General features: G+C 33.8%; 1 protein-coding gene and 1 long non-coding RNA gene across 2 annotated transcripts in view; one reads left to right on the top strand and one right to left on the bottom strand.

Annotated features, from left to right (window-relative positions):
• The window catches only part of LOC145259212 (acyltransferase PGAP2-like), an 89,583-nt gene extending 61,357 nt beyond the window's left edge, over positions 1-28,226 (top strand). Inside the window, exon 5 of the mRNA XM_080117045.1 lies at positions 27,940-28,226. Coding sequence (XP_079973171.1) covers positions 27,940-28,088 — 149 coding nt within the window. The 3' untranslated portion in view covers positions 28,089-28,226. The remainder of the gene's footprint in view (positions 1-27,939) is intronic.
• A 7,016-nt stretch (positions 28,227-35,242) lies between these two features.
• LOC145259210 (uncharacterized) lies at positions 35,243-63,096 on the bottom strand. The gene is made up of 2 exons (XR_013864141.1): positions 62,889-63,096; positions 35,243-35,975 (listed from the first exon to the last, which is right to left on the bottom strand). It is a non-coding gene; the product is annotated as an uncharacterized LOC145259210 (long non-coding RNA).
• Positions 63,097-72,089: the final 8,993 nt, after the last annotated feature.

Genomic DNA, 72,089 nt, shown 5'->3' with positions numbered 1-72,089 from the left:
ACTCCATACTGGGCATCACTAGGCAATGTTTCACACCTGTCATCCATACGGTCAAATCCATACCAGTTGATACCAGTTATGTTGCAAGCAGTAAAGTCACTTTGTACACATTGAAGCCAGTTTCCTTGGTCTTCCATACACGCGGTCCTGGATATGATCTAAAACTATATCCGATGGTGAGGCCCCACCTTGCGGGCCTTCGGGAGTGTGGAGCCACCCTTTAATTGCCATTGCTCCCAGGTCCACTCTGACCCAGAGTGGTAGTACCTGTTAGGGTCCCAACTATGGGTTAAATATAATCTGACTTAAAAAAATATATACTCCATTAAAAATCGTTCCTCAAAATAACTAGATTCGGCATTAAATAACCTGAAAAAGGTTGATACGCCGTAAAACAAAAACAACCAACCAACCAATCCATACACCCTCATAGTTGGGGTATTCATATGTGGTATTGAGTTGATGCAGACGGTGGTGTGGCATGGTACATGGCCAAATCACTTGAGACAGCGAGTGAGTAAGGCATCCCAAATCCCATTAATACCAAGCTTCAGATACAGCACGGCTGAAAGGATTCTTTCCTCTAGTTTGCTGCCACATATCCACCTAATCATGGTACAGTCATTATGCTAAAGCCGTTGCAAATGCTTAAAAAAAAATCTTGGTGCTTATACATGTAAAAGTATTGATGAAAAATGCTTTTTTCTTTTTCTTTTTTTTTTTTTTTTCAAATAAAAACTTTTTTATATGCTTTTATGTATGAAAGCAAAAATTAGAAAAAAAAAAAAAAAATTATAGAATTTTAATTCAGAATTCAATTTTATTGCTTTTGTATTATTCACAGTTGTGAAGAGTTATTTAAAACAGGGGAGGTAAGTTTCCTAAAAACTCATCCTCTGAGTATGAAAGCTCCGCTTCCTTTCCACATGTTAAGAATGCCTTTTTAAAAAGTAACATTATTTAGAAAGCTTTTCATAAGATGGAAAGGGGAGGAGGCTGTCAAAATAACAGCCTGATTTATCTCCCCTGTTTCTCATAACTCTTCAAAATTAATTCGATAAAACTGAATTTTGAAATAAAATTGATTTTTCACTTTTAATTAAAATTCTAATTGAAAATTTTTCCTAATTGTTGGCGAAGATACTTATTTTTGTCTGATACATAAGTCTATCAAGAAGTTTTTATTTGGAAATACGATTTTTTTAATATGCGTTTAAATTTATACACCAAAATATCTCTTGTATTTGTTGTAAAATACACTATCTCAATCTTTTTAAATGTCATTTTATGCTAGAAACACACCATGGTTTATAGTTTTATTTGCTTTGTAAGCATTTATTTGAAACAGACAGAGATCTTATTTGAATTCGTGGACGTATCTAAGAACATTCTTTTTCACTCATTGGCTTCAATTTTATAAAAAAGACCAATTTGACAATATTAATCTCCCTTTTATAAAAAGACCAATTTGACAATATTTCCGATGTGAGATGTGATTTTAAAAATTTTTTTTATCTGTTACAGATTATCTTTATTGTAGTTGTCATATTCACAATTTTTTTCTTTTTTTTTTTACAAATTTGTTAATGTTTTTTTTGTTTTCTTTTGCATGGTTTGTAAATATTTTTTATTTTATTTATCACTTGTTATTAATATTAAAATTTTTATATTTGAATTGGATATTCGTTATTTTTGTTGTATTTTTAAGCTTAACAAAAAATTTTGAAAATAATTTTCTCTTTTTTTATAAATAAAAAGGGTTTATTTTTCCACCAGAAAAAAATGTCTGTGTAAAACTTTATAATCTTGTAAGGATTGACTGATATTTAACATATCGTTTGTACTTTTTAAATAAAAAATATTTTTTTTTTAAATTAAACTTTCAGTCTGATTTTATTACTGATATTTATTAAAAAAATTTTATATAAAAAAAATTTGGTATTTTTTCTGTACCAAATGCAACCACAGAAAATTTTAATTGTTTTTCTATCATTGTAAATTTATTTTGATCCAAATGGAGCTTTTAATAACAAATTAATTCAAAAAAAATCTTACGAAGATGTTTGAGGCAAATCTTAACGATGTGCTGGTTTTAACATTAATTTTATTATTTATTTTTTCAACATCAATCAATCAGAAATTCGAACTTGCTTTTGAAAGTGACATACAATGGCGCTAAATAGCATTTTATAATAGATCTTTATAGTAATTGCAGAAATGGTGAAATAGACTCTTCCTATGAAAAGTATAAAATGTCTCGCGCTCTTTTGTTCTCCTTTTATTGCTCTCCATCTTTCTTCATGCGTATCTGTCATATTATCTCTCTAAAATGACCAAGTCAGCAGAAAATGAATGAAAAATGTAAATATTCGAAAAGGTTATTTACTCAGCAAAATATATTGTACACCCCATTTACAATATCTAATCTTAACAAATGGGTCGATTTTATTGAGTAAATATATTTGTTGATTATCCAATAAAAATTAACAGTGAATTTGTAAAAGTGTTTATTACAGAAAGCAAATATTGGGCTGGATAAAATATGTGATCGATGAAATTGATTGGAATCTTTTTTAATCTAAAAAGAAAAAAATTGCAGTGGAGATTTTTGGATTTCATTGGTTAAGCAGAACCACTGAGTCAAGTAACACAAGACCTTTAAAAAATTTTTTTTTTTTTTTTTTTTTATCAAAATTAGAGTAAGAAATAGTTTTACATTTGCTTAGGTTCACTATCATCTTCCATTTCTTATAAGAGGCTTCAAGTTCAAACAGATTCAAATATTGCAGCAATTTTATTAGTTATAATTTAGATTTTCATACTCATAAATTTTCATAATAAACCATAATACTTTGTGATGCACTTTTTATTTCGTAAAACCATCACACAATTCGAATTCTAACGACTATGGTTCGTTGGAAAAAAAAAAGAACAAAAACACTTTCACTATTCACCAATAACAGCTATAGAAGGTACACCTGAAGAAGATTGGAGGTTACATCGGCTGAAACGTTGTGAAAATAGCAACCAAGATAAGAACAGTAGCCAGAACAATTCAAATAAACCATAACACTTGTCGTTTGTATTTTATTAGACTTTCTGCTTTTGTTTATACTTCCTTCAGAAGATGACTTAAGTTAGTCGAAAGCTTGCAAAATAAAATTTAAAAAAATCAAGAAATTCCATGACAGGATAACTTTTTTGGGAAAATTCTTATTTACTTTACAGTTTCACTTCTTTTTGTATAAAGGAGTCACCACTTATCAAGGCCTAGAGGCCACTGGAGGATAAGGGTTAATAAGTGTACAGTAGTCAATGGGACAGTGACATAATTGTTAGTAGTGGAAATTTGGTAAATTGGATTACTTAAGGGGAACGGCTCATCAAGAACTTGTTTACATTGGACTTGAAGATGACTGTATTGTAGTCAGCTGGAAAGCAGGGAAACTGAAGAGAGTTCCACAGGTGTGCAGTTCTGTAAGTTGATTTTTAACTTGGGGGAATAATGATTAATGGATTAAATAGATACAGACAACAATTTTTCAGGAGCATGATAGAGGTTCCTGTTCTCTCTAGCATACTAAACGTAACCATGACCCCATGGGTCACAGCCACTACTATTCTGCTTTGATTAGATTTGAATATTCATAACCTGTGACACGTGAAAAGAAACTGGAATCTTAGGAAGATATCCATCATTTCTAGTAATTATAGGAGCAACCAAGCTCAAGAAAAAGAATTAAAATAAAAACAAACTACTTTGCAAATAATACCCTGTGAACCAAGTGCAAGAGAGATTCAAATAATTGCACTTAAAGAGACGATTATAATCTTCAAACCATTTCTTGGTTTGAATATATGAGATAGCGAGTGAATGTTTGTCATCTGGAAGGATGTCTCTCTATTTTTGCTTTAGTTTATAATTTAATTTTTTTTTTGGGGGGGGGGAGGTAGAGGAGTATGAGGAGTATTGGCGGCCACCATAAATAAAAATGAGTCCCCTCTAAAAATAAATTTTTCTTCTGCGGACAGGACTCTCCAATGACCCCCCCCCCCACCTCCAAAAAAAACATTGTGATAACCTGAAGTGAGACTGGCCGGGTCGTGGAGAGGTGGGTGGGGACAAGACTGTAGCTATCTTGGTTGAAAATTTAAAAATTGTAAAAAGAGTTCAAATTTTAGATAAATAAAAAAGCATTTTAAACTACTTCAAAAACACCAAAAATTGATGCAGGTATATCGCAAAGTAACCTTTATTGGTTATCGTCACATTTATTTGTTGTATATTTTATTTATTTTTTTATTTTTTATTTATTTATTTATTTATTTATTTTTTTTTTTTTTTTTACCACTTTTTCGAATTGCTGTAGATTGTAAAACAAACCCCAAATTTTGTTTTGAAAACTTGAATTTTGTCTGAAGAAGGTCTTGAAAAACTTTGAAAGGTCCTTGAAAATGGACATTGAAGATCTGTAGGAACCATGTACTTGTAGATCGAGTTTCCATGCAAGAAGCGTCAGATAATGGAGACGGATGAGAACTCAGGTGTGGAGAAAGTATATTTGGATGTTGAGGCTATTGAGGTTGTTGAGAAGTTTTGTTTCCTTAGACAGGGGGTTAGGTACCATGTTTCAAAATGGAATACTAGACCTACCCGTGACCCGATGGCTCACAATCACAACCACTATTTATTGTTCCTTGATTTCATTCCAAAATTCATAAACTGCAACAGTCTTTTTAAGACATTTTTTCATAACTAAAAACCATAAGTCTGTTTGCTTCTAACAGAAGTAAAGAGACTTATTATATTGCTATCTAATTGAGGTATGTGTTTGTGGTGTGTACAGATGCTATGTCAATTAGATGACGATGCTGAAAAAATAAAGTCGCTCTTTCTCTTACATATATGTATATGCTTTGAACAATCTTAGATTTAAAAAAAAAAAAATCTTAGCAAATTATTTACTAGCAGGACCTCTGGAAATTTCATAGCAGACACTTTCATATGTAATATATTAATGTTGGCATTCTGTGAATGTTTAATGTAAATGGAGACACCCTGATATTGCTGTAGCTCTTTTGTTAAAACTGCAAAAGTATTTATCTAAGCTAGCAGGGACGCCTGGTTGTAAAATATGCTTAAATATGATATTTTAATTTATGCAGATTTCATATATATTATTGAGTCCGTTTTCTATCGATTCTTATATATTATAAAGTTATGATTTCAAAAATAAAAAAATATATCTATATGACTTGGGTGTATTGGCTTGAATCGAAACCAAAACTTATGAAGGAAAAAATATATATACAGGGTGACCTAAAAAAAAAAAAAAAAAAAAAAAAAAAAAGAGAGGACATTCAATTGTTTTTCTGAGCATTTTACAGTCAACGGAGAAAAAAAAAGGCCAAAGACCCTAGTATTTTGATGTGATGTTTTTAATATAATAAACTAGTTATGACCAAAGTTTCATTTCATTTGGACAAAACACTAAGAAACGGGGCCTAATTAGAGTTGGGGCCTGTTTTTGGGGATCACCGTGTGTGTGTGTGTGTATCTAGAGGAACTGGAGTTCCTTCAGCTATAATGGAAACCAAAGTTTCTGAAGAATTCTTGGTAAAATGATTTATTACAAGAAATGGAAGGTTATAGCAATTAAATGACAGTCACTCTGAAGAAAAAAGATGTGTGACACACAAAATAACACGCTATTGTATGAATATATATATAGATGCCGTAGGAGTAAAATTGTAAATTTTAAAATCTATTTCTGCCTTTATTGTAGCATGGTAAATCTTTTTCCCCTTTTTTATATGCTTTGTTAGGATGATCTTTAATATTCTAAACACACAGACAAAAATAATCTATAAAAAAAAAAAAAATGATGTCTTTTCGAAAACCAGATTAATTTCAAAATAGGTTTAATCTCAAAAGCACTCACGCAAATACGTACATGTTGATATTGGAGTTTCGTTAAATAGTGCCATGCAGAGGTTTAGTGCTGCTCAGGGCCGATTCTTTGATTATATGTCTCAAAGACTCTAGTATAAGTTCTTCTGATGAGAAAGGGGAATAATTCAAATAGGACTGGATGTCTCTCCTCTCAATTTAGATGGTCAATGCCACCGCCTTGGTGCCAAATTTGCATGCCATTGCCCCTGAGTAACCCCAACCATCTAAGATTTTCTCACTACTAGAAACGCTTAACTTTCATGTAAATAGATTCTAAACATGCAGAAGTGATATTTTTAATGTCGCTGTTTAATTGGCACATTTTGTAACGTAAATGCTATTTCAAACTTAGTGAGATTAGCTTTGGTGCATCTATAAATGCTATTTCAAATTTAAACAATAACGGACGGATGGACAGAGCCTATTATAAAGACTGTCTCATCTATAAATACGACATACTCGAATACTCGAAACTCAAACATTTTTTACAGAAACTTTTGTTTTTACATTTTTTTAAAAAATTCTAAACGATTAATTTGTCTCAGACAAGCGTCAGTGATGACTTTTGTAACATGTTTTATCTTTTTTAATTTTTTTTTTTTTTACCAAAAATAAGTTTCCGGAACTACAACTTATTTATTGTTATCAACCTCTCTCTGTGTTACCTTTTTATAGTGTTTCAAGTTTAACTGTGACACTGCATAGCAATAGCTATCAATCGTTTGCCTATTTGTCTGTCACATAACTCTTGTTACATTATTCCTGTTACAAACTCTTAGGTTACTTTTATCTTATACAGTACGCACGTTTTCATGTTTTAAAAACTTTTTAATATGATTGCAATAACTTTGTTACACTGAACTTTTAATGTTACTATTTCGGCACATACTATGAATTTTGTTTTTATAATATTAAAGTTACATTTGATTGAACGATACATTGCTATTAATGTTGTATCACACTACTCCCGTTAAAGATTAACTCATTGTGACATAATATTCAGGTGTGTTACGTTCTTAATCCATTGTGACTAGATGTATTGGTGTGCTGTTGCTTTTTGCATGTCACAATTTTTGGCTAAATGTTCTTAATACACTGTTACTTGATAAATGGTGTTACATTCTTGATATCATGTAACACTTCACTGGACAAATATTATTTGTGACTTGATATACATATCTTGTTTTATTTCCACATTTATCTTTCAAGATTTGTAACTTGATATTGTGAATACTGTGTTACACTTTTGACAAAATTCTGTTATGAATATATGGTTACAAGGTATTATGTTACGCTACCTTAAATAAATTTTGTTGGCACTTTATAAGTTAATCTATTGGTGTTACATTGTTGTTACTGTGTTACACTATTCGAGCCAAACCTTCTCAACTGTTTGTGACTTTGTAATTTGATATGTCACATTGTTAATAACTTGTCACGCATGTGTTACATTGTTGATTTAATGCTACACTTCTCAGACAAAATGGTGTTTATACTTTGTGACTTAAAATATCAAGGTGTTACATTGTGACTACTTGAAGTTAACATTTTGTGACTTTACCAATGATGTGACACGCCAATATATAATGTGACTCTACTTCAGATACTAACACCTTGTGATTTGAAATATTAGTAGTTGCATTATGGCAATCATGTCACACTTCTCCAAGAAAATGTTGTTAGTATCTTATGATTTACTATGCTCGTGTGTCGCGTCGTTATTGTGCGACATTAATTTGATTAAAGATTAATTTATTGAGACCTGATATTCTTATGTTACCAACCCTTGGTGAAAGTTATTAATAGTTTATGGCTTGATGTGTTACACTGCTGACCACATTTTGTTAACATCTTGTGATTTGAGATACAAATGTGTTTTCTTGTGTCACACTTCTGTGTGTAACTTTGTAAACTCATTGTGATGTGATACACTGTCGCACAACACTGTTATCATTGTATCACACTTGCCTGAATAAATATTTTCTTGGTACTTGTACAGTTTAATCAAGACATTAAAAAATTAAAATATCGAAAAGTTTCAATTCTATGTATCCATTATAGAATGAAGTTCCTCGAAAAAAAAAAAAAATTCACTTAATTTCATCAAGTAGTTTTTTTTTTTTTTTTCTTTCTTTGCAGAGGAAAAACAATTTGTTATGATACCGAGCAAAATATTCAATTTTTATGAAGAAAAGCTAGTATTAAAGATGAGGAGGGGTGTCGGTGCTTTAAACTGAGTTATCTCCCCATGGCGTGTTAAAAAATTAAAAGATTTCGATCTTCAACGCACTGTCATAAACATGTGTTTTTCCGCTAAAAAAAAAAAAAAAACACTACTCGATCAAATTAAGTGAAATTTTTTTTTTGAGATCTTCAGTCCAAAACGGATACGTGCAATATAACCTTTTTTTTTTTTTTTTTTTTTTTTTTTTTTTTTTTTTTTTTGATATTTTCATTTTTTAATGCTTTGATTAAACTGTACAAGTGCCGTTTTTTTTTTTTTTTTTAACATTTTCTAACTTGATATGCAATTCTTTTACTCTGTTTTAATCGAAAACTTTTCAAATTCCTGTGACCTCAAATACAAAGAATCCATTATGAGACGAGAAAAAAAAATCCATCTACTTTTATTTAACTGAATTTTCTGTAGATTTTTTAACCCACGAGAAAAGTCCAGGCCATCCTTTAAGAATTAGTTTGTAAAATTCCTATGACTATTTGTTTCTGTACTGTGAATCATATGCGACCATGGATGGCTATGATCTACTGGTGTAAATTTTTCTTTTTTTGTTGCATTTAAATATTAGTTTTTTTTTTGTTTTGTTTTTTTCTTCATATACACTTGTGGTATTCTACGAGTAAAATGATGCTTATTATATTGATTAAAAATAAAATAATTTTGGAATTGAATATGTAGGTGTTGTATTTTTTTTAAGTTTAAAGCTCGTTTTTATTATAAAAGATTACATATGACTAGAAATTAAAAGACGTGATTCTGTTTTAACCATTTTTTAAAAAACTTTACACCTATAATTTTTGGCGAGTTCCCTATATTTTTTTTTCAACCAGTTCCTATATATTTTTTTTAAAATCAGTTCCCTATAATATTCTTTTCAACCAGTTCCCTATAATATTCTTTTCAACCAGTTCCCTATAATATTTTTTCAACCAGTTCCCTATAATATTTTTTCAACCAGTTCCCTATAATAGTTTTTCAACCAGTTCCCTATAATCTTTTGAACCAGTTCCCTATAATATTATTTTTTCAACCAGTTCCCTGTAATATTTATTTCAATAAGTTACACCATAACATGTTTTTAACCATTTAGTTGTCCTGACATTTTTTAGCCAGTAACCCTATGACATTTTTTTTTTTTTTTTTTTTGCCTTATAGCATATTTTTCAATCAGTGGCTCTATAATTTGTTCGTTCTCAGTGCCCCAAGCTTTGTTACCCTGTTATCGTGTTAAGAGAAATTAACGAGGAAAAGTATTTATTTACAGACCTGTCACAAGGAATATATATATATATATATATATATATATAATGCCATGAGGATATCATATCAAAAAATATGCAAATAAATTATCTAGACAATCATTACTGATGACAGGTTAAGGGTTTAAAATGCAATGTGTTTTTTTTTTCACTTCTTTCATTTTCCTCATTTCACATTTCTAACAATTTGGCATCAATTATTACCAAAGTTATTTACCATTTCTTTCATCATTGGCACCAAATCTTTCTACTTGTCTAAAATGACACACACCCTTTTTTTTTTTTTTTTTTAATTATTGCTTTTTTTTTTTTTTTTTTTTTTTTTTTAAATTATTGCTTTTTTTTTTTTTTAAATTGTTTTCTGTAAACAATGTTACATTTGTGCTTCTCATGTTTGAATAATAGTCCCAAAGCATTTAAAAACTCGAAACTAAATCCTATCAGGTTTATATTTAAATTTCTTTCAGAATTGCTTGAATTTCTTTTTTCTTTTTTAGATTTGTACAAATAACAGATTTAAAAAATCCCATGTTTTGGGAATATGGTATCTAAAAATCTATTAAAATGTTTATAACTTGTAAATTATTATATCAGATGTAACAATATCAACCCCGGATGATAATACAATTACATATAATACTAGCAGAGGCGCCCGGCCTTACCTGGTCATAAAATACCCTTAAATATATTTTAATTTTTGCAGATTTTATATATATTATTAAAGAATCAATTCTCTATTGATTATTATATTGTACCCAATATAGAGTAGTGATCGCAAAAGTAAAAAAAAAAAAAAAAAAATGACTTGGGTGCCATCAACTAGAATTTAAACCAAAACTCATGAACAATTCTTGGTAAAATTATTAGTACAAAATTCAAGCAATGATGCCCAGATGGTCGACAGTTTTATAATTCTTAAGATAATTCTTCCTTCCTTTATTGTCTTTTAATCCTTATGTTCCATGAGCAATATTCCTAACAGGGCAAGAATTGGAATCTATCCATCTTAACACTTAGTGTTGGCTAGGTTTTGACATAGTAGTATATATGTGTGTGAGTGTGTGTGTGTGTATCTTAGGTAGTTTGGACGATGTCAAAACATCGTTAAACTCATGACTCGCACAGCCGATAGCGTAGTGGTTAGGAGCCTTGACTGTCATACAGACGGTCGGGTTTCAATCCTGGCTTGAGGTAGTTGATTGTCTAGCTGCACTGATGAGCTGTGAAACAGCAAAATATTACTGTATGTGGATGACATATATACAGGGTGTCCACAAAGTCTGGCTACATTATGCAGCCAGACTTTGTGGGCACCGTGTAGATTATGCAGCCAGACTTTGTGGACACCCTGTGTATATATGTGTGTGTATGTATGTATGTATATATATATATATGATCTTAGGTTATTTTTTCCAGAGGTAAAGTAACCAATGAAGTTTAACGAGGTTGATACAAGTGTGCTCAATACCGAAGTAGAGCAGGGTATACTTTTTATTTGTTTTTACATAAGCAGTAATGTGTTGCTACACAGTCTTGAGCATGTTTCGGTCTTCAGGCGATACAGCTTAATACGAAAGCAACTTTGCTTTCGTATAAGATGTATCACCTGGTGAAAGAATCGCATGAAAGCAAACTTTGTTTTTCTATAAGCTTTATCGCCTGAAGAGGTCTCTAGTTACTGGTAATTAGCTGACTGAAACATGCTCATGACTGTGTAGCAACATGTTATTGCTTCTGTAAAAACAAATAGTGTGTATGTGTGTATATATATATATATATATATATATATATATCTCAAGTGACTTCATGCATTGTCTGGAGCAATTTTCATTAAAAATCTTTTTGTTTCCATTTCGACAATGAAGTGGCTCATTCATAACTTTTTATTTGTCTCCCCACGAGAGCAAAGTTAAGCACATAGTTGGCTTTTTATATGGGGAAAATCCAGTTTCCCAGAAAAGAGGCCCGCTGGATTAGGACAAAAATTAAAATTGCCTCGGTCTAGAATGATTTCCTCTTTACTGACGAAAGGCAGACAGGATGAATTGTAGTGTTAGAACATATACTACTCTTTGTTCCGAAAGATTAAATTTGGACGTCATAGGAAGATGTGTGCAGATGGGTAGACTTTGATGGTATGGCCACATTGAAAGAATGGGTAAGAGTTGTTGGGTTAGATGTAGAATAGTTTTTGCAAGGAAAACATGAGAGAAAGTGATAAAAATGTATTCGAGCGAAAAGTGGGATAACGATCTGGCTGTCTATCTATCTGATTGGTCTTGCTCAGCCCAATGTGACTCTCTCATACTATGCTCATGTGCCCATGCGCGGAGTCCACAGAAATACATTTCTGACTAGCTCTTGCTTGCTCCTCTGGCAGTGACCGGTAAATCCTAGGCATCGCTCCCTGATGGTAGTAGATATAGCAGGTAGGTTGCCATAAAGTTGCTGCTTAGTAGGATGATCTTGTTAAGATATATTTAACACTGTTCGTAGCATATGGCGTCTAGTTTATTTTTTCCAATCTTTGGGTGAGTGTCCAGGTTGTAGCACTGTAAACAAGGACAGACTCCATCACTACGTTAGTTCATCTTGTCTGCAGTTAAGGAGATCTACATTAAGCTAAGCACATAGCAGACTACTGTAGTTCATTTCAGTTTGTCAGTTTGCCTTGAAGTCCATACAAACTGCAGCTTATCTAATGCAACCCATGCTTTTGAGATGCGAATTTTGATAACTTATGTTGCTGCTCAGGTATGTTAACTCTGACTTCTTTCAGTGTTGTTCCATCTGGCTGTAACATACTTGTTAATCTTTAACATGTTGTTACATTTTAACGCTCGGATCCAACACGTTGTGTCTGAGACAGCCACAAGGAAACAAGCAAAAAAGGAAAGGAATTCGACTCTACATTTTAAAAAATTTTAGCAAGACATTTATTTCGGGTGCTTTCCAACAATTCATTGCATATGTTTTTTAAGTCTTTTAGTTCATCTTGTCTGCAGTTAAGAAAATCTACGTTAAGCTAAGCACATAGCAGACGACTGTAGTTCATTTGTCGCAGCAATCACATGAGCCTGTACAGATAAATAGACATATCATGATTGTATTATTGTAGATTCCTAGATGTAATAATGCACTTATACGCTTGTGTTTATCCAGAAGTGCTCAATGACAAGCAGAGCGTAATTATGGTGTATTTATTTATACAAATATTATCGACTACATATGTGCATACATGTTTCTGCTGCTTTTCCTTCAGAGTGTCTTCAGGCCAAAATTTTGTTTCATAAAAAGATCTGGTCTGAAGGAGTTGCAGCAGAATCATGTATGCACATATGTAGCCAATAATGTTTGTATAAATAAATGTACTACAGATAGAAAGACAGACAAAAGATGGAGAGACAGAAGTCTAAATTAAACTAGATGCATAGGCGACCACTGTAGTTTGTTTGTAACAACACACACACAACATACATTCGCAAAGATTTAAGTAATACTCCTCTCCCTAACCTTATGCACACATACGTTACAAAAGATTAGCCTTTGTATATACCTGCCTCCCCAAAAATAATGTGCTAGACCCCCATTTCCGGGGAAGACAGATATAAACCAAGGCTGACATAGGCCACCAGATATTGTTTGGATTTGAAAGAACATTCCATGAATTTTGCTTTGCTTGCAACCAAGGAAATTTTCTAGTCGGAATTTAACAGATGCACTCTGAAATTCCCCTTTACACCAAATCCTAAGAAACTAATCTACCATTTTCCGTTGACTGACATTATAAAAATTCTTAATCTTAATTACATTTTAATATTTTTTTTTCCATAATTTCAAGTTTTGTCTCCCTCGTCAGTAAACGTCTGACTAATTTACATCTCCTGTATCCTTTTACACGGTTTTGATATCTTGAAAGCATAAGATGAAAATTTGGATTTTTTTTTTTTTTTTTTTTTTTTTTTGGTATATTATTCTGTATGACAAAATCAGTTTAACATTTGGTTTCAGGTTAAATGCTAATGCTCTAGGACTATAAGGTGCTGATCATTTTAATATGTAAAATTGTCTTTTTTTTTTTTTTTTTTTTTAAATTATATTTATGTTAACGTTTGTTGTTTTTGTGTTTTTTGCTGTAATCAATTTGAGGGTTTATTTGTTTTTTATTTGTTTTTTGTTTTTTCATGAGGGAATAAGATTGATTTATTTCTAATTGTAACTTTATCAGAATTTTTATCTACAATTTTCAACAAAGCTAAGATGTGAAGCTAAGCCACAAATTGCTTAAGAAATAAATAAATAAAAATATCATTAAAAAATGTATTCTTTTGACTCTTTGCTTCCAAAACTATTTCGATATTTACGATTCTTTTTTTTTTTTTTTTTTTTTTTTTTTCCTCAGGTGAAAAAAAAAAATTCCTAAATATACATGCATTATCCATATGTTAATGTTGGGATGATTAATCAGGATCCAAACTTTTTGGAGTATTTGAATCTGAAAATTTGTGCCTATTTTCTGATGCCCAAAACGATTCTTTTAATTGTTTTATTTTTATTTTGTTTTTTAAACTTAATTATCCATTGCTTGTACTAATAATAATAATAAATATTGATTGATTTTTAAACTATTAGTAAAATTAAAATCAACAGATCACATCCACCCCTTGCAGTGTATTTTTGCACTTTGCAAAAATATATGCACATATACGTATATCCTTAATCTGAAAATTAAAAAAAATAAAAAAATAATAATGATAATAAAAAATAACTCTAGCGGAATATTTAAAGATTTAAAAAGATTCATATTCAGGAAATTAGAACAGATATCCGTAATTGTATTGGAATCGGAAACATTCTGAGATTGTCCCATCACTCTTGTTTTAATTTTCTTATCACTTCGTTTTTGCTGGGGATGGTGCATTCTACCGGATGCCAAGCATTCTCCCATTAGTTTAGTTACTCCAACCGAGAGATTTTTTTAAGATTCTAATCGTCCCTTTAAGTGCTATTGTTTGTATTTCTCTTGCACTTGGTTCACCGGGTATATTCGCCAGATAGTTTTTGAAATTCTTTTTCATTAGCCCGGTTGCTCCTATAATGACTGGTATGATTGATACAGTGTGTGTGTGTGTGTGTGTGTGTGTGTGTGTGTGTGTGTGTGTGTGTGTGTGTGTGTGTGTTTAGTTAGCATATTTTCATTAAGGCAAACGTTATTGAACAACACGGAACACTCCTGCTTTATAAGATTATTTTATTTCATCTTTTTCACTGTCTTTAACAAATCGTTTGCTGTCAAAATCAAGATATTTTTTTTTTAAATCTTATTATTTTTAAATTGTTTGTGTTGTTTGCACATGATTACGGCATCTCATCACTCATGCAGTCATTTAAAAAAAAAAAAGAAGCATATATTAAAGTACCATTCAATAAATTCAGAAGTTTTGAACACTAATTCCTGCCTTAAAAGATTTGAATGAATCAAAAGAACTCGCGAAGAATGAAACATAAAACCTACAGATTTTACAGAGAACTATTTGACAAACTACTCTATGAAATATCTGCAAAAAAGAATGAAAATAAGTCTTATTAAACAAAAACATTCAGTGTAACAACACTAAGGTTCAATCTTATATATATATTGCTAGTTAAATGTACACACGCCTGGCAATTGTGTTTTTGGGTGGAAGGAGTATCTGTCAAAATCGGGTAGAATATTAAATGACATCCTAAAGTAGGTTAACCCCTATTTTTCGGCTGCAAGTTTTTCTGGTCAGTTTTTTGGGGATGATTTTATATTGAGTTTATTTATTAGGTTGGTGCAAAAATGTCATTTTTTGACATTCAACTTCAAGTCAAAAAATATTTTTTTTGCATCAACCTAATATTCAAGTATCTAGCCGAGTTATAAGAATTTAGAAAGAAATAATGAGAAGATCTAAAATGAAAAAGTGTAAGTCTTAGATGACTCTCAGGCATTGTTTCAGAAAGGTTGATGCTTCTGCATTTACTAACCCATGATTTCCATAAAGTTAGCTCGGGCTCGTTTGGCAGCTGATGGAAATAACTGGAAAAGGTCGGCTGAACATTCTTCAATTTTTAACGAACACTCTTTTTTTTTTTTTTTTTTTTTTTTTTTTTTAAGCTTATATGAATCCATAAAGTCTACATTTTTATAAATCAGAACAAATAAAAAAATTAATTTTAATCACACAGATTAGGGTTGAGTTAGATACATGTTTGTACTTTTATTCATTGTATTTTTATGTTTTTTTATCATTGTAATTTTCTCGTAGTGGTTCAACGTTTTTTGATCGGCTGCTTCTGGCTAGTTCCGGCAGCAAGGAAGCACACCTGAGAAACTTTGTGGAAACCATGGTTTGGTAAATGCAGAAGTACCGAAATGTTGAAGGCTGTAGGTACACAAGTAATGAGATGATCGTAGATTTGCCAAATCAGATCACAAAACAAAAGGAATGTGTATTACCATTGTTTCCATAGTACCTGTCAGAGAACAAAAGGGTCCCAAGGAATTGAGTGACATGGAATGAAAAAGTTGAAAAGTTTGCCAAAGAAAAATTGAAAAAAAGAAATTAGTGAATGAGGATGTGTATGTGGAGGCAAAGAGAACGATATCCAAAGCCAAGAAGGAAGCTGGAAAAGCCAGGTTTACAGGTGTATTACAAAAGGATGATCAAAAGAATGAAGGATTCAGGATAGTTAAACAGATGGCAAAGACAAATATGGATATTGTTGGAGAGAATTGTATTTGAAATGGCAATGGAGTGCTAGCAACAAATGAACAGGACAAGAGGGATGCTTGGAAATACCATTATGAGAGATCGATGAATGTCGAGTTTTTATGGATCCGTGAAAATCTACAAGTTGCAAAAGCAGTATCTGATCCAGTTATAAGAATTTGAGAGAAAGAAATGGTACGGGAAGCTGTGAGTAAGATGTGAGAAGAAAAAGATGAGGCTGGATGACTCTCAGGTGTTGTTGGAGAAATATTTGAAGGTTGTGGGTGAAGTAAGCATTGAGATAATCACAGACTTAAAAAATCAGATCGTTAAAAAAATAATTTTGTAATTTTGTAGCCAAAGAGTAAAAGATCCTTCTTGTGTTGATACGGAACAAAATATGTGCAAGGTTGCTAAAAAAAGGTTTAATATTTATGAAGCAATTCTGGTTTCTGATTGGTTGATAGCAGAACGGGAATTAATTTGATTCGTCCGTTCCTAGCAGCAGCATTTATAAATAGAATCTTCCAACTCTGAGGGACCACACCCCATTATTTGTGATGGGATGAGTTTCCTTGCTTCTTAGGCGGATTGAAGACTGGGTAGAGTACTCATCAAGGATTCGTTTTTGACACTCAGCCTGACAGATGCGGGGCCGGGAACTGGTCCAGTACCTGTTGAACCGAGGTACAGTATCTGGGTATCACTCAGGAAGTCCACCCTCCCAGGCCTTGTCACCCGGCTTGCGGGTTGAGCAAGTTTATTGCTTGTTGCCTGAGGCGCCCTGACCGGGGGATACTTGGGCAATTGTTGCCCCTCCTTTAGGGGAGCTTACCTATCTCCCACCTCCGACCTTGTGTCACATAATGCTCTGGTGGGGAGAATTTAAAATCTACCCCCATTATGAGTCAAAAATATTGCAACAGATTAGAGCCATTTGCTTTTTAGCAGTCACCACATATATATGGATATCCCAGATGCTATAAAGCATGGTAGACCAAAGAGGATGTTGTTCCAATGTATAAGAAGCAATATGCACAAACATGACAGAAAAAAATAGACACTTAAATATTTTTCCTAGGATTAATATATGTTTATTTATATTTACAAATAAGAATAGTGACGAAATAACTTGGATGCCATTTTAATGAAATATTCTAACAATATTGAAGTATGCCACGAACCAAAGGAGCATCAGACCTATCAGAATTTCTGCAAGGTCGAATCCTGGATCAACATGAAGGTGGTCTCAGTCAATACAAAATGGCAGGAAATCTTTCACTATCCCTTTCTACTGTTAAAGTGATCGTACAGTTCACAAGAGAGGACAAGGTGTGCACAAAACCTCATCCAGGGCGCCCCTGGAAAGTCACCTCTGAAAGTACCTTGAGTCTTGTGAAAAAAAATGTTGAAGAGAATCCTCGGTGCAAAGCCTCTGACATTGCAACACAAGCTGGTGTTCGTCCCAAAGCAGCTGTCAGATATCTTCACTAGCTGGGATACTATGGTAGAGCTGTGAGAAGGAAACCTCTTCTTCGTCCTGCCAATATCAAGCGCAAAAAAAGATTGGGCTCATGAGATGATGGAGAGACCTATGACCTTTTGTACTAATGTCATTTTCTCTGATGAGTCACAATTTGCATCATTTTCCGACAGTGGAAGGGTATAGGTATGGAGGCTCCCTCAACAAGAGTTGACTTAAAAGCCTGCAGCCAATGCTGAAATATGGGGGTTTCTCGGTTATGTTATGGAGTGTAATTTCGAGTAATGGTCGCTCAGACCTAGTGCAAAGTAAACATCAATTCTGCTAAATATCTTTCAATATTACGTGAAGGACACCTACCAATATTCTCAAACGGTAAACTGAACCAAGTTAACTCCCTATTTATGGGAAACGGAGCTCCTTGTCACTCTGCTAAGGTGACACAACATTGGTTTGGCCAAAATGGGATTAATAAATTTTTCATAGCCAACTCAGTCCTCGGATATGAATCTAATTGAAAACCTTTGGAGCATATTAGACCGGAACGATTCGTTAAAAAAGAAAAGAAGCCGTCTTCTAAGCCTGAACATTTTAGCATAATTTGCGTCAGACATGGCAAGAAATTCCTCAAGATAATACTCGTCAAGTGATCAATGCCATGCCTAGAAGGGTCCTAGCATTAAAAACAGCAAAGTGGGTGTCAACCAAGTGTTAGTTATTAAATTAGTAACCGTTTATTTATGATTTTGTTCTAGAAAGTATATGTTTATTGAAAAAAAACTTGTTAAAAGCAATATTGTAGAGGATCCTCTGTGCAAAGTTTTTGACATTCCAAAATAAGCTGGTATCAGTCTCCAAACAGCTGTCAGATATCTTCTCAATAGATAGAGCTGCGAAGAATTATGGTATTATGTGCAATTAGGATAAATGGTCGCTCGGGCCTAGTGGAAAGCGAAGGAAACATCAATTCTGCTAAATATGTTTCAATATTATATGAATGACTCCTACCAATATTCTCAAATGGTAAAATGAACCAAATTAACTCCCTAATTATGGGAAACGGAGCTCCTCGTCACTCTGTTAGAGCGACACAACATTGGTTGAGCCAAAATGGGATTAATAAACAAGTCAGTCTCCAGATATGATCCCAATTAAAAAACCTTTGGAGCATCATAAGCCATGTTCTAAGCCTGAACTTTTGTCATTATTCTGTCGGACATGACAAGAAATTCCTCAAGATGATATTCGTCAACTGATCAGTTCCATGCCTAGAAGGGTCTTAGCATTAAAACAGAAAAGGTAACGTCAACCAAGTATTAGTTATTAAATTTGTGACTATTTTTGATTTTGTTCTATACCTTATGCTTAATATTCACATGGAGTGTGAACTGGATTAGATACATTGAGAGCATTGCCAAGGCTGCTGCGAAGAAGGTGGGCTCTCTCTATCATGCTAGAAAGCTACTTACACCTGAAAGTATCCTGTACCTCTATAAGGCCACCATTCATCCATGTATGGAGTATTATTGTCACATTTAGGCTGGTGCATCTGCTACTTGTCTCTCGCTCCTGGACAGAGTTCAAAAGAGAGTCGCTAACTTGATAGGTCCTGAACTGTCATCTAGGCTTCAGCCTCTGTCCCATCGACGAAATGTTGCATCCCTCCGCCTGTTCTACAAGTATTTTAATGGTGAATGCTCTGATGAACCACAAGCACTTGTACCCCCTCAATGTAAATACCCTCGACAAACACGACGAGCAGTTCAATCCCACCCCTACATAGTAGAGATCCCTAGGTGTAAGAAAGCCTTCTACTCCAATAGTTTCTTCCCCAGAATTGCTAGATTTTGGAACTCCCTTCCAGGATTCTGCTTTCCCAACCGTACTGACATGTAGAAGTTCAAATGTAATGTGAACAAACTTCTTACTACTCATTTCCCTTCATAATATCCCTGCAACTTATGTCCCCGATAGTAGTTCCCTACTTCAAAGTGGCACTGTGCCTTGTTTGGGGTGAAAATTGAATAAAAAAATAAAACTCGCCAAACTTTCACAAGAAACACTCGTCTAGCTGTAAACACTATCAATAATTCCCCCCACTCTTTATCTGTGCCTAAACCTAAACGTAGATTCCATGAACAAAGCTTCTTTCTTAGAACTGCACGCCTGTGGAATTGTCTTCCGTTTTCCTGCTTTCCGGCTGACTACAATATGGTTGTCTTCAAGTCTAACGTAAATAAGTTCTTGATGAGCCGTTCCATATAAGTTATCAACTTTACCAAATTTTCATTACTAATGATTACTATAATGTCCAATTTCTACTGTACACTCTTTAACCCTTATCCTTGAGTGGCCTCTTGGCCTTGATAATGTGGTGATGCCTATGAAAAAAAAAAAAATAAAAATAAAAACTGTTTCTATGAGTATGTATTCTTTTCTGTCATAACTGTGTACATGCAATCTTACTAATGTCACTCCTTTGGAACTGAATACGTGCATAACAGGTCTGCGATGTTGCCCATCCTAAAGTTAAACATAACTTTCTAATTAACAAAACTAAATAATCTGAATAGGGTTAATATGCCGTTAAAAAAAAAAAAATGACTACTGTCACGCCAGATTTGAATTCATAGTCGTACTTCTACGATTTATGGACCGTGTTGAAATAATAACATTATTATTTAGAAGGATATTCTTAACATGGGGAGGATGGGCTTTGTTAAATATTCTGTACTTTCAGACAACAATTTAATAAACAAAAGATACAGTAAAAATTAAATTTCACTTGAAAAGCCTGTCTAATAAAATAGCACGGTTCATAAACTGCAAAAGTACTTTCATAGTTTACATACGACTAGATGAGTGGTGTATAGTATTGTGATGTAATCCCCCATTGAGGTGCTTTAGAACCACGCTGAGATAGCTTATCATTCCCGGGTGACGCCAGATAACCCAAGAATTTAAGATAGAGAAAATAAATATATATTTTTTATTTCATGTCAAAATAGATATTGTTTGAAACCAGAGAAATATGTTTTGCAGTTAAGTTGATGACAGGAAATTTCATGCATAACATTGTCTGGCCTTCGTGAACCCAAAGTCAGATGTCAGAACTGACATCTGGCCTTGGCAGTCGTGAGAATCAGAATTCAAATTTCAGATATGGGAATTGTACCCAAGCAAAAACCTAAAGCTTTCGATTTTGTGGCGAAATCTTATTGGCTGGGAGAGCTTCCACCCCATCCATATACCTTACTATATATACGACTGTCGTGCTAAAATTAGTCAGTCAGAAGAACAGATTGCTTGTTGATTTCGGGAAGAACAGACCGTATAGAGACGTGACCCCCTCCACCTTCCTCATCCAACCGTCTGTCGCTGTCTGTGAAGAGATTTGAGACTTTGAAAAAAACTTACTAAGAACTGATTGAGATTTGTAAAAACATTTGTACATAACTTTGCGAAATTAAGCTTCAGTAGACTAGATACAAGTGTTTGTTGTTCTTTTGCCTGCGTGAGTTTGTTATTCGTTTTCAGCATACCAGATTTCATGTAACAACCTTAGAAGACTAGACGACAGGGGCCGAGAATTCCAGATAAAAAGGGCCCCTAACCACCTTCTCCAAAGGAGGGGTTACAGTATAGCTAAGGACTTTTTCTCTCGCTATATTTGTGCTGGTTTTGATAATTTCAATGGTCTGCAAAGGCGAGTAGTTTCCATTATGGAATTTCTAAATAGTTTCAGTTCTCTTGGTTTCATCTAAATATATCTTTTCACTTTGGATTATTGTTTACATTTAGCTCCATGCTCGTTTTTTATTTATAAAATCTTGCATAAGTTCTCTGCCATGTACGTGCTCCTACACGCCACTTCCAATACACGTCAGGCTATCATCTAACTTATCCTCTAATTAAATTTGCATGGAACTTCTCATTTTGTTTACGTACAAGGTGCTTTCAATACGTTTTTGCATAGGCATTTAAAATTGTCATAAACTCTTGAATTCTGTATGTTATTGCTACACATCTTATATGATGATTGACCAATTTTTATGATTTCAGGTTCAAATGAACAGCTACAGCAGGATTGGAATACACCTTACTAAAGTCTGATTGTCACTAGTGAATTTAAAAAATACAATCTGGATGTGAGGGCAATTTAGAAGAACAATATGCAATAAAATTCCGTTTTAAACTTGGAAAAAAAATGCAACAGGAACATAAGGAATGCTTAAGACTTCTTGCATGAATCAAGCATCAGTTTTTGAGTGGCATAAGAGATTCAAGGAAAGTAGGGTGTCTGTGAGGTGTGGGAGGAGTAAGGAAGTCAGTACATCAGTTTATTGGCCAAATAAAGAATTTCATGGATAAGGATTGTCATGTGTCTATAGAGACAATAAGTGCACAGTTTGATGTCAGTGTGGGAACTGTACATTCACAAGGAACTGAAGACGCGGAAGATTTGCGTGAAGTTTGTCCCAAGGATGCTCAGAGAAGATCACAGATTATTTGATCAAAATGCGCATCGAGACAGTTAATCACCCTCCCTATAGTTTAGACCTTGCTCCCTGTGACTTTTGGTTATTCCCTAAGCTCAAGGAAAACCTTAGAAGCTGTCGTTATGAGACAATTGAGATGAAAGAAGCTGTGAAGAGGGTCATTGACACGCTCATACAAGAGGACTTCCATGGGGCCTTTCAGAAGTTTTTGGAATGGTACAAGTGCATTGCAGCTGAAGGAGATTACTTTGAAAGGAACTAATTCGTGTGCATACGATCAATAAAAGTACCCATGTGAAGAAAGTCTGGAAACTTATTGAAGGCACCTCGTACCTTAAATTCATTATATTGTAACGTGGCTGTTACTTTTAAATTGTGTCGTTACAGTTCAAACCTCTTGTTATGAAATAGATCGATAATTTATTTTGTTCTACCTATCTAACTGGAGAGGTAGACAAGAGATGAATATGATGAATATTTATAAAACCTGTCAAACTGTCAAAATATGACAAAGCTATATCATAGACAAGTTTACTGGAAGGTCTGGTCAGCTGATGGGATCTACGTGTGAGTCACGTGTTCAGGTTAGCTGGAGATCAGAGAGTTGGAACTTGGGATTGAAGCAGAGCGGTTGGGTTTTATGATTGTCTTTCCTCCCCTCTTGGGAGGGAGTGACGTGTCTCTCAATGTAGACTGTTAAGACCACAAACAAAGAAACTCACTTTTCATTTTCATCTGCGTGACATCCTGGAAAGTGAAATAAAAACTAATATGAAAAGCAATCATCGTCTTGGGGTCAATGTGTTTCAGACAAAAGGTTCCAGCCCCCTCCAAGAACAAGATGAAGTCAGGATGGACCAGGTTCAGTGAGCAGAGAAGATAAAGGTATGTCGAAGATGCATATATGACACACACACGCATATGAACATTAGATGATCACAAAACGTAAAGTGGGTTCAGAAAGTGAAGAACCACTAATAGACATTTAGTAACACATTTAGGACACGTCACAAACAAACACAAAATGTTTTCCCCCGTTTACATGGGTGCCGTTCATGTTAGATAGCGTAACAACACTACCTGGTACCGTTGCAAATGAACAAACAAATAAAACAGAAAAATGGTGGGATCCTTCTATCGCTCCAGAAGATATCTCACTACTGATGCAATTCTCTATCTGTATAAAAGCCAAGTACGTCCAAGGATGGAGTACTGCTGCCACATTTGGGCTGGAGCTTCTAAAAACAGCCTATCCTGCCTTGACAAAGTACAAAATAAACTTGTGGCTTAGTGGGGATGCCCTTTTCTTTTCCCTGCAACCTCTCTCCCACAAAAGAGACGTTGCGAGCTTGTCTTTGTTTTATTGTTATTTCCATGGCAAGTGCTCGTCTGAGCTCCAATCTCCCCCCCCCAATCTTTCACGATAAACACCCGTCTAGCTAAAACCACTGTCAGTAATTTTCCCCACTCTTTATCTGTACCTAAATCAAAACGTAGATTCCATGAACCAAGCTTCTTTCAGAGAAGTGCACGCCTATGGAATTCTCTTCCGTTTGCCCGTTTCCCACCTGACAACTTGGATGTCTTCAAGATCCAATTCCTGATTAGTTGCTCCCTTAAGAAAGACACTTTATCAAATCTCCAATACCAACTATTACTACGATATTATCCCATTGATTATTGTAGACACAATAACCCTTATTTCTGAGTGGCTTCTGGGCCTTGTTAAGTGGTGATCCCCCATGGAAAAAAAAAAAGAAATAAAAATCCGACTCAGCAATTTTTCCAAGTGCATTTATTCGTGATTCCTCCAAAATAACACACTTAAATATCTTGTAAAAGTCCTTTCGCACACACATGTGCTTTTTAAAAGTCTCTGTCTCCTTACCACCTTGCACCGCCCGTCAGCTAGCTCTTTTTCGCGCTCGTCTTTACACGTCCATTTTCCCATTTTGCTTCTCTCTTTGACCATGCGCTGCTTTTTTTTTTTCCTTTTCTTGTGATGCAAGCTCGTACACACTCACTAATTTGCATAACGGCTGCTGCTAATATTTTTGCTACTCTGATACCCTTCAGCTTCTGCTGCTAATATTTTCTCACACGCGTCCATGCACACTCTATTACAATATCTGTACTGGCCTTGATGGTTCGAATGGTTTGCAAAGTTGAGTAGTTTTCATAGCGTCATCTGTAGTTTCAGTTCTCTTGATATGTCAAAAAATATCTTTCTAGTGGGTGGGTTGACAAGCAGCTAAATCCCACCCCTACACAGTAGAAATCCCTAGATCTAAGAAAGCCTTCTATTTCAACAGTTTCTTACCCAGAACTGCTAGACAGAAATCTTGCTACTCATCTCCCTTCGTAATATCCCTGCAGCTTATGTCCCAGATAGTAGCCCTTAACTTCAAAATGGCACTGTGCCTTGTTTGGAGTGAAAATTGAAAAAAAAAAACCAAAAACATAACCAATTATGTGACACTTTTAGTTTTGTATGTCGAGACAGCAGGACACGTGTGTAACTTATCTTATGTGAATGGCTTCAGATGCTAGTTGCAATGTTGACAAGACATATAAAAAATGAATAGAAGTTTATAAGGTTTAAAAAACACTAGCAGGGTGGGAACCCGGCTTTGCCCAGGTGTAAAATACGCTTAATTATGATATTTTAATTTGTCCAGATTTCGTATACATTATTATAGTTGTGATTTCAAAAGTAAAAGAAAAAAAATGTATTTGGGTGCTATCAGCTAGAATTGAAACAGAAAGCAAAACTGTAGCATTCAAAGCTGGTGACGTTACCACTGTACCAACGTTACACGCATATTAATTGATTGAAAAGTAAAAATAAACTAAGATGAATGTACAAAATGTATAACAAGTTTTTCAGTTTTGACCCAATTTGTGACCCCTTAAAAATGATCTTATCCAGCTTAAAACCCACAAAAGAACGGTCCATAATATATCCAATTGTTTGAGGCCCCTGGCACCGCTCTGCGACTTTTAGTTCCGGAAGAAATATTTATAAAATATGGAAGGAAACAGACAGACAGACAAACATATAGCATTTTATATATCTTATTTTCTCTTAAGATTATTGTTTACATTTACCTGCATGCTCATGTAATTTATATTTATAAATAAAACAATAGAAAAACAAAATTAAACGAGGATGTACTGTTATACTTTCTTTATTTATTAATATCATGCTTTTGAAATGTTATAGATATGGCAGTGATTTTGTGTACTTAACAATCCAAACGAGTTCTGGTTTAGAAAATAACTCTTGTGAGTCTCGTTTCCCTTATTTTATTCCTTTAGTCCTCACATTCCAGAAGCGATGTTTCTGACAAAGAGGGAAGGATTGCTGTTTTCTGGGTTAGAATCTATCCTATCTAACACTTATCATTGGCAAGTTTTTGACCTTGATGTATTTTTTTATTTATTTATTTTTTTTTTTTTTAGCTCCTTACATCAAGTGGCGTCATGCGTTGTCTGGAGTGATTTCCATTAAAAATAAAGTCTCCAGATGTGAACGCTGTTACTTAATTTGAAGATCCCACTGAAAATGTATATCAAAACATAAGAATATTTGTAAACTGATTCACGTACATGTGAAGTTATGTGCACGTCTAAAAATAAACCAAATGCCGGGTTTATTCTGCGGAAAGGTTCACCTGCTCTTTTTACCATGCCTTCTTTTTAATTTTGTTGATGGTTTCTTCTGTTCTTATGGTTTCTTCTCACAAGAGAGACGTTACTAGCCTTTCTCTTTTTCATTATTTCCATAGAAAATGCTCAACTCAGCTCCAATCTCTGATTCATCTTTCTTTTTTTTTTTTTTTTTACTTGGAAGTCACCATTTATCAAAGCCCGAAGGCCACTCGAGGATAAAGGTTAATGAATGTGTAGTAATCGTTAATGGCATAAATTGGGTAGAATTTGATTATTTATGGGGACAGTTCAACAAGAACTTGTTTACATTGGATTTGAAGGCTACCATGTTGTATTCAAACGAGAAGCAGGCCAGTATAAAGTCGTAATTTCAGAAGTAAAAAAAAAAAAAAAGTATTTAGGTGCCATCAGCTGGAACCGAAATTGTAACCTTCAAAGCTGTTTACGTTACCACAGTACAAACAAAGCACACATATGAACTGATTAAAAGTTAAAAATAAATTAAGATGAATGTACAAAATGTATAACAATTTGTTCAATTTTTACCCCTTTTTGACCCTTTAAAAAAAACTATTTTAACCAGCTAGAGACCCATAAAAGAACAGTCCGTAAAAAAAAAAATGGTATCATTTGAGGCCCCTAGCGCCACTCTGACTTTTAGTTCCAGAGAAGGTAGATATTTGAAAATATGGAGACAGACAGACAGTCTTTTATATGTTAGATATATGCATTCTGTATTTATTGTGTCAATCATTTAGTTGTTTATGTTGCAGTGTCTTTGATTTTTTAATGAATGTGTGTATACCGAGTATAGAAATATTCATTGTGTCCTGAATGTACATAAAATGCTTGTTATATGTGCAGTCGCTTTTTAACAAATACACGTAGTTAACAAACATGACACATAAACTTTCATAGTCAGTTTGTTACAATCAAACGATAACGTCTGCTCATCTCATTACAAAAGAATCACATACCTTCTTATTTGGCCAAACCTTAAAAGAACGACATAACAAAGAAATATATTTTACATGAGTTTATTCATCATATGGATTCCATTGTCAGAGTTTGGCACGCTGAGTCTCTTTCTACATCTTCATTCATTCCCCTTTCTGCTTCCAACAGTCATCCACACGTCTGTTCACTAATGTATTTCTTGACAACTCATCAGTTTGATCTTTGCTAACTAAGTATTATGTCAGTGAAACAGACCAAATCGCATGTCGTTTGCATAAGCTAAAATCTTGCTTACTTAACTAACCAAATTCCAAATCTATTTTTAAATTTCTAAATCGACTTTATTTATTTTTTTTTCTAACTTAAATTCCTGACTAAACATTCCAAGCTGTAAATCCACATTTTCCAAGATCTAATTGTTTTATTTTTCTAATAATAATAATTAGTGGTGGGATGAGTAATCGGAATCGTTAATCGTAAGAATTGTGTATTTTTGGGGAATCAGAATCACATCGTTAAAAAATACCTTAGATTTATGATTCTTTCATTATGATTCTCTTATATTTTTAAGTTGAACTGTTTGTTTGAAATGAGATTAATGCTCTCAAAAATTTATGATAAAAACGTCAGAACTTTTCATAACATATTTAATATGATGTACAAGAATTTTATTAACTACTTTAAAGGTAATCTTTATTCATCTTAATGAGTTTCGAAATTTCTTTGAATTTTTTTCTTTCTTTAATTCTTTGAATTAAAAAAAAAAAATTTTTTTTTTTTTTTACTTTTAGCTTAACTTGTTTTTATATTTCACCATTTTGTTGCTTCTCTACATTAAAAACCGACTTTGTGTCTAACTCGTGGGGAGGCAAGTAAATAGGAAGTAATATGGCAGCTGAAAAACGTTTTTCGACCACCATAAAAGCGTTACAATACATTTAAACTCTGAAGAATTTCCACCGTGCGCACTTGTTCTTCTAAGTTAACTAGCCACTACTTGTGTTTCAAACTTTAAAAAAAAAAAAAAAAAAATAATAATTGATCAGGTTACCTGACATTGTCAGATCAATATCTAACACCTGTAATGATATATTTGTCTACACATTTTTATTTTTTTGCATTTTTATTTTATAATTTCAGCTTACACAATATTTGCCCTTTTGGAATATCTCGTCGTCTTTTCCAACATCGCATACCACTTTCTCTGGATGAACTATGACCTGGGAAATACGGAATTGATCATTGCAGGATACAGAGAAAAAGTGAAATCTTATGATGCTAGTGTTTGAAGGTAACCTCAAAGTCAGTCCGTTCGTCCGCAACTCCTTATTTTAATTTTCTTCTTGGAACCGCATTTGAAATTCATGCTTTCATTTCACCAATGATCTTTCATTCTAATTCATCAGACGAAAGTTTTTTACCAAAGAAATCCGACTGCTGAGTTCGATTCAAATCGGATCTGCTGTGGTCCTTTGTTCTGGGAGAAAGTATGAAACTGCAATTTCCTTTCCAGTGAGCTAGCAACTTGTGTTTGATTAATCATCAACTGATACTCCATCCATTTCATTAACCCTTATCCTCGAGTGACTTTTGGCCTTGATAAATGGTGGCTCAGAGAAATAATTATGCTTTTGCATTGGATAACTTCAAAAAGGGTTGATTTGTTATTTGTCCACTTATAGGGTGAAGATTCAAAAGTTAGCAATTTTTGTAGAAGGAATCAAAGTCGGTTGTGTCAATGTGACTCAGTAGTTTGGAGTCAGATTTTTGTTTTTAGCCGACCCCTTCCCCCCCCCCACACACACACTTTTGATGAGTTGTAATAGAAAAATGCAGTGTATTTGATTATTTTTTTATTTTTTTTAAGTAAAAAAGAAAAAAGAATTCAACTTCAAACTTACACACACACACACACAAATATATATATTTAGAGAACTTTAACACCCTCTCCCTCTATTTTTTCCCCTATACTGTGCCATTTGAATTGTTTTTAAACCACTGTTTGATTATATATATTTATATATTACAATAGAAAAATGTGAGCATGAAAAGTAATATGATTAAGCTTAAACATGCAAAAGAAAAGGACAAGATATTCTCATAAAAAATATAATAAATTTATAACTTAAAATATTGCAGCATTAAGAATTGATTATATAATGTTAAATTGAATTTAAAACAAAAAATTCTTAATGCTGCAATATTTTTGTCATAAATTTATTATATTTTTTACTAGAATATCTTGTCCTTTACTTTTCCATATTCAAGCTTAACCATATTACTTTTCATGCTCGCATTTTTCTATTGTAATCCATGATTTTTCCAGGTTTCCAGTAAATCCACTTATTCTTTGTTTAATTTCAATCTGATTTTTTGGCCCTCATAAACATAGCATGCACATATGTAAAACAATGTATGGCACTCGTCTGCTTTCATTCTCTCTGTTTGACTTGTTACTTCACTTTTCACGAGAGTGGTGAATTAGTAGTAACACTAGTCGCTGAAGCGATGCGGTTGCTATGGAAACCAGTCAGAAAAACGTCGCTCACCTCCTTATGTTTTTTTTACAGTTTGTAACGCCAGTAAATTCACCATAACTTTTGTTTTACTGAACGAAAATTAAAAAAACAAAATTTTCACAGTATAGCTGAGAAGGTGGTCTATAAACTGTAATAATTGTTTGAAATTTGGTTGAAAAATGAGTGAGCTGTTAAGCTTCAAAGCAGTTCTAAATGACTAAAACTGCCACTTAACCATATATTCAAACACTACCGTGTTTGAATGATATATTATATTCTATGAGGATAGAATACACAATATTCCATAAAATAAAATGTCACAAAGACAAAATGGAAGAACTAAAAAGAGATTCACTGATTCTGTTTGGATCTACTTTTTATGAAGATGTTTGTTGTTTCAAACAAAACTATAGATTACCAATTGTGTAGATGGCACATAGTTTCAATAATTAATAAGTTATAAATAATTTGTCTACATATATATATGTACATGTGTGCATATGCTCCTTATCTTGGGTTGAGCATATCAGGAAGTGATATACAAACTGCCATTAGCATATTAAGCGACGCTCTTTGTGTAAACAAATCGAGCGGAGGCATTTGGACGATGTCAAAACATCGTTAATTCATAACCCACTCAGCATCAGCCGTATAGCACAATGGTGAGAAGCCTTGACTGGGTGGTCGGGTTTCGATCTTGGCTTGAGGCAGTTGCCTGTCTAGCTGCACTGATGAACTGTGAAACAGCGAAACAGTACTGTATGTGGATGGCATATATATATATATATATATATATATATACATACACTCTTCCCCCCCCCCAAGAAGGTATACTACTACTCGTACGCAAGGGACTAATACTTGGGATTATGCCTAACAAAGGACTGTGCAGAGTTTGTTTACATTACATTTAAACTTCTGCTGTAAATACAGTCTGAGAAACAGGAAACAGGGAAGGAATGCCAAAGTTTTGCAATCCTAGGGAATAAACTATTAGAGTAAAAGGCTTTCCAGCATCTAGGAATCTCAGCAGTGAAGGGGTGGGATTTTGTTGCCTGTCAGATTAGTTGAGAGTATGTATTTTAAGTTGAAGAATATAAACCAATACCTAATAGACTCTTGACCCTGCGAATGAGGTAGGACAAAGTTAATATTTATTCAATACTATTTTCCAACATCCACGCACACTACCAAAGAATTCACAGGCTGAAATTGGCTGTGCTGATTTCAATTAATATCTGATCTATTGTGGTCAGTTTTTTTGTAGGGAAAGCATCAAACTGCAATTACCTCCCAGTAAAATAACAACTCATGTTCAATTAATTGTATACAATAGACTCTTTACTGAAGATATTGTACAATTCACAATCCTGCGTGCTACAGTTTTCTGAAGATATAGGCTTCCTAACCTAAAATACACCATGGTATTGTTTTTTTTTTTTCCCTCTCCCTTTGTAAAACAATCATGTTCTGCAAAGTCAAAAACAGAGACTACACCTTTCCTCTGGAAAACAAACAAACCAAACACCGTGCATAAATATTTTAAGATATAAAGAACTTGAAGCCTAAAAACTTTCACCAAAATGACTGGATTCCACATTAAATAACCTGAAAATAATAGATACGCTGAAAACAAAATAATCAAAGCGATCCAGCATTAATCTCATTAATCCTTATTCCTGAGTGGCTTTTTAAAATTACTATGTTAGGTATTACCCAAAAATAAGTTATCTCCGTTGAACCAAAGAGGGCGAATTATGACCCATGAGAGAAATCAAAGGTCCGCCATGACAGTTGGGATATAAACAAATGTGTCTTGCATCACAGACTGTAATCCTCACGTGTCCAACAGCTTCTACATTATCAGTTTGCTCTGCTAATAAATCTGTTAAAGATTACACATTATCGTCTGTTTTACTGCTAATGTTTATCATTAGATGTAATATGATATTCTAATGCTGACAGAGAATATGCTTCCGAGGTACGCCATTTGGGAAATATTTGACCTTGATTTGTGATCCTCAATCTCAAGTCCCTTACAATTGCTGAAGTGTAAATATAAAATATAAATGGGATGTATATTTAAAATTTAAAAAAAAAAAAAATTATTTTATTTAACTTTGCTTTGTTTTATGTTTTGTTTTAAAGTTTGTACACATTTTTAAAAAATAATAAAAAGAAATAATTTTGACTTAAAAAAAAATTGTTGAATAAAAAAAATATTTTTTTCAAAATAAATTTTCTTCTGTTTTTATTTGAAATGTCTGAATACTTGATATTTATGCAGAATAAAGAACTGTGCTATCATCTGAATTTTCTGAGGAGTTTATGTAAAATGCCAAAACGCTGAGCCAATGACATCTCAGCTATTCACATGATTTCAGCAAACATGTATTTGTTATTATTGGTTTATATTTTAAAAAAGGACTAAATATTTATCTTGAGTTGAACAAACAAACATCATAAAATAAGAAAAAAGTCTTAAAAATTTTTTAAAAATTTGTTTGCTATTGAAAAAAGAAAATTTTTTTTTTCATGAAACTTACCTTAGAATGATTGATTTTTTTTTATTTTAATTTTCTTAGTTTCATAAAAAATTGTCTAATAATTATTAATTGTGTAACAGAGCATGATGCATGTATGGCAGCAGCAGCAGCAGCAGCTGTACGACAGCCAATGTATGAAAATAACCGAGCCGTGTGCAAGCGAGGAAGAAGAAAAGAAAAAGATTATAAAAGAAATAAAAAACGTGGGCTGAGGAGGACAAATATAGACGTGTTATACACGTCCTGAGAGCGACAGGGAAAGACCTGTTCTAAACATGGCTTGACAAAGACAGAGTACCACGCGTTCGAAATAGCAGTCTTGTTAAGCCCAGTGAAGTAGGAGCAAACTTTTGAACAAGAGACAAGGCTTTGTTTATTCGTTTTCTTGCAAACAGTTATCCTCATCTTTATTGTTGTTATTTTACCACATTTCAGCCAACTCATTCTCTGGCCTTCTTCAGATGGATAGAGGCGTAGAGTCTCTATGGTTCCAGGTGAGTATTGTGTGAAGATAGAGGTTTCAATCCTACCCAGAGAATTAGTTAGCCAAAGCGTGTTGAGACAACAACAACTATGGAAGGCAGTAATTAAAAAATATACCCGGCATTGCCAAGTTGAAACATATTGCCAGGCAGAGAGTTTAATCACATACTATTTAAAATACACCAAATATCCTAACTCTTAATCCAGTTACAATTTTTCTTGAAAGTGGATCACAGGTTGGATTTATGGAAGCATAAGACACATCCATCTTCAGTTATGAAAATCAAACAATCAAGCAGAAATTACTCTCAGCTTAAATAAATAAAGTTTACTTCCGTTTTTAAATTCAATGATGTCAGCTTTAGCAAATAATAAAAAAAAATAAACAAGTGAAGCATGCATGGTCCCTTGTGAGAGTGCACTGAACAAGGCATGAAAAAAATGACTAAGTTCAGTATTTGCCCCCCCCTCCCATTTAGCCTAAAAGTCCGGAGGGGATGTTGAATCCTGGTGAAACTGAATAAACTGTGCAGTTTTAGGCCTTAACATTGTAAAATTGAATTTTGCACCATGCAAAAAAAGAAATGACTAAGTTCATCATTCTCCCCCTTCCCCTGCCAATTTAGCCCCAAAATTCCCCAAGGCCTTAACATATTTACATTTGAGTTCAGCACCATGCTAAACTGCTAAATAGACATACACAGAAAATTTTGGACAAATATGGTAAAATAGTCCCAAAAATGGAGTGTTTTTATTAGCCCTAAAAGAGCCCCTGGGGCACACCCAAGAGTTATCGCGAAGTATAGACAAACAAAATTATATAGAAATCAATTAGTTACAACTTTCCAGAAAGTTTTATAAAAATCCAAGACATCAATTTTTTTTAATAAGCACAACAAAAGTGTCAATTTTAGCCATTTTAACCCAAAAGACACTCCTAGGTGGGCGACCAGAGTTTCCCGGAAAATCTGTTCTGTTACTTTTTTACTCATATCATGTTTAATGTTTGTGCAAAATTTAAAAAAATTCGAAGCTGTGAGAAAAGTGCGGACAGACGAACGGACAAGGGTGAATTTACAAGTCCACCCTCCTTTTTGTTGGGGGACCGAAAATAGATTAAATAAATCAACTTTAAATAATATTTCTAAACAGAACAATTAAAATAATTCTATGACTAAAAAACCATTAATAACATAGAGCTAATTATTAAAATAGATTTTCTTTAATGTTATATGCAAATGAGGTAACTTCTTTCATGTAGATTTCCTTTTAATATATAGTATACATATTATACAGCATAATCACGTTGACCCACCGGTTCTCATCAGATCGCCGGAGTTAAGAGATGTTAGTATCAGATGGGTGACCATTTGAGAATTCTAAGCACTGTATGTTTCCAGTCGTCCTGTACATACACTTCACTTGCCACTGGTATTTAACAATGTTGACTCAGGAGAGGTGTGGTTGGAGATTGTGCACCTCCTGCCACAAAAATTTCATGTACACGCACCCCTTTGTGGGTATCCATAGTCTGTCAAAGACTGACGGAGCCTGTTACAGTATACATAGACATGATGATGGAATAAAAATGTTTAAAATCCCTTTTCAGTATGAAAATTAATTTGTGAAACGTTGATGAACTCGCAAATGATTTAAGTTTTACTTTTTATTTACATATATATATATATGTTATTTGTTTTTGTTTTTGCGATACGTTTTGAATGAATTCAATTTACGAAAGTGCATTTTTACCCAAATGCGAGTTGGGAATAATTTTCCCTTTAACCAATTTGGTACCCCCACATGGGGAGCGGTATATATATATATATATATTATTTTTAAAATATAATTATCCACTGACACGTGTTTCGTCATCTACGACTCATCAGAGTGGCTGAATTGATGAGTCGTAGACGACGAAACACGTGTCAGTGGATAATTATATTTTAAAAATAATATATATATATATATATATATATATTAGCAGAGAGCCCTGACGTTGCCTGGAACTGAATGAGGATCAACGAATATTTCATACGTTCCCTACTTTTTTGTTATCGAAATTGGTGAAATTTCCAATTTTTCAATCAAATGGATTGAGTGCTTCCTCTAGTCGGAGACCCACTGTGGTGAACGGAACATCTACATAAATCTGTTGCCAAGGTCGCTGGAAAAATGGTGGGATCCTTCTATCGATTCAGTAGATATCTCACTGTTGATGCAATTCTCTACCTATATAAGAGCCAGGTACCTCCAACGATGGAGTACTGTTGTCACATCTGGGCAGGAGCTGCTAGAAAGATCTTATCCTGCCTTGACAGAGTTCAAAACAGACTTCGTAGCCTAGTGGGGGAATCCCTTTTCTCTTTCCTGCAACCTCTATCTCACAGAAGAGACGTTTCAAGCCTGTCTCTGCTTTATCATTATTTTCATGGCAAGTGCTCATCTGAGCTTCAATCTATGGTGCCCCCCCGCCAAACTTTCACAAGAAATACTCGTCTAGCTGAAAACACTATCAATAATTTCCTCCACTCTTTATCTGTGCCTAAACCTAATCGTAGATTCTATGAACAAATTTCTTCCTTAGAACTGCACGCCTGTGGAACTCTCTTCGTTTTGCCTGCTTTCCAGCTGACTATAATATGGTCGTTTTCAAGTCCAATGTAAACAAGTTCTTGATGAGCCGTTCCCCTTAAGTAATCCAATTTACCAAATTTCTAGTACTAACAATTATTACGACATTGTCCCAGTGACCACTGCATGCTTATTAACACTTATCCTCGATTGGCTTTCGGGCCTTGATAAGTGGTGACTCCTTTGTAAAGAAAAAAAGAAGCCTCACATGCATTATTATATTGTGATGTACATATTAACCAATTTGTAAACAAACAGACAGACAGGAATACTACTTTATTATAATAGATAACAAGGGTCGTTCCAAAAGTAAGGTCTCCTATTTTTAACTAAAATGTTTAAGAGCTACTAAGACGGGTACCATTTTAAACGAGCGACCTTTTGTGCTCCAGAATTAATTTTTCTACATAGTCACCAATGTTCTTGATACACTTTTACCAGGAATTCAATGTCGTATCTCTGCTTTTGACACACATCCACGACAGATATTTTTTGAGTCTCATACCGTCAATATCTGCAACAGAGAGATGAAACTTTCAGGTCATGAATGCATAAGTTCAGTCATCATTATCATCAACAATGTAATTTGCAATCCTCTCTGATCCATTCAGGCAGAATAAAAAATAGGTGGCATTACTTTGGAACGCCCCTTGTATATATAAATTTAATGAGTAATAAGATGGACTTAGTTACATAGGAATCGTTTTTATTAATTATAGTTAGACTTGCTCACTGCACAGTTTTGAAGGTCAGATCTATGCTCGAAAGTCTTTGTCGTATATGTTGTAGATGTAAATGACGTATGAAGCGTCTTCTTCATCCCAGTAGGAAGTTATCCTCCATCCATAGTCAACAGCGGGCGATTTTTCACCAGCAATTTTCACTTCCGCTTTCTCCCCGATTTTTTCTTTGTGCCTCAGAACTGAACTCGAACAAATCGGAAGTAGGAGCACGAGAAGATAGATAACCAGCGTTGCCATTTTCATTTTCGTACCTGAAAAAATACGATAGACGACTTTTATGTAGTTGTCAATGAAGTATAGGTAACTAATCAGTTCAATTAATATTTTGAAAAAAAAATAATCCCTTCAGGATTGAAAAGTTTTATTAAAATATTTATCAATCAAATCCTGGAGCTTGGTTTAAGAAAAGGCGCACAGTTGCCAGGAGTCTACCCGAATCTTTATATAAAAAAAAAAAACTCTCCCAAAAACACAAACTATACAAAGTAAGTACCATTTACTATTTTACTTCTAGACTTGGCTTAGTGTTTGGAAGAGTAATTGGAATTGGGAAATTTGTAAATAAATTTGTTTGTTTGTTTGTGCACATCACTTGACTAACTGTCACCAAACTTAATCAAAATATCCATCATGGTTTCGCTTAGAAATGATTTAATTTGGGAATAAAGATGTTATTCTGTTGTCCTAGTGACCACCGTACACCCCTTAACCCTTATCCTCGAGTGGCCTTAATAAGTGGTGATTCCCTTGTGTGTGTGTATACATATATATATATATATATATATATATATATATATATTAGATTGAGAAGAAAGTTCTTGCAGAATTTTTAATTTTGATTGCAAATGATATATTTTCAAATAAGTTTTCGTTATAATACCTTTACTTTATGTATCATTTTAAAGAGTGTTTTTCGTTCTGTCTAACCGTTTGCATTATAATTGTTTTAAACAATTATGTATTCTTTTCGCATCATTGAATATAAGATTGCAAAAAAAGGCAAATTCGCACAATTTTCTTATTTCAATTCAAGCTAGGCCGAAAAACTGCTGAAATAGCTTGCGATATCAATGAAGTATTTGGCCGAAGAACCACTACTGAAGGCACAGCACAATGGTGGTTAAAGAAATTTTGTAGCGGCGACGAGAGTCTTGAAGATGATGAGTGTAAGTGGTGGGTCCTCGGATGTTGACAACGATCAATTAAGAGCCTTAGTCGAAGCCAATCCACGCACAACTTGCTTCTGAATTAGACGTAACGTTGTAGAGGACTAGGATATATAAATCCTAATCCCGTTACAAAAGAAAAATAATGAAACGAATGGAATTGAAGGAAACAAAAACTCAATTGATGGATAAGATAAACGTGTCGTTTATTTACTGTTGAAAGAATGAATGTTTTAGATATAACACCTGTTCATGTCCGCGCGGGTGTAACCATCGTTTGTTGCAGGATTGGTAGTATAGAAGGAAAAAGGAAATGTGTGTTCATCTCACGTTCGGGTCACTGTCGTTTGTTCGCGCGTGGGAAGAGAAGTGAGTAATGTAATGGAACGAGAAATGGCAGTCCATCGTGTAGACAAAGAAAAGGATAGAGGGTTGGCATCAGTTAAACTGTGCACTATGTTAGCCGTCAGCTACACGGTGGTGTTCTCTGGCACAAGTAGTAGAGAGAAAGAGTGAGAATGAGAAAAAGTCAATCCAGGCCATGGAGAGAGAAAGCATATAAAGTGTACGTACGATCTGATAGCTTTTTGTCCCACATAGTAGCAAGTGGTGTGAGGTACGCGCATGCCGAACTAGGCACGCTGTCGGTCTGTAGACCGCCCAGCTAGGAAGCTGGTCTGAAAAGAAAAGGGTTGGAAACAGCTTGTCTCTTCCTTTTATAGGTGTTTCCGGTGTGTCTTTTGCGCATGTGTGGATTTCCTTTGAAAGGGGAAGTGACGTTATCCTTGTGTGCGTACGTGTGAGTACATGTGTGTACGTTAGCATGTGTGTATATACACGTGAATGTGAGTGTATGTACGCGAACGTGAATATATGTACGTGTGTGGATGTGTGCGCGTATGTTTGTGTGCGCGTATGTATATGACAAGTAATATAGCTTGAAATGTGAACGCGTGTTTTTGTGTGAGACTAGAAAGGCTCGCGCAACGTATACAACAATTTCCAACCACTTGAGAGAGATCGGAAAGACAAAAAAACTTTATAAATGGGTGCCTCACGATTTGAACGATAACCAAAAGAAACGCTGTTATGAAGTGCTTTCTTTTATACAACGAGAACCACCACAGTTCAGGGGTTTAATATCGACGAAGCTCCATGACATATCCTGAAGTCAGAGTTGCACCAAAAGAAGATCATGCTGACTGTTTGGTGATCTATGACCGGTATCATCCATTACAGTTTTTTTGAATGCAGGTGAAACCATTATGGCGAAGAAGTACTGTCAACAAATGAATGAAATGCATCAGAAACTTTGACAACAGCACCCAGCTTTAGTCAACAGAAAAAGCCCAATTCTCCTCCACGACAATGATCGCATGTTGCTAAACAGACCCTGCAGAGATTGAAGGAATTCGGCTATGAAACTCTGCCTCATCCGCCATACTCTCTAGATGTCTTATCTACCGACTACCACATTTTTAAACATCTCAACAACTTTCTGCATAAGAAATGATTAAAAAACCTAAGCGATATCAAAAGCGTCTTCAGTGACTTCATCTTCACCAGAACGCAAGATTTTTACGTTACTGTCATAAATACACTTGTTTTGCATTGGCAAAAGTGTGTTGATTTTGATGGTGCTCATTTCAATCAATAAATTTTTGTTTGAGCCAAGATATGTTCATCTGAATGTAAAAGTTAAAACTCGTAAGAACTTTATTGTCAACCTGATAGTTTAAAACCAATAAATATTTACTATTTTAACATTACTATTAACAGCGGAAAAGTTTGTTTTACACAAAAATCACATAAAAAAGACAATTAAAAGAATCGTTTTTGGGATCGAAATATAGGCACAAATTGTTTCGATACCGATTCCGATACCCTTAATAGTTGCGATTTTTCCGATTCCCGATTACGATCAATCGTCCCAACACTATTAGATATTAAGGGCGTCAATTTGTTTCTGTCATGTCTGTGTGTATATTTAACTTTAATACTTTTGTATAGAAAATCACTTTTGTTCAGGTTTGGGTCGGATGCGAATTTGCGAATTTGGGGTAACGGAACGAGGTCAAAGAATGCCATGTCAGTTGGATATTTCAGTTAATCAGGAAAACGATACAGTTTGAATTACTTCACATCCTGACAACAAAGAATCCTTTTTTAACTTGAAACGCTTTCTCATTTAGCTCGGAAAGGAAAAACCTCGTTTTCGTTCGCAAACACACTTGGGATTGCCATTATAAACGGACGAGGGATTGCATAACTATGGGTCGACAAACATCAAGGCCAAAAGCTACTCGAAAATGAAGGCTAATGAAACGGAAATTATTGCTAGCCGAAAGATAAGAAACATATGGGGGGATATTAAAAATCATCATCATCATCATCATCATCATCATCATCATCATCATCGTCGGCGTCGTCGTTGTCATCATCATCATTATCATCATCATCATTATCATCGTCGGCGTCATTGTCATCAGCATCGTCATCATCATCGTCATCGTTATCATTATCGTCGTCGTCATCATCATCATAATCATCATCATCATCATCGTCGTCATCATCGTCGGCGGCGTTGTCATCATCATCATCATCATCATCATCTACCATCATTGTTAGGCGACGGTGGCTAAGTGTTTAACGACATGGACTGACGAAATGAATGCGCCAATTATATATTATCTTATTTTTTGAATCCTTTGAGATGAGTTTTCATAATTCATGTATTGATTTAAATTTTTTTTTTTTTTTTTTTGCGGACTGTTATCCTCATTTTCATAGTTGTTGTTCTTGTTTCACCACGTCTCTCGTCGCGGTTAACCACTCGCAGAAGGCCAGAAAAATAGTTGGTCGAAACATGGCGAAACAACAACAACTATGAACATGAGGGTAACAGTCCACAATAACATGAACAGGGACGCGCAGAAGGTGGATACTAGAGGGTGCCCAAGTACCTGCCCCTTTTACTCTTGTTTTAAAAGTTCCCTTTTCAGAGGAACATATTATAGACCGGTGCCCCACCAAGACACCGTCTTTTTCTCTTGAGCATCTGCCCTGAAAAAGTTCTCTGCACGTCACTGAAAATGAATGTTCCAAGTTCAAATCCAGGTCGTTCCACAGAAACACTTTCGCTTAGAGACATTCATTATTTTAAATCCTCTCGTAATATTTATCATCATTCAAATGATAGTATATCAATGTACCATTTTGTGTTATATATATATATATATATATATATATATATATATATATATATATATATATATATATATATATATATAATGATTTCGATACTTTTTTGTGACCAAGAGCAGAGGTCCGCTTGAAATATAAAAAATAACAATAAAAATATTAAATACAAAAAGTAACATCGTTTTTCATGCTTCAAAAACCCTCACAACCTTTGAACATATATATATATATATATATATATATATATATATATATATATATATATATATATATATATATATATATATATATATATATATAGTGATGATCATATTTATTGGCACGGTAAAATAAAAGTTAAATTTTGTCTAATAAATTCTAAAAAAGGGATTAAATTAAAGAAAATAACAAAGTATATTATGTATTTTTAACTGGCCTTTCCGATGCAGCAATCGTTTTTTAGAAAAAATAAATAACAAAGGAACAACAAACATAATTGCAAAAAACCCTTGTTCAAAATTATTGGCACGATTTATTTAATAATCAATTGTATAGCCTTTGGCCTTGATTACCTTCCTCAGTCGCTTTTCATAGTTTACAACCAAGTTGTTGCACTCTTCAGTAGTAATTTTAGCCCACTCTTCCTGACAATAATCCTCCAATTGAATAAGATTCTTAGGCTTCCTTTGCATTACCCTCCATTTTAATGTTCTCCATAAATTTTCAATTGGATTAAGGTCTGGGCTTTGTGATCGCTACTCCAAAACATTAATATGATTGTCCTCAAGCCATTTCTTAGTCAGTTTAGCCGAATGCTTTGGGTCATTATCTTGCATGAACCACCAACGACGACCAAGTGAGAGCTCTTTAGCAGAGTCTTTCAGGTTTTCATCCAATATTTTAACATAATCTTCCTTTTTTATGCTACCTGTGACCTTAACAAGTCGCCCTGGTCCAGAGGCAGCAAAGGATCTCCAAAACATCAAACTGCCTCCACCGTGCTTCACTGTGGGTATGGTGTTCTTAGGCAGGAAAGCTTCGCCAGATTTTCTGTAAATATAAGACACTTTATTATGGCCAAATAACTCTATTTTCGTTTCGTCAGTCCATAGAACACGTTTCCAGAATGCAACATCTTTATCAATATGACGTTTTGCAAAGGCTAGCCTTGCTTTCAGGTGCATAGGCTTCAATAAGGGAGTCTTTCTCGGACGACATGCTTTTAAACCAGCTCTCTTCAAAACTCTACCAACTGTATGTCGAGATACATTCACTCCAGAGGTGCTCTGTTCATCAACAATCTCCCCAACAGAGATCCTTGGGTTTTGTTTTACTTGTCGAACAATTTTCCGTTCATCTCTTGGGGAAAGAATCCTTTTTCTCCCTCTACCCTCTAAACTCATAACGTGGCCTTGCGATTTGAACTTGTTTATTATGGCTCTAACAGTGGATTTGGGAAGGTTTAGCTTCTTTGAAATCTTATCATAGCCCTCCCCATTGGTATGGCATGCTACAACAAGCTTCCTGACGTCTTCGCTGTGTTCCTTAGTTTTAACCATGGCGATTGAAAATTATAATTTAGTCACTTATAATAGTTTAAATAAATCGCTATCTAAAAATTATCTGAAAAAAATTATTCACTGAATTAGCGTTAAACAAGCATAATATGGCTATAAAAAAGTTCAGAAAGCACGTAAACCGGAAATTGATTGATATTATACTGATACTAAAAGAAAAACAAAGCCGTGCCAATAATTTTGAACAAGGGTTTTTTGCAATTATGTTTGTTGTTCCTTTGTTATTCATTTTTTCTAAAATCCGATTGCTGCATCGGAAAGGCCAGTTAAAAATACATAATATACTTTGTTATTTTCTTTAATTTAATCCCTTTTTTAGAATTTATTAGACAAAATTTAACTTTTATTTTACCGTGCCAATAAATATGATCATCACTGTATATATATTCAAGCACGTCTGATTGAACACGACAGAGTAGTTATTCTTTTTTTTTTTCGATTTTTTCTGGATATCTTTTCCATTCGCCGAGCGGTCTTTTTTTTTTTCATTTCAGTCGGCATGTTGTATAAAATGGCGTCCAGAAGTTGTTGTTCATCCATATTCTACTGAAGCGCTTTCTATCGAATCTGTGAGTTTTATCCAAAAATTGTACACCAATTTTTTTTCCAAATTATTCTCTAAAAGTAGCAGAAGATTAAAGTTCAACCAGTTCATCTTTTACTGGGGATGCCATCTTTTATTTTTGACATTTGAGTGGCAAAAAGTCTTAATATCCATCTCTCTAAACATTCTGAAAAGAAATAAAATTATTTTTAAATTATCAGGTACTTCAGCCCCCGACTATATAATTCTTTAAACCTCTATGGAGTAAATTTACCCTTGGTTGAGAATCTCTGCTTTAACGTCTCGGTGGAATTGTGTTTATGTTTGGATAACGTGAGTTTGAATAAAATATGCGCCTATTACGTCCTTATTTATTGCCGTTAAGTACAAATAGTTTGTCATAATTTGATATAAAATCTAAAAAACAAAAAACAAAAAAAAAAAACAACAAAAAACAAAAAAACAAACTCTTACTTATTAAAAACAGACCCGCGTGAGTTCTGACCTGATTATTTTTATATTTTGATTAATATTCCTCGCATGCATACATGTGGACGGCCGGACGGGGATTTGTGTCTATTAATATGTATTTAATGATATCAAGTACATGTTCTGTTTGGATAAAATGTTTAACTAGTAAAGAGTAAAGTGATACAGTAATACTTCCCTCCATTCTCCGCCCCCCCCCGCGCGGGGGGGGGGGCGAGGAATGGAGGGAAGTATATATATTAAGCGATGCTCTTTGTGTAAAGAAATCGGGCGTATGCGTTCGGACGATGTCTAAACATTATTGATTAATGATTCACTAGGTATATCGGAATTTTTGGGGAATTTTTGACACCCCTAACAGAAAACTGCGAATAAAATATAAAAAAACAAACAAACTCGTAATTGCTCCTTTTAAAGTGGGTTGTTTATTTTCTGTATGGAATATACTTCCAAAATAAACTATTAAAGTTGTTTGAAAAATAATAGAAATATTATTTTTTAAAAAACAGTGTTTACAAAGTGCCGGTGCGGCGGTGCGTGCGGTGCGCGTTCAACCAGCCATTTTTTTTTACGTATGAAGTCAATTGAATTTTACGAGTGAAATTTTTTTCAATTTTTAAACTTTAAAAATCTATCAAAATTTTTAGAGTGGTTTAATTTTTACGATATTTTCAGGACCAATGTGAAATTTTATGCTCTTTCAAATAAACTGAATATAATATTTTAGACAAACGTTTTTTTTAATTAAGCCCCACCCCCATTTTGAAATGTCTATTAAAATTTAAATAATTAATTTACGCACCAAAGTGTTATATATCACAAACTGAAGATAAAAGATCAATAAATAAAATATTCTAATAAAAAAAAAAAGCATTTTTTTCGAAATTTACCTGTAAAGTCCAAAGTTTAAAACTTTTTTTTTTAAACCACGTTGAATTTTTTTAAGTGAAACCTTATAATGTTGTTATATTGTTCAGAAAATTTCGTAAAATTACGACAATTTTTTCCATTTCATTAAATTTGATGCTTCATGCATTTCAAACTTTGTGAAACACTAACCATCTGGCAAAGCTCATCTCGAAACAAAAATTAAATCCACAAAAATATTTCATGAGACATCTTATTAAAAATCTTTTATTTGTTGCAAACACATATCACATTTTTTTAGAAAAGAAAACTTTTTTGCCTCGGTTTGATTGATGTCAAATAAACCATCTATAAATTCTCTTCAATATTTTTTCACAATATTCCGACTGATGTCATCTCCTTCATTCTGAAATAGATAGCGGTTGACATCTTCATCAAATTCGGGAATCTTTCTGTTAATCTCGAACATCTTTACGGAATTTAAAACAAAACTCTTGATTTAATCCACGGGAGTAACATGCTCTCGTTCCGTCAGTCATGCTTCGAGTAGGGATCTTTAGTTATTCGAAATTGCATTCTTACTCTAAAACTAAAATATAAAGTTTTGCACGGGTATGAATAGCCTATATATAAAGATTGATGTCTATAGACCAAAAATTCACAGAGAAGTTTGGTAGGCAATTTTTTTAAACAAATATATATATATATATATATATATATATATATATATATATATATATATATATATATATATATATATATATATATATATAGAATAAAGTTAGTGCTTACAAAAAGCTTTTTACAGAAATATTTAAAAAAGAAATTCACTCCATAAAGAAGAAATAAAATATATTAAATCAAACAATCATGTATTTCTTTGAGAGAAGAAGAAAAAAAAAAAATCAAAATTTCGTCGAGTGCTTTTTTTAAGGCAAAAACTAATAAGTAAAATGTGATTATTTTTCATATACGGTGACATATTTCTTCACGCACAAGGCTTGACGGCTTACGTGTATGCGTTGTTTTTAGGTCCTTTTATCCATCCATATTTCAAAACAGGAAGAAACACCGCTTCGCTAACACCGGTTAATGCTTACGTAATGGCGGTCTTTCCAAATAGTTGTCTAAAAAAATTCTTTTATTTAAAAAATACATGGAATATAAAATATAAATATGGACAAATTCTTATAAATGAAGAATAGAAGCATCCATTGATTAGTATTTTATATAGGTAAGTGATTTTTTAAATTTATTTTTGAATTTTTTTATATTTATTATTTATTATATTTAGATTAAATTAAAATTCGTTGAATTTTGTGAAATATTTTTTAAAGAAAACCGATTTAAACAAATATTGTCTATTTTTCGATAAAACCTTTTACATAATCACTCCTTTTTTAATGTCGAATTCTGACACTCCTAGTGGATGACTCTCTCTCTCTCTCTCACTATATATATATATATATATATATATATATATAAAGTGAAATTGTCTATGTGTGTGTGTGCGCGCGCGCGTGTGTATATTTCCCTACCAAATTACTCTGTCAATTTTCAGTCTACAGACTCGAGATTTGACATAAGGGGTATTGAGATTTGGGAAAATCGTTTTAATTGGTTTTCAGCCAGAAATTTGGCTGTTCAACGATTTGATAATTAAAAACTCTACCAAACTCCTCCTCCAATTTTGGGTACAAACACTTGAAATGTTAGATGCAGGTTACTTGGACATAGATCAAAATTTTTAATTTGATTTAATCCCAAAACAATGAATATTAAGGGGTCAAAATTGGTGTAATTTCTTTTTTAAATTTTGACCATTGTGGTCTCTAACATATTACTCAGCCAGTTTTTGGTTTAAACATTTGAAATTTTACATAAAATGTATTTAGACATGGGGCAAGCTTTTAAATCGGTTTTTGATCGAAAATTTGGCTGCCAAGAGGTCAATGTTCAAAAGATTTGAACTTTTCGGTCTTTAGCAAACTATTCCGCCAATTTTAGGTCTAAACTTTTGAAATTTTACATATAGGGTAGTCATGTATGCAGCTAGCTTTTCAATCAGTTTTTTGGGGAAAATTTGGCTGCAAAGATATCAAAGTTGAAAGAGTCGACCTTTAAGGACTCTACCATACTCCTCTGCCAATTTTGGGTCTAAACACATGAAATTTTAAATGTAGATTACCTGGACATGAGTCAAACTTTTTAATATATATATATATATATATATGCATATACACATAAAGTTTGAATAGTACACAGGGCCCGAGCAAAGCCAGGCTGAACTGCTAGTATATCTATAAAAGTGAAATTGTGTGTGTGTGTGTGTGTGTGTGTTTGTACATTTCCCTACAAAACTACTCTATCAATTTTCAGTCTACAGACTCTAGATTTGACATAAGAAGCATTGAGATTTGGGAAAATCTTTTAAATAGGTTTTCGGCCAGAAATTTGGTTGTCAAGGGGTCAAAGTTAAGCAATTTTAACCTTTGAAAACTCTATTGAACTCCTCCGCCAATTTGAAATTTTAGATGTAGGTTATTTGGACATGGATCAAACTTTTTGATTTGATTCTTTAAAACATCACAAAACCAATTTGTAAGGCAAGAGTAGCATTTTACAATTTTGAACCTTTTTCTGGAACGCTGAACTGACTCTAACGTGAAGAATATCTTTAATATTTTTCCTTGAAGACGGAAGCCGTTAGCAGATAAGTTGTTTGTGATGTATTCTGTTTTGTAAGAGGCAAATGTTAATAGTATTTATATTTATTGCAGTTTTTATAATTGATATATTTCTTATAATTGATATATTTCTTATAATTGATATATATTTTATAATTGATATATTTTTTATAATTGATATATATTTTATAATTGATATATTTCTTATAATTGATATATATTTTATAATTGATATATTTTTTATAATTGATATATTTTTTATAATTGATATATTTTTTATAATTGATATATATTTTATAATTGATATATATTTTATAATTGATATATTTTTTATAATTGATATATTTTTTATAATTGATATATTTTTTATAATTGATATATTTTTTATAATTGATATATTTTTTATAATTGATATATTTTTTATAATTGATATATTTTTTATAATTGATATATTTTTTATAATTGATATATTTTTTATAATTGATATATTTTTTATAATTGATATATTTTTTATAATTGATATATTTTTTATAATTGATATATATTTTATAATTGATATATATTTTATAATTGATATATTTTTTATAATTGATATATTTTTTATAATTGATATATTTTTTTATAATTGATATATTTTTTATAATTGATATATTTTTTATAATTGATATATTTTTTATAATTGATATATTTTTTATAATTGATATATTTTTTTATAATTGATATATTTTTTATAATTGATATATATTTTATAATTGATATATTTTTTATAATTGATATATTTTTATAATTGATATATTTTTTATAATTGATATATTTTTTATAATTGATATATTTTTTATAATTGATATATTTTTTATAATTGATATATTTTTATAATTGATATATTTTTATAATTGATATATTTTTTTATAATTGATATATTTTTTATAATTGATATATTTTTTATAATTGATATATTTTTTATAATTGATATATTTTTTATAATTGATATATTTTTTATAATTGATATATTTTTTATAATTGATATATTTTTTATAATTGATATATTTTTTATAATTGATATATTTTTTATAATTGATATATTTTTTATAATTGATATATATTTTATAATTGATATATTTTTTATAATTGATATATATTTTATAATTGATATATTTTTTATAATTGATATATTTTTTATAATTGATATATTTTTTATAATTGATATATTTTTTATAATTGATATATTTTTTATAATTGATATATTTTTTATAATTGATATATTTTTTATAATTGATATATTTTTTATAATTGATATATATTTTATAATTGATATATTTTTTATAATTGATATATATTTTATAATTGATATATTTTTTATCATTGATATATTTTTTATAATTGATATATTTTTTATAATTGATATATATTTTATAATTGATATATTTTTTATAATTGATATATTTTTTATAATTGATATATATTTTATAATTGATATATTTTTTATAATTGATATATATTTTATAATTGATATATTTTTTTATAATTGATATATTTTTTATAATTGATATATATTTTATAATTGATATATTTTTTATAATTGATATATATTTTATAATTGATATATTTTTTATAATTGATATATATTTTATAATTGATATATTTTTTATAATTGATATATTTTTTATAATTGATATATATTTTATAATTGATATATTTTTTATAATTGATATATATTTTATAATTGATATATTTTTTTATAATTGATATATTTTTTATAATTGATATATATTTTATAATTGATATATTTTTTATAATTGATATATATTTCATAATTGATATATTTTTTTATAATTGATATATTTTTTATAATTGATATATTTTTTATAATTGATATATTTTTTTATAATTGATATATTTTTTATAATTGATATATGTTTTATTTTGATTGTTTTATTTAGTAACAGATTTTCATGCATGTGTTCATTAAAATCTAGCAAATTGATTTTAAATATAGCATAAATAGATTCGAAAATTCTATTAATTTTCAGTTAGTGAGAGGGGAACCTATCGCCATACTTTCCCTTAAACACGTCAATTGGACTTATATTAAGTACAATACTTAATACTATCATGTTTTCTGTTTGTTTTTTATTGGAGAGTAGACAATGTATTGTGAGTGCGTTATCAGCAGCTCCCGTTACTTTCCTTCTCTTTATTTTTCTTTCAGTCTTCATTTCTAATGAATGATTTTTCTGAAAAAGCTGTATTCTAGGTTGACAGTATTTTACTTGAACAGTCGCTAGAGATGTCGGAAATTTTCTGTTTCTATGTCTATCCTTGTAGCCATGTCACTAGTAAGGATGATGAAGGTAAACATTTTATCTGGGCTGACGTTATCAGCCTGATATGACCCCCCCCCAAATCGCATCTCCAGAAAAGATCTTTAATTACCTTATATGTGCTTTTCTTGGCCTTTTGGCCAAGATCAAAGAAGTAGTCTCTCAGCTAGCTGAGTGTGTGTTCCATCCCTCCCCGATTAGGAAGCCTCCAAGATCCCCATCCCCTCTTACCTGCAATTTTTGTTCTCACCCCTTCCTCTAAATTTTACCCATCTTGGAGAAAAAGAAATACAAACTAACCTCCATCCCTTACCCACAAAAATTTTCTTTTCTCCATTCACCCCCATCTAGAGGGCATCCCCACCTAGAGACTGACCCGCAGAAGCGAGGTTCCTTTTACAAACCTAGTGGAACGGGCAGTCTATCAATTAGACGGGGTTGGGAGGGTCCTACTAATCACCTTTTGTTTTTTCTTCCCCCGCCCTCGACACAAATGAATTATTGTTACCATTTTATTGTTATCTTTTTTGTATTTACACGTCAATAAAAAATGTTTTAAAAATTGGGAGTTACTAGGACGTCCCCCAATATGAAAGGGTGAATGCGGTATTATGGTGAAAGAAGATACTAGCTGGGAGAAACTTTTGACTTTGTTTAGTTCTGGAGTGACAAGGATGACCAACGACCCCCAAAATCCCCCCTTTTGAGTTGGCCATGTGCCTAAGTTTTTTGTTCTTCGTTAATTTTGACTGTATTTTTTAACATGAATAAAAGATTTAATATCTCAAAGTGTAGTATCTGTTCCGGCAGATACTGCAAGCAAAGACCATATGTGGGGGCGACCCCACATATAAGACCTTGGTCAATGTAGGGGCAACCCTTCATACCAATTGTCACTATCCAGCTCCCCTACTCCCCGGGGAGTTGGTCCCCATTTCCCCTTCACTCCTCACATTAAAAATCGGCCTTGTGCCTAATTTGCTTGGTGGGGGAGCAAATAAATACCATCTGTTCCGGCAGATGCTGCAAGCTATGACTAGCTATGACTAGCTATGACTAGCAAAGACCAGATGTGGGGGCAACCCCACATGCCTGACCATTAACCAGCTCCCATTTCCCACCTCTCGGGAGCTGGTCCCCTTTTTCCCTTCCCCCTCCCTTCACTCCTCACATTAAAAATCGGCCTTGTGCCTAATTTGCTCGGTGGGGGAGCAAATAAATACCATCTGTTCCGGCAGATGCTGCAAGCTATGACTAGCTATGACTAGCAAAGACCAGATGTGGGGGAAACCCCACATGCCTGACCTTTAACCAGCTCCCATTTCCCACCTCTCGGGAGCTGGTCCCCTTTTCCCCTTCCCATCCCTTCACTTCTCACATTAAAAATCGGCCTTGTGCCTAATTTGCTCGGTGGGGGAGCAAATAAATACCATCTGTTCTTCAGATACTGCAAGCTATGACTAGCAAAGACCAGATGTGGGGGCAACCCCACATGCCTGACCTTTAACCAGCTCCCATTTCCCACAGTTGGTCCCCTTTTTTCCCTTCCCCCTCCCTTCACTCCTCACATTAAAAATTGGCCTTGTGCCTAATTTGCTCGGTGGGGGAGAAAATAAATACCATCTGTTCTTCAGATGCTACTCTTCAATTTCTTGTTCTCTGTTAGTGGAGGAGAAATCCTTTACGACTGAGACAATTTTTATTTTTTGTTCCTTTTCTCCACGTTAAAAACCGACCCTGGTGTCTAACTTTGTCCCGTGGGGAGGCATTGTAAATAGGATCTGCTCTTCAGATGCTGCACTTCTATTTCTTGTTCTCTTTCGGTGGAGGAGAAATCCTTCACGACTGAGACAATTTTTATTTTTGTACCTTTTCTCCACGTTAAAAAACGACCCTGGTGTCTAACTCTGTCCCGTGGGGAGGCATAGTAAATAGGTACCTTATATGTGCTTCTGGGTCGCACTTGCTTACACAATTGCGTTTATATTTGCCTTCTATTGATCCCACAACAACGGAGTTACTATCTTTAAAAGCATATCTGTGAAAATTGTCTACATCCTATCTACTCATCCTTCGGCTAAGATTCACTTCTGTGGAGACTTCAATCTTTATATTGTGGAATGGTTAATTTATTCAAACAGAACAGATGATGAGGGGAGGTTCTGTCACGATTTCTCTATTGCTTATGACATCACTCAGATTGTTCACGAATCCACCCGTGTGCCCAATACTAACGGTCGGTATGCAAGTCTCCTAGATCTTTTCCTCACAACTTGCCCTGAGCTATGTTCATCTTATGTTCTGTCTCCACTAGGATCTTCCTCTGTTGTATCAGTTAAAATATAAACAAAATGTAATTAGTCCTCAGACGTACCTCTCCATCGTACAGTATATCGATACCCTATGGCTGACTGGGATAGCTTCCGTATATTTATATTATATCTACACCTGCATTCCATGTTTAAAAATGATATGTCCTTTACAGTATCAGACCTGACGGAATGGTTAATTCTAGGTATAGACCGCTATATACCCTCGAAAACATTCCAGCAAAAACCTAACAGCCAGCCTTGGTTCTCTCCAGAATTTGCTGCTGCCATTGTGAACAGAAATCACTTTTTCCATTACTTCCAACATAATAGATGTACTGAAACTAAATCCACTTTCAGGACTGCCAGCAACCACTGTAAAAGAGTAATAAACAACGTGAGAGAGTTGTATATTCAGCCCATCAAGTCCAAAGTGGCTAAGTAGCGGGTTGGTTCACACCATTTCTGGCAAATAGCAAACAGGATCCTCAACAGAAGCATGTGCTCTATCCCAGCTATCATCAATAGACCTGAGGTCATCTCGTCAGCATCAGACAGAGCGAAACTCTGTGCCAAGAACTTTGCTGCTAATTCTACCCTATGCGACCAAGGCCACCAATCCCCCATATTTCCACCTGCATCAGAAAACACGGGATGTTGCCAAGCTAATCAAAAACCTTGATTCCAGTAAAACAACTGGCCCTGACGGCATTCCAATTATAGTGCTGAAAAAGCTTCAACCAGAACTAGCTTCTATACTTACAAAGCTGTTTAAGCATTGTCTTAAGGAGAATTACTTCCCAATACCCTGGAAAATTTCATGTGTATGCTCTGTATTTAAGAATTCAGATGATCAGTCATCTCCCTCTCAGTGCAGAACAATAAGTCTCTTTTGCGTAATGAGTAAATTACTTGAATCCGTGTTAAATAGAGAAGTAGTCAACCATCTCAGCAAAATAACCTTCTTAGTGATATGCAATATGGTTTCCGTTCTACTAAATCTACAGCAGATGTACTTACGGTTATATCTCATAGGATTAGCGAATCTATCGACGGAAGCTTCCTTTCTTGGGCAATTTCTCTTCACATATTAAAGGCCTTTGATAGGATATGGCATAAAGGTCTACTTCACAAGATCTCCAGCTATGGTATAGCTAGAAATGTCTTTTCAATTATTAAATCATTTCTCTCTGATAGCTTCATAAGAGTAGTGGTTGATGGGCAGAAATCAGAAGCTAATAGTGTTAATGCTGGAGTATCTCATGGGTCCATCCTGGGCCTAACTCTCTTCCTGATCTACATTAATAATCTTCCAAGTCACATCCTTACATCATTCATAGACATTTTTGCTGACAACACTACCATCTATGGCAGCACATCAAAGGCCATAAACGATCAAGTTCTTTGTGATTCTCTCTCCTCTGATCTTGAGCATGCGGTACAATGGGGAAAAAGTGGCTGGTTACTTTTAATGCATCTAAAACCAAACTTCTATCTTTATATCATCAACGCTCTGATGCCCATCTGGCATCAATTGAAATGAATGGCTCTCGTCTTGAGGAGGCTCCATGTTTTGATAAACTTCTGGGCTCCTTAAGTAATCCAATTTACCAAATTTACACTTCTAACGATTACTATATTGTCCTTTTGACTACTGTACATTCTTTAACCCTTATCCTCGAGTGGCCTCTGTACCTTGATAAGTGGTGATTCCTTTGTAAAAAAAAGAAAGTCTCACCAGTTTTTAAAGTACGTTCCATCTCTTTTGATAATCTTTACAGTTGTATTTGTTATCGCAATAACCGTGTACCATTGATTTCTAGTTGGCAATGATTTTTGATCTGCACTGAAATCTAGATGGCAATAAACCTTATTACTATTTACTCATTAGGATTAGTCCCACAAGCCATTATCAAAGATTGCTCTTTGAGAACAACTTTTGGTGTTCCCTGGAGCCTGAGTGACAACAAGTCTCCCCAGACTTACAGTACTCTCCACCTTTTTCCATAACTTTTGCGTTATCGCAACAGCCGCTTGCCATTAATTTTTCATTGGTGGTCTTCATAGGAATATGGGTGGCAGTAAGCCTCCCCAAGTGGCAATAGTAGTGGTAGTAGTGAAAGTAGTAGTGGTAGTAGTTGATTGTGACCGTAGCGAATTCTATTAATTATTTCATTCGTGTTTATTATCATCAGTAAATTACAGTAAATTTAAATCTCTAACCTAGCTAGATTTCAACCTACAAATTTCCATTGTTGACCGATTTATTTTTATAAACTGGCAGTTATCGCCGAACGTCTGCTTTATTTCCTGTGTTTGACATCTGAAACACATGCATATATATTTTTTTTTCTTGATGAGCTTATATTTTTTTTGTTTTTATATTTATTTTCGCATTTTCACATTTTTTATTTTTATTCTTTAATCTTATATTCGTTATCGTGTTTGATTTTTATTATTATTGATGATAATCATTAAATCCGTCCGCTGTGTGATTTTCTAGTCTTTTTTTTTTTTAATTTTTTTATTTTTATTAACAGTAGTTCATTTTTTTTTATATACTAGCAGTTCCGCCCAGCTTTGATCGGGTCCTATGTACTGTTCATAACTTTACGTGCATATGTATCTATTAAAAAGTGTGCACATGTACGCTAATGCCTTTCTATATAATAGGCTTCCTCAACTACCATACTACCATAGAGAAAAGTTGGTAGAGACCGCAGAGGAAAATTTTTTTTAAACTTTGATCCCAATTTTGATCGCTTAACATTTATTGTTTTGGGCTCAAATCAAATTAAAAAGTTTGACCCATGTCCAGTGTTTAGACCCAAAATTGGCGGAGGAGTTTGGTAGAGTATGCAAAGGTTTATTCTTTCAAATTTGACCTGTTGCAGCCAAATTCCCCCCTCTCAAAACTGTTTAAAAAGCTGTCTGAATGCCCTTTATGTCAAATTTCAAATGTTTAGACCGAAAATTGGCGGAGAAGTTTGCTAGAGACCGAAAAGGTCAAATCTTTTGAACTTTGACCTCTTAGCAGCAAAATTTTTGGCCAAAAACCGATTAAAAACTTGTCCTATATCTGATTACCCTTTATGTAAAATTTCAAATGTTTATACTAAAAATTGGCTGAGTAATTTGTTAGAGACTGCAGAAGTCAATTTTTTAAAAACTTTGACCCCGTTTTTGACCCTATAATATTTATTTTTGGTGCTCAAATCAAATTAAAAGTTTGATCCATGTCCAAGTAACCTACATTTAAAGTTTCACGTGTTTAAACCCAAAATTGTCAGAGGAGTTTGGTAGAGTTTTCAAAGGTCAAATCGTTGAACTTTGACCCCTTAAATTCCAAATTTCTGGCCGAAAACTGATTAAAAGGTTTTTCCCAAATCTCAGTATCCTTTATATCAAGCCTCGAGTCTGTAGACCGAAAATTGACAGAGTAGCTTGGTAGGGAAATGTACACAGACAGACAGACACATACACACACATACACACAAACAGACAATTTCACTTTTATAGCAATATATAGTATGGCATTACTATTTTTATTAATTGATGTTATTGTTCTTATCTGTATTCTTTTTCCCCTGTTTCTTTTTTTTTCCCATATTTTCTTTTTTTCTTTCTCTTACCATCTTTTCCTTCCTTTATTTTGCCTCTATGCTTTTTTCTTTTTCTATTTTGACCCAAACCTTAATCCCCACCGCCTTTTTACCGTCTTTTCTACATATATTAAGCACCATTTCTTATTTTGAATGACATTTAATGTGACCTCCTGACCACTTTTTTTGAATTACGGATTAAGCTTTTGTATAAGCAATATCGCCTGAAACGAGCCCATAGTTATTTGTAACTGGCTGACCGAAACATGCTCATGAATGTGTAGCGACATACTAATGCTTATGTAAAGCAAGTGAAATATATATATATATATATATATATATATATATATATATATATATATATATATATATAGTCTTATTTGTTGTATTCCGAATTTTACTGGGTTTATATAATTCAGTAATCGTTCATATACCAATAAATTTTAAGCCAAAAAGAGATGACTTAAAAAATAAACTACAAAATTATCATATTTCATAATTGAGCATTCATATACTGTTTTAACAAAAACCAAGACTTCAAAGAATGGGTTGATAACAACAAAAAGTGTATTTCATTGTTAGTTACAATTGTTTCAAGACCATTTGGACAAATTCAAACATTATGTCGTTTGAAAATTTTCACAAGAACAGCCTTTCTTCAGACTTATATTAGCGTTGGGACGATTAATTTGAATCGGAATTGGGAATCGGATTATTTGAGATTTGAGGGTATTGCAATCGGTATCGGAATCGGAAAAATGTGTACCAATTTTCCGATGCCAAAGTGATTCTTTTAATTGTATTTTTTATTTGATTTAATTTAAAGCTCACGATTTAAAGGGATGATTTTTAAAAAGATTTCAGGGACGATTTTTAAAAAGATTTAAGGGACAATTTTTAAAAAGATTTAAGGAACGATTTTTAAAAGGATTTAAGGGACGATTTTTAAAAAAATTTAAGGGACGATTTTTAAAAAGATTTAAGGGACAATTTTTAAAAAGATTTAAGGGACAATTTTTAAAAGGTTTAAGGGACAATTTTTAAAAAGATTTAAGGAACGATTTTTAAAAGGATTTCAAGGACGATTTTTAAAAAGATTTAAGGGACGATTTTTAAAAAGATTTGAGGGACGATTTTTAAAAAGATTTAAGGGACAATTAGAATTTAAAAAAGATTACTCGATTGGATTGTATCAGATAGCGGGTGAATGTCTGGCATTCATTAAATATTATTACGTGCATAAAATATTATTACGTGCATGTTTCTAACTCTTAGCCGTCATCAGCATGATAGGGATCGAACTCAATGCCACTAGCATCTGGCATCAATCACAGACATTCCACTCTCGAAGAACAATACTAGTTAGAAGAGCAAAACGGTTACACAGAAACATGTTTATAATGATTATTATCTATATAATAAAGTAAAGTATATATTTATAAATTTAATTGAATAATACAAATATAAATTTATATTAGATCTCATCGTGATAAAGGAATGCTCATTATTGCAGATCGAGTATTAATATAGCAAAAATTGAAATGATAAAAAATAAAATTTACATTATAAAATGTTCAAACATGGATAAAAAAAAAGACATTTTTTTCCTTAATTCACGGATTTTCAAAACTAAGCTCTTCTCGTCAAAGGAAATAACTAATAAAATAAAAATAAAAAATAAATATTAGTTTACGTGAATTTCAAAAGTTTAGAAAATTGTAAATAAGAGAATTTCTAACGGAGGAGGGGGGTATTCCCAAGGAAAGTTTTACAAGTTACAAAGTTGGGTATAAGGAATACAATGTTCGAATAAGTGAATTAAAATACTTGAGAGAAGTCGGGCAACGAAGTAAGAGGCGCCTTAAATAAGTTTCCAGACTTTTTTTCATATGGGTACTTTTAGCGTGCCCATATTTCTAGAGTTGTAAGCCATGTTTAGTTTCAGAACAGTTTCCGATGGTTAGTTGTTCTACACAAGTCCTGGAGGTGACTGGTTCTCAGTAGACAGAACAGTCTGCAATGGTTAGTTGTTCTACACAAGTCCTGAAGGTGACTGGTTCTCAGTAGACAGAACAGTCTGCAATGGTTAGTTGTTCTACACAAGTCCTGGAGGTGACTGGTTCTCAGTAGACAGAACAGTCTGCAATGGTTAGTTGTTCTACACAAGTCCTGGAGGTGACTGGTTCTCAATAGATAGTTCTTGAGTTGAAAGCCACAGAACAAAAGATTCTTTCCGTGTTGACACGAAAAAAACATATGTGAAGTTGCTAAAGAAAAGGTTTCATTTTTATGAAGCAATTCTGGTTTCTGATTGGTTGGTAGTGGAACGTGAATTAATTTGATTCGTCAGTTCCTAGCAGCATCGTTTATAAATAGAATCTCCCGACTGTGTTGGATCATACCCCCATTATAGTCCAAAAATATTTCAGCAACTGATAGTACACACACGAAACTCTAGTCCCCTTCAAAGTAATCTCCTCCGGCTGCAATGCACTTGTTGTACCGTTCCAACAACTTCTAGAAGACGCCATGGAAGTCCTCTTGTGTAAGCGTGTCAATGACCCTTATCACAGCCTCTTTCCGTCTCCTCAATTGTCATATGGCGACAGCCTCTAAAGTTTTCCTTGAGCTTAGGGAATAACCAAAAGTCACAAGGAGCAAGGTCTGGACTATAAGGAAGGTGAGGATCTGAATTGATGCCCATCTTGGTCAATTAGTTTGATCTTCTTTGAGAACTATTGGGACAAACTTTGCACAAATCATCCGCATCTTCATTTCCTCATGAATAATTGTGTGTACAGTTCCAACACTGACATCAAACTGTGCATTTATTGTCTCTATAGACACACGACGGTCCTTATCGATGAAATTCTTTATTTGGCCAATCAACTCTAGTGTTTTGACTTCCTTACTCCTCCCACACCTCTCATCATCCCTCACAGACTCCCTACCTTTCTTGTATCTCTTATGCCACTCAAAAACTGATGCTCGATTCACGCAAGATGGACGAAAAGCAGTCTGAAGCATTCCATACGTTTCTGTGGCATTTTTCCAAGTTTAAAACATAATTTTATTGCCTATCGTTCTTCTGAAGTGTTTTCACATTCAGGTTGCATTTTTGAAATTCGCCAGCTGTGACAGTCGGGCTTTAGTAGGGTGTATTCCAATACCTGCTGTAGCTGTTCATTTGAACTTTAAATTATAAAAAATTGCTTAGTCATCTCATAAGATGTATAGCAATAACATTTTCTGAATTTTCAAGAGTCTATGATAATTTTAAATGCCTGTACAAAAAAAAAAAAATGTGGAAACTTATTTAAGGCACTTTGTACATGTATTGAGGGGCAAAATCAGTAAGTAATGAAATAGTTGATTAAATTATAAGGAAGAAATCTGTAGCAGAAACAAATAGAACTCTTTTCTTGTGGGCCAGTGCCTCCCCTGACTGTGCGATATGGCACATACTGACCAATCAGAGGCATAGCGCAGGGATCTTCCTTACCCCCTTAAGGAACTATAACTGCTTCCGTCCCGGACAAGAAAAACTCTCCCTTTTTCCAGCGAGACGTCAAAGAGAGCGGACCTGTTTCCTCACTCTCTCTCTCTCTTTGCCTACATCGGTATCGTCGGTCCCCACTTGGGAATAACTACCGGGCAAATGCAGACGAGTTCTACCCCAGCTATATCTAAATGGCATCTTGCCTTACTTCAATAAACCTTTTCCTTGCAAGTTTTACGAAGTCGTTTGTTCGTTTATTCAGTAGCTTGTGTTGAAATATTTATTTTATTAGGGAGTGCCCGAAAAGCATTAACTCCACTCTCTAAAAAATCCGTCAATTCTACTTAAGACATGAATGCAAGTATTTATCGATTTTTGCTTTGTGATTTATGTAATCAATCAATTCATTGCCCACAGCTTTCAAAGTATCTATATCTCACAACCCTGCCCCACAGACAAAAATACCCTTATATATTTGAATTGTTTTACTAAAAAAAAAAGAAGAAAAAAAATAAGAAAGAAAAACAAGAAGCAGACCTGGCCATTCGTTCTTGCGTTTTCTCAGGCAATTCATGCCTTTTATTGACTTACATAAAAAATTCAAATAAATCGTTTATTTCATGTTATTAATCCCCCCTCTCTAAATAACAAACTGCTATTGCTAGTGTATAAAGCAATGCTCTTTGTGTAAACAAATAGAGCTTAGGCGTTTGGACAATCTTTAAACATTGTTATTTCGCATGCCATCTTAGCAGCAGCCAAATAGCTGAGAAAATCGCTGACTGTCAACTAGTCGGTCGAGTTTCAATCCTGGCTTGAGGTAGTTGCTAAGCCAGCCAAACTGATGAGCTGTGAAACAGTACTGCACACACACACACACACACACACACACACACATATATATATATATATATATATATATATATATATATATATATATATATATATATATATAGTCCTGTTTCATTGTATCACTAGCACCTCTCTCAAGCCGAGGATTGAACCTAGAACCATCGCATTGACAGTCAGCAGTTCTACCGATCGACCCACGGAAGCGGCGCCCATAAAGCATCTCGTCAAATATCTAGTTAAACAAACATTCGTCCACTACTTTTACAGTTTACAAACAAACAACAAGCGTCGAAAAAAAATCAATTAGGATGTTGGCAACCTTCACGTTGTCCCTCCTAATGTCATTCTGGAAATAATTTTAAGTAGAAACCAACAACATCTCCCTCTCTCTCTCCCTCTCCCTCTCTCTCTCTCTCTCTCTCTCTCTCTCTCTCTCTCTATATATATATATATATATATATATATATATGTTGTTGGTTTGTTTTTGTTAGCAATATTATTGAATAAATTCAATTATTTATACGGAAGCGCATTTTTACCTAAATTCGAGTTAAAAATAATTTACCCTTTTACCAGTTTGGTGCTCCAAATGGGGAGCGGCATATGCATTATTTTTAAAATACAATTATCCACTGACACGTGTTTCGTCATCTACGACTCAACAAAGTAGCTGAATATATATATATATATATATATATATATATATATATTGGGACAAGACAATTAATTGGTATGGGAATATGTATGCCTATTTTCCGATGCCAAAAACGATTCCTTCATTATCGTTTTTTTTTTTTTTTTTTAAATTTAATTTTGTTTAAAACAAAATCTTCGACTACTGGTGGTAATAATAAAATAATCAATACTTATTTATTTTAAACTACCAGTAAAGCTAAAAGTTATAGATCACTCTCATGAAGTGCGTTTTTACGTTTGAAAAAAATATATGCACAACTAACATATGTTTTTATTGTCATTGGGGAAAAATAACCATTTTGTAGTTAAATATTTAGAGATTTATAAAGAATAAGACTTTGAATCGGTAATTGTACTGGAATTAGAGAAAATACTGGAATCGTCCCATCACTAATAAAATATATACGACTTTACACACACACACACACACACACACACACACACACACACACACACACATATATATATATATATATATATATATATATATATATATATATATATAAAAGTGAAATTTTCTGTGTATGTGTGTGTGTGTGTGTGTACATTTCCCTACCAAACTACTCTGTTAATTTTCAATCTACAGACTCGAGATTTGACATTAAGGCTATTGAGATTTGGGAAAATCTTTTTAATCAGTTTTTGTCTAGAAATTTGGCTGTACAAGGAGCCAAAGTTCAACGATTTGACCTTTGAAAACTCTACAAACTCCTCCAACAATTTTGGGTCTAAACACTTGAAATTCTAGATATAGGTTACTAGGACATAGATCAAACTTTTTAATTTGGTATGGGCCCAAACCAATAAATGTTAAGAGGTCAATATTGGGATAAGTTAAAAAAACATGACCTCTGCGGTCTCTATCAAATTACTCAGCCAAGTTTTGGTCTAAACATTTGAAATGTTACATCAAGTGTATTCAGACATAGGGCAAGTTTTTAATCGTTTTTTTTTGGCAGAAAATTTTACTGACAATGGGTCAAAGTGTTGGAACGATTAATCTGAATCGGAATTGTAAAAATCGAAACTTTCTGGGGTATCAGATTTGGTATTGGAATCGGAAAAATAAGTATCTATTTTACAATACAAAAAACAATTCTTGCTATTATTTTTGTTTGTTTTCATTTAAAATGTAAATTTCCACGATATAAATGATGAAATGATAAAATATTTACTGATTTAAAACTATCAGAAAGGATAACATCTGTAGATTACGCCCAGTAAATGTAGTTTTACGTTTGTGAAAATATATACACATAGTACATGGATTTTGCGGTAATATCTCCCCCCCCCCCCGACAAATACAAAACAACTATATATTTAGAAATTTAAAAGAATCGGGGATAAGAATCGGTAATATATATATATATATACTAGCAGGGGTGCCCGGCGTTGCTTGGGTGTTTGGAGGTGTATGCTGTGCAAAAAAAGCAAAAAAACAAAAAAAATGGTTAATTTTTTAAAAACTTTGACCCCTATTATGACCCCTTAAAATTTATAGTTTCGGGCTGAAATCACTTTATTAAGTTAGATCCAGGTTCAAGGAACCTATATCTAAAATTTCAAGTGTCTAGACCCAAAATTGTCGGAGGAGTTTGGTAGAGTTCTTAAAGGTCAAATCGTTGAAATTTGACGCCTTAACAGCCAAATTTCTGGCTGACACCCGTCACATCGATTTTCCCAAATCTCAGTACCCGGTATTTCAAATTTCGAGTCTATAGACTAAAAATTGACAGAGTTATTGCGTAGGGAAATGTACACAGACAGACAGACAGACAGACAAACACACAGACAGACAGACAGACAGACAGACAGACAGACAGACAGACACGTTCACTTATATATATATATATATACATATATATATATATATATATATTTTTTTTTTTTTTACACAGTGATCACCACTTATCAAGGCCCGGAAGCCACTCAGGGATAAGGGATATTGCAAGTACATTACGTTAGTGTGGAGATTTGATGAAGTGTTTACTTAAGGGGGCGGTAAATTAGGAATTTGTTAACATTGGACTTGAACACATCCAAGTTGTAGTCCGGTGGGAAGCAGGCAGACGGAACAGAGTTCCACAGGCGGGCAGTTCTAAGAAAGAAGTTTTGTTCATGGAATCCGCGTTTTGATTAAGGCACAGATATAGAGTGGGGGGAATTTTTCACAGTGGATTCAGCTAGACTGGTGTTTTTCGTGAAAGATTGGCGAGGGGGCACCAGAGATTGGAGTTCAGATGAGCACCTGCCATGGAAATAATGATAAAACAAGGATAGGCTCGCAACGTCTCTTCTGTGGGAGAGAGGTTGCAGGGTAGAGAAAAGGGCATCCCCCACTAAGCCACGAAGTCTATTTGTACTCTGTCAAGGCAGGATAGGCTGTTTTTAGGATATATATGTGTGTGTGTGTGTGTGCACACTGGCATTTCAGCCCGGCGTTGCCCGGGTGTTTGGACGTGTATGTTGAGCCAAAATAAAAGTATATCAAATTTCGAGTCTGTAGACTAAAAATTAACAGAGTTATTGCGTAGGGAAATGTACACAGACACACACACAAACACACAGACAGACAGACAGACAGACACTTTCACTTTTATAGATATATAGATAGATAGATATGTACGTATATATATATATGTTTATAGTAAGTTATGAAAATATTATATGGCAATTAAGCTACACAGAATATTCCGCCTGACGAATTCTCACGAGAATGAAGCATGGAATATTCTGTGTAGCTTAATTGCCATATATATTTTCACACCTAGCTCTACCTATGCATTGAGCACTATTGAAGTAAATACTAAAAATTTACGTATAAAATTATATCTTCGTATATTATTTTATGTTATTAAATGAAGTAATCATATATATATATATATATATATATATATATATATATATATATATATATATATATATAATATAGTAAACAGAACATATTTTGAGAACAGAAAATATTTTGAATTAGCTTAATGTAAAAGGAAAAGAGAAAGATCAATTCCACAAAAGGAGACTTGAAATTATATATATATATATATATATATATATATATATATATATATATATATATATATATATATATATATATATATCTTAATGTAAAAGGAAAAGAGAAAGATCAATTCCACAAAAGGAGACTTGAAATTATATATATATATATATATATATATATATATATATATATATATATATAATTTCAAATATTTTCTGTTATCTGTAGATATTTTTTAAAAATGTTTTCCTTTCTCATAATATTCAGCCATATTTTTAAGCTTTATACGCGAATCTTTGAAAAGAGGAAGAGAATGTTACACCACCAAATTACTCACTCTGACATTAAAACGAATGAAGAACATTAAATGTACTTACTGTATTCTGTGAGAGTTCTTACCAAGATTCTTCTGTCTCTATTTTTTTTTTTTTTTTTGCAATGGTCGCGCGCATCCGTAAAATGGATGGGAACAGCAAAATACTCCTTAAATGAGCAGGAATTGTTTATTTAAACCATTTTGGGGGGAGTGAGGAGGAAGAAATCAAATAACGTTTGGGAGACCCAATAGGATTAATTTGGAATCTTAATGGACAATGTACACACGCGAGGGGTGGGGTACACGCACACTTAAATATGCGCAAAAGCACATATATACAAGGAGAAAAATGCGTGCATATTATATGCATGGCTACACTAATTTAACACAGATATTTTATATCTATCTATCTATCTATCTATCTATCTATCTATCTATTATATAAAATAAAAAGAACTTTGTGCGTGCGGGCGTGTGTGTGTGTTCGTCCCCTATGGACTCTGAAATAGCTGAGCGGATTTCTATGAAATATCACACAAATGTACTTCATGTATCTGGCAGTGTTCTTAGATAGGTTTCGTATCGGAATAACTTCGATAACTATCGATAATCAATAATCGAAAGGAATCCGATTTAAGAAAGAACAGGCGATTTTGACTAAAGTTATCGCCTAATACAGCCTACCATCACAAGTGGATTTGAGCAGTTTTATTATCAAACAAGCAGAAAAGCCTGGCATATAAAATCAACAGTAGGTTCTTTGATATGACTGTGGCTCGTTTGAAATGAATGTTTCTGTTTAGAGCACAACTGAGACATGATACTTGACATTTGCATTTTAAACTTTAAGTTGTAATATATAAAAATAATTTTATGAAATCAATAGTAAGTTCTTTACAGTGTAATGTAGACTACAATGTATTGTGGACTAAATCACTGCTGGGAGGCGTGTGAAGCTTCTTCATGGTGTACTGTGATGGGTCCCTGACTAGAGCAGGCAATTAATTGATTTGATTGAAAAATGGTCGATTTCACCGATTTCGATGATAATAAAACATGAAAGTGTGAAACATTCATTAATCATCATCCAATCCCAGGCAACGTTGGATTTCTCGGCTAATCTTATATATATATATATATATATATATATATATATATATATATATATATATATATATATATATATACATTGTCCCACCATTTGTTGAACACTATGAACAAAATTCAAACCATTTAACTAATACAAATCAGCAAATTAATATTAATACCAGACCTAGAGCTTTTAATAAAGTACATACATATATCGGCGCTACTTCAACATTAATTAAGAAAAGAATATCAAACCACATTTCTTCTTTTAACAACCATAATTCTAATAATAACCAAGGAACTTCTCTAACCACTTTAATTAAAAAACTTAACTCTAACAATACCCCCTTCTCAATCAAATAGACTATCACAAAAAAAGTTAAGTCTTGTACTCCAGGCTCTAAGTCATGTCGCCTCTGCACAACCGAAGCTATAACTATAATTACTTCCTCTCAAAGTAACAATATAATAAATTCTAAAAATGAACTGATCTCTTTCTGTAAACATAAGTCCAAATTTAATTATGGTAATTTTGAAATTACATAGTTATTACTTTTACCTTTTATATAGATATATAAAAAATTTTTTTCTTTAACTTTATCGTTTTTTCTACATACTTGTTAATACTTTATAATTTAATAATCCTTTATTTTAATTCTCTATTTCTTTTTTGCATGGCCGGTTTTTTTATCTGCATTTTCTGCTTTATTCTTTAAACTTTCCTATCTATTTAATATATCACTCTACCCACACGTTCATATTTTGTATGTATATTTACTTATATTTTACTATATGCATTTACTTACTTTCTTTCTTGCTTTTTCCGGAATTTGCAGATACCGGCCATCATCTCCCCTTAAATAATTTTTCTTTATTTCTTTATTCTTTATTTTATTTATTTTTTTATTTTATATTTTATATTTTATTTTTTTTATTTATTGTTTATTTATTATTTATTTTCTATTTATTTATTAATTAATTAATTCATTTTCCATTTAGTATCTTCTAACAACTCTTGCTGACATTTATTAAGTGATGACCTGTACATTTCATTCGACCTATATTATTTTGCCCTATATATTTTTTTTCGCGCTTTTTAACATTTCCTGTCTGGATCATTTTGACATATGTTTTTCTATTTTCTATTTAATTCTATCACCATTTAATCGTTTTCTCTTCTTCTTCCCTGATCTTTCTCATTGATAATTATGTCTCGTCAGTAGAGTGAAAAGCATATCTTATTTTTCTTTTATTAATATTATTGGAATTTTTTCCTTTTTTCCTTGTACATATTTTTGTGAATTTTTCCATGGATTTCTCCCTTTGGATTATTTTGCACCATTTTCTTCCAATTACGGGATTTCCTTGGATTTTACTTGTGCAAATAGAAATTCAGTTAACTTTCTTGAAGTTATATATTTGGATTTTACCGTCACTGGATTATTTATCTTCCACCAGACTATCCATTCACGTGTAATCACTTTTTTATTTTCACCATATTCCCTCTGCTTCACTTTTTTGTTATCAAGTAAGATCTTTGACTTACTTGTTGTTTCATCAAATACTTTTGCATGCAAAATCCGATCCCGCATTTTGCTAATACCTTCTGATGAGAAGGAAAGTGTTTCTTCGAAACTCTGCGTGTTGCATATCGGGGGTTTCATTTTAAGAGTCTTAGGAAGAGTTATTAAGAGTCTTTGTCTTGAGAGAGATGCTTTTTCTTAGTGAGAGATGCTTATCTTAGAGAGAGATGCTTAGAAGGAGTCTTCTTACAGTGAGGGATGTTGAAAGACCCCGAGAAAGATAGAAGTTCATTTTATTGTAAGAGAGACTTAGAGAGATTGTTCCTGTTATAAGAGATTCTTATATATTAAAGTTCATTCTTTACTTAGATGTGTAGAAGAAGAAACTTTTGGAGTGAAGGGATATAGTGTTCAGACAGATGAGGATGTTGAGACGTGTATGTAAAGACATATAATACAAATATATAAGACAATTCCACTTTACCTTTTTTTTTCGCATTTCTGTGATCGTGTAGTTTTTTTTTCCGTGGTATTATTTATTTATTTATTTTTTAAATTATGTTGGACCCTTTTAAAACGTTGTGTTTTTTTTTCTTTTTTTTTTTCATGGTATCGACCCCAAGTTCGGTTTCTGCATCGCTGATGCAAACTGGTTCACGGGACCAAATATCTGTTTGTTATATAGGGGGTCTTCTTAAAAGAGAGAGTATTAGTGAGAGTTGCTTATCTTAGAGAGGAATGCTTAGAAGGAGTCTTATTACAGTGAGGGATGTTGTAAGACTCAGAGAGAGATAGAGTTCTAGAGAGGGATGTTGTTGTAGAGAGACTTAGAGTACAAGAGAGATTGTTCGTTTATAAGAGACTTTGAGAGATTGTTCATGTTAGGAGAGATTCTTATATATTAAAATGTTCATTCCTTGTTGTGTAGAATGGAAGAGAAGGAGAAAGCTCTTTGAGTGAGGACATATTGTTCAGACAGTTCGGACATGATGATGTTGAGACGTGTTTGTAAAGACATATAACACAAATATATAAGACAAATCCACTTTACATTTCTGTAGGAAACATAAAACAAGACGAGCTTTACAAAAAACACTTGATGGTTTATTCTTCACACGGCCGTGATTCCATCACCAAGAATTCAAAGTCTCACATTTTTCCTTGAAGTGACGTCTCGCTTCCAGACGTCTGACTCCCCCCGAGTTTCTTCACTGACTGATCTAACTCTAAAGTTTTTCTCTATCCCTCGAACTTTCTATTTTCCGTGACGTCATACACATATTAAAACATGTGTATTCTTTCACGTGTCCTGGACATACGTGTCCAAAACTTTTCCTATTTCTACAAAAGGAATTTTAACCTATATTCAATATGTTAAAACATTATCTTATAAGCTGCATTCTTTCAATTTAAAATTTCATAATAAACTTGACAGCTCACATTCTTTTCTTGAATATTTATCTATATTCTAAACAAATGTTTCGTTTTACATTTTTAAATTCTCACACGTAATCTATTTCTAAACCCAGATTACGAGGTTCGAATTTGTCTATTGCTATTTCATTTTCATTTTAAACTAAATTCTCCATTTTTATACTTACATGAAAAGGGGACAGCCCTTATCATGTAACATGCGGATTAAGGACTATCCACTGATTTAGTGTTTCCTTTTAAGATTAAATATGTTTTTAACTCTTTTTCAAAGTGTTTTTAACATTTTTTATTAACTGTTTGCTCGTATATATATATATATATATATATATATATATATATATATATATATATATATATATATATATATTATTTTTAAAACAGTAATCTACATACATGTGTGTTTCGAGTTCACTAACTCTCATCAGCATAGATCGACTGTTTTTTTATTGGGGGGGGGGATCGAACTCCAGACTGTGTTTACCACAGTCCGGCGCCTTAACAGTCTGGAGTTCGATCCCAAGAAACAGTCGAGCTGCGCTGATGAGAGTTAGTGAACTCGAAACACGCGTGCACGTAGATTACTGTTTTAAAAATAATAAATAAATAAAAATGTTATATATACGTCCAAACAAATTATGGGCGACTTTCTAAATAAATGCGATCTTCGAGGCGAAGCCAATATTAACCGTATTCATCGTTTGAAAAAACAAAACAAAAAAAACAACACACACACACACACACACACACACACACACACACACACACACACACACACACACACACACACACACATATATATAAAAGAAAAATGCCGGAAATTATTCTCTAGAGTAGATAAACTTAGGCATTTATTTAAGTAGTATACTATTACTGCAAGCTTGCCTGTATTGAAAATACTTTCTTCTTGCTGGCGAATCATACTATCTTATATAGTTAGCCTTATGTTCAAGTACATTCGAAATATAATACAGTGCAAAGAAACAGTCACTCATGAAAACGAACCTCCTAAATTAAAACCTTGAATAATTATTTAAACTCTAATGTAAATTAATATTAAGCCGACTTTACAAATTGATAATAGTTAATTATTGGATTTTAATTAATTATAAGATGAAACTTTAATTATTCAAACTAGATAGATAACGACAAACTTCCACCCATTAATATGGGAGGGGAGATTATCACCAAAAGTGTCCTGAATTATTAACTTCACACCGGACTTACTACTTAGACATAAATAAGTCACTTGTACTCATTCCCCTTCCTCCCCTTCCTCCCCCTCCCCCCTTTTTTTTTAAATGGAGAGTAGATAATACAGTGGATGTGTTATCGGCAGCTCCAGTAACTCTCGCTTCTCCTATTTTGTCATTCAGTCCTCATTCAATGAGTGATTTTTCTGACAAAGAGTGAAGAAAAAGCTGCTTAAAGGTCGGTAGTACTTGGTGACCAGTAGTCTGAGATGTCGGAAATTTTTCTGTCTCTGTCTGTCCTTGTGGCCATGTCACTAGTAAGGGTGCTGGAGGTAAACGTTTTGTCTGGGCTGACGTTATCCGCCTGATAGTCAGGGACCCGAACCTTGGATTAACCACTAAGGAGGCTGTCCTATCAGCAGGTGCAAAGTACTGGGACTGCTGTATTGCCATTTGGTGAGTGGATCTGGACCATGCAGTAGTCTCTGGTGGGGCCTCTCGATGCCATACTAGTGGGTAATTGTTACGGCTTTACCTTTTCGTGTGCTACAAATAAAAAATTTTTCCTGTCTTTTTCTCTCTTACTTTCCCTCTCTGTACTGCTCTAACCAAGTATGCCGACCTATTCCACAAATCCCAAAACCTCAACATGAAATATCTCCAGAATAAAAACTCGATTAAACCTAGAACCCCATCTTCCAACGTAGACCCCTACTACCAGGTCTCCTTCTCCAATATCAGGGGTCTACGTTCCAACCTTCCAGAGGTTGAAACCCAATTACAGGAGACGAAACCGGACATATTATTTCTAAGTGAAACTGGAATAGGGCCGACCACTTCCCTAGATGAGTTCATAATTAATGGATACTCCAATTTAACAGCTAAATCTGACACCCAAGATCGCCATGGTCATGGAATATGTGCCTACATTAAGGATGGCTTCCCATGTGGCAGGGATATCTCTAGAGAAGATCCTAATTTACCCTATATGTGCTTCAGGGTTGCACTTGCTAACACCACTGCATTTATATTTGCCCTCTATAGGCCCCACAACAGCGGAGTTACTATCTTTAAGAGCATATCTGAGAAAATAGACCACATACTGTCTTCACATCCCTCGGCTAACATCCACATCTGTGGTGACTTCAACGTCCATAACGTGGAATGGCTGACCCATTCAAATAAGACAGATGATGAGGGGAGGTTTTGTCATGATTTTGCCATTGCTTATGACCTCACTCAGATTGTTCGTGAACCCACCCGTGTGCCCGATACACCCAATCAATATGCAAGCCTCTTAGACCTTTTTCTCTCAACTTCCCCTGAGCTATGTTCATGTACCGTTCATGCTCCTCTAGGATCCTCCGACCACTCCGTTGTATCAGTTAAGATAAAAACGAAATGTAAGAAGCCCCCAGACGTACCCCTCCACCGTACTGTATACCGATACTCTATGGCTGACTGGGATAGCTTCCGTACATTCATATCTGATTTACCTCTGCACTCCATGTTTAAAAAGGAAGTGTCCTCTATAGTATCAGATCTGACCGAATGGTTAATTGTAGGCATAGACCAATTCATACCATCTAAAAAATTCCAACAAAAACCTAACAGCCAGCCATGGTTCTCCCCAGAATGTTCTGCTGCTATCGCGCACAGAAATCACTTTTTCCATAGCTACCAGCGTAATAGATGCACTGAGACTAAAGCTGCTTTCAGGTCTGCCAGCAACCACTGTAAAAGAGTAATAAAAAATGCAAGAGAGCTATATGCCCAGTCTGTTAAATCCAAAGTAGCTGATCAGCGGCTTGGATCCCACCAGTTTTGGCAAATAACAAATAGGATCCTGAACAGAAGTGTGCGTTCTATCCCAACCATTATCAATGGATCAGAGGTCATCTCGTCAGCGTCAGCGTCAGACAAGGCCAAACTATTTGCAAAGAACTTTGCAGCTAATTCTACCCTATGCGACGAAGGCCATCAACTCCCCATATTTCCTCCTATAACACAGAACAAGCTAGGTAACATACAAATATCCGTGCATGAGGTCGCCAAGCTAATAAAAAACCTAGATTTCAGTAAAGCAACTGGCCCTGATGGCATCCCAATTATAGTGTTAAAAAAGCTTCAACCAGAACTTGCTCCCATACTTACAAAACTATTTAAGCGCTGCCTTAAGGAGAAGTGCTTTCCGACCCCCTGGAAGACCTCATCAGTTTGCCCTCTATTTAAGAATTCAGGTGATAAGTCCTCTCCCTCTCAGTACAGACCAATAAGTCTCCTGTGTGTTATGAGTAAGTTGCTGGAATCCATATTAAATAGAGAAATAGTCAACCACCTCAGCAGGAACAACCTTCTTAGGGACACACAATATGGTTTCCGCTCTGCAAGATCTACCGCAGATGTACTGACAGTTATATCCCACAGGATTAGTGAATCTCTTGACAAAGGCTTCCTTTCTAGGGCAACTGCTTTTGATATAACAAAGGCCTTCGACAAGGTATGGCATAAGGGTCTACTTCACAAGATTTCCAGCTACGGTATAACTGGAAATGTTTTCTCAATCATTAAATCATTTCTCTCCGATAGGCTCATAAGAGTAGTGGTAGATGGACAAAAATCGGAGGCCTGCAATATAAATGCTGGAGTCCCTCAGGGGTCAATCCTGGGCCCAACTCTCTTCCTGATCTACATCAATGACCTCCCTAAACACATACTTAAATCATTCGTTGACATCTATGCTGATGACACGACCAACTATGGCAACACATCAAAGGCTGTAAATGACAAAAATCTCTCTGATTCTCTCTCCTCTGATCTCGAGCGCGTGGTTCAGTGGGGGAAGATGTGGCTGGTTACCTTTAATGCGTCCAAAACCAAACTCCTATCCTTACATCATCAACGCTCTGATCCCCAGCTGGCATCAATTGTGATGGATGGCTCTCGTCTGGGTGAGGCCCCGTGTTTTAACAAGCTTCTGGGTTTGACCTTTACTCCTGATCTGAAATGGAACATGTACATCAAGTCTGTTGCCAAGGTCGCTGGAAAGATGGTGGGATCGTTCTACCGCTCCAGAAGATATCTCACTACTGATGCAATTCTCTATCTATATAAAAGCCAAGTACGTCCAAGGATAGAATACTGTTGCCATATCTGGGCAGGAGCTGCCAAAAACAGCCTATCATGCCTTGACAGAGTACAAAATAGACTTCGTGGTTTAGTGGGGGATGTCCTTTTCTCTACCCTGCAACCCCTCTCCCACAGAAGAGACGTTGCGAGCCTATCCTTGTTTTATCGTTATTTTCATGGCAGGTGCTCATCTGAACTCCAGTCTCTGGTCCCCCCTCGCCAATCTTTCACGAAAAACACCAGTCTAGCTGAATCCACTGTGAAAAATTTCCCCCACTCTATATCTGTGCCTAAATCAAAACGCGGATTTCATGAACAAAGCTTCTTTCTTAGAACTGCACGCCTGTGGAACTCTGTTCCGTCTGCCTGCTTCCCACCGGACTACAACTTGGATGTCTTCAAGTCCAATGTTAACAAATTCCTAATGAACCGTCCCCTTAAGTAAACACTTCATCAAATCTCCACACTAACGTAATGTACTTGCAATAACCCTTATCCCTGAGTGGCTTCCGGGCCTTGATAAGTGGTGATCACTGTGTAAAAAAAAAAAAAAAAAAAAGCGAAAATGTATGTGTGTGTGTGTTTGTATGTATGTATGTTTGTGTGCCTGCTAAAAACTTTCGACAGACACAACAAAAATTCACAAACTTGGTCTCATATGAGAGCCCCACCCTCCGGATGACAAATATCGAAAAATCGGCCCAAAGTGACCATCAGAAGTGCGTCAACTGATCGATTTTCTGCAGGGCCCCCCCCCAAAAGTGACATTTTAATGTTAAACATTACATAATTTTAAATCGATTTACAACTGCCCCCAAAAATACGGCCGCCAACTCTTATACATAAAGTATACACGCGGCCGTTTATTTTGGGTCAACGTATTTAAAACCCGCTGAG

Source organism: Euprymna scolopes, chromosome 34 (genome assembly GCF_053919585.1).
Source record: "Euprymna scolopes isolate OS-2025 chromosome 34, ASM5391958v1, whole genome shotgun sequence".
Classification (NCBI taxonomy): domain Eukaryota; kingdom Metazoa; phylum Mollusca; class Cephalopoda; order Sepiida; family Sepiolidae; genus Euprymna; species Euprymna scolopes.
The sequence above is the reverse complement of the archived record's forward strand: the minus strand, read 5'-3'. Positions and strand labels throughout refer to the sequence as shown.